General features: G+C 43.9%; 2 protein-coding genes and 1 long non-coding RNA gene across 4 annotated transcripts in view; 1 reads left to right on the forward strand and 2 right to left on the reverse strand.

Moving 5' to 3' along the window:
* Positions 1-3,412: 3,412 nt before the first annotated feature.
* On the reverse strand, positions 3,413-33,310 carry LOC141108193 (mpv17-like protein 2). 2 transcript variants are annotated; one of them, XM_073599548.1, is made up of 6 exons: positions 33,175-33,310; positions 18,387-18,617; positions 16,567-16,728; positions 14,258-14,334; positions 10,676-10,804; positions 3,413-3,903 (listed from the first exon to the last, which is right to left on the reverse strand). In XM_073599548.1, exons 2-6 carry the CDS (start codon positions 18,571-18,573, stop codon positions 3,799-3,801), a joined length of 660 nt encoding a protein of 219 aa, XP_073455649.1. In that variant the 5' UTR covers positions 18,574-18,617; positions 33,175-33,310; the 3' UTR covers positions 3,413-3,798. The 2 variants fall into 2 exon arrangements, with proteins under 2 accessions (XP_073455649.1, XP_073455641.1); XM_073599540.1 differs by having other exon boundaries at positions 10,667-10,804.
* An 11,669-nt stretch (positions 33,311-44,979) lies between these two features.
* Positions 44,980-61,282, forward strand: LOC141108207 (uncharacterized). The gene is made up of 3 exons (XR_012236024.1): positions 44,980-45,384; positions 52,018-52,065; positions 61,238-61,282. It is a non-coding gene; the product is annotated as an uncharacterized lncRNA (long non-coding RNA).
* Positions 49,991-72,089, reverse strand: part of IFI30 (IFI30 lysosomal thiol reductase) — a 31,814-nt gene continuing 9,715 nt past the window's right edge. The window contains exons 2-7 of the mRNA XM_073599562.1: positions 63,946-64,140; positions 61,365-61,439; positions 59,139-59,234; positions 56,152-56,304; positions 53,355-53,423; positions 49,991-50,168 (exon numbers count right to left, since the gene is read on the reverse strand). Coding sequence (XP_073455663.1) covers positions 50,097-50,168; positions 53,355-53,423; positions 56,152-56,304; positions 59,139-59,234; positions 61,365-61,439; positions 63,946-64,140 — 660 coding nt within the window. The 3' untranslated portion in view covers positions 49,991-50,096. The remainder of the gene's footprint in view (positions 50,169-53,354; positions 53,424-56,151; positions 56,305-59,138; positions 59,235-61,364; positions 61,440-63,945; positions 64,141-72,089) is intronic.

The following is a 72,089-nucleotide window of genomic DNA, read 5'->3' on the forward strand; positions in this document are numbered from 1 at the left end:
AAATGACCCATTCCAAGACTGTCTGAGGAAGACTGCAAAGCGCTAGTCACCAAGATTACAATTAAGGAGGTGCAGGAGGCAATTTTCGCCTTTCCTCCCAACAAGACCCCAGGTCCAGACGGTTTTCCAGCCGACTTCTATAAAACACATTGATCAGTTAGCCAAGAGATTCAACTGGTTACTAGAACACTGCATAGAAAATTCATCCCTACCAGACTCCATGTTAGAGGCATATATGATCCTTCTACCAAAAGCAGGGAAGGACCAGACTGAGTGTGCATCATACTGCACCATAGCACTATTAAATGCAGATCTGAAGATCTTAACCAAAATACTGGCAACCAGACTAGCTAAGGTTATCCAAACCATAGTCAACATTGACTAGACAGGGATCATGCCAGGGAAATCGATTGATACAAACCTAAGGAGACTGTTCATCCACCTACAACTTCCACCCATGGAAACGGACACCAGAATTGTAGTGTCAATAGACATTGAAAAAGCCTTTGACTCTGTTGATTGGTTGTTCATGTTTAAAGTATTGGAAGTCATGGGATTTGGGCCGCAATTTAGAAAATGGATCTCTATGTTATATAGGAGCCCCAGAGTAGCTATCAGATTGGGATCTGTGATATCTGATTTCTTTGAGGTGGGCAGGGGCACCAGACAGGGTTGCACATTGTCCCCATTCCTGTTCGCCCTGGTAATGGAGCCCCTGGCCACCGCACTGAGATCCTCTGGGGAAGTACAGGCAATTAAAGTAGGTACAATTCACAAAACATTAGCTTTATATGCAGACGAGACATGCTCCTGTTTCTAAATGACCCAGATGCCTCGTTGAAGGCGGTGCTGAAGATCCTACTTGTAGATAAATTTGCCAAATTCTCCGGGTTGAGAGTGAACTGGAATAAGTCGTCAATTTTACCATTAGACATCAAAGCTAGGGAGAAAGTTGTTCCAGACATGCCATTGCAATGGGTTCCATCCCTCAAATATCTTGGGGTAAAAATTACCGCTAAGGTGCAAGACTACTTTCCTCTAAATTTACTCCCTCTATTGACCCTCCTCAAACAGAAATTACAGGCTTGGAGCAAGTTACCACTCTCCCTAATAGGTAGAATGAGTCTGCTCAAAATGAAGATCCTTCCGGTAATATTATACTTATTATGACTGTGAGGGTGTGTTTATTGGGACTGGTAGAGGTGGTCCCAACGAGGGCACTAAGAACATTACTTACCATTTTATTGTTCTACGGGAAAAAAGCCATACTGCCTAAATGGAAAAATGCAAGTGTTCCTGATATCAATTTTTAGAAGCGGTTGGTAAACTCCATGCTGCCTTACTATAAAACCACGTATAGGGCAAGGGGATGTATGAAAACATTTGACAAAGTGTGGAAAGTTTGGTATGAGTCTGATACTACGGTGGGTTAAATGAAGATCTCCTAGGGGTTCGTCCATCCAGATAAGGTACCAGGAAGTGAGACCTGAGCGTTATATTACAAGAAAACAATACTGTGTTATAAAAATATATAGTGACATGTTGGTTGGAACCTAATACACTGATAAATTACACATTGATGACAGTATAGAATGGAAAATCTGAGTAAACAAAACAGAATTGTAAATAGGCTTAATAACTCACTATGCACTATGAGCTGTGACAAGGGGGGGGGGGGGTTGAAGAAAGGGAGGGGGGAGTTTAATAGTGAGTCAGCGACTATGTTAGTCAGAATAGATGTATTGGGCCCTGCGAGGCCACTGTTTTCTTGGGGGCATGTCACGTTGACATGATCCCAATGTCTGAATATATATGTATATATATTCTCTTAAAAATGTTTAATAAAAAGAATTTAAAAAAAATAAATATACCTGTCGTCCAGACACGTTCCAGGTGTTCTATCCCATATTTTAAACAAAATGTACCTAAAAAAATAACATTTGTGATACTTACCTTTTAATTGACATCCGTGTAAGGTTAAAGAACTTGTCCAGGTGTCGACGAAGGTCTACATACAGTGTCCAAAACTGGCCCTTACTTTCCTGCTCCATCAACAGTGGATGCACCCAATAACAACTTCTCTTACGGGCATGCAGTCTCAGCAGTACAATGGCCATAATCATGAATAAGTCTGCAAGTGCAGACATAGTCTCTACACAGCACTCAAAAGGACAATTCCAAGAGATAAACAGGAAAAGTGACCTGGAAACATCGTCTTGATCAAAATAAAGATTTTGCAATTGAAATAATCAAAAAACAAACCAGGGAAAAAAAAAAAAAAAAAATCCGGAAATGCATCAAAAATGCATTAAAAAGCGCATGCAGAAACGATCTGGAGGACATTTTTGTGGTGTGAACTAGCCCTATAACAGTTCATTTGATTGATTATATAATTTGCAGAATGGTACCAACAATCAGAAAGTCAGTAAACCTTTAAGTAACTTTGCTGCACTATGTAGTGCAGTTTTGCCCATTTTATTTCTATTGCAGTACCGGTGGGGTTTCCAAGCAATTGAGCTGCAAGAATAGTGTGGTAGACCGCTTTACCGTCTGCTATTGTGACCATATGTACATAACAAGGTTTGATATGATTGTACACTTGGCAACTGGCTTTTTCTCTGTACCTTTAACGTGCTCCTGCTTGCAGTATAGACAAATGACGGCAGGCAGGATCCCCTCTCGTTCTGGAAGGACGTCATATGTCGCCCCAGTCTCACAGCGATCTCGGTAACCACCTGCTGTGCAGCAATCTTGGTAACGAGTCAATGATGTGGCTCTTTACCGATGTGATCGTCTGTGTCCAAATCACATGTAAAACACGGAGCTGTCATTTATCGGCTCTCCTCGACTCACATTGACCGAGTGTGAGGTGAGGAGAGCCGATCAGCGGCATCTCCCTACAGGGGAGAATGTACAGATAATCAGGGCACTGATCATCAGTGCCCTGATTATCTGTGCAGCCCCAACAGTGATGCCAGTCAGTGCCCATCAGAAATTCCAGTCAGTGCTGAATTTCAGTGCCGCCTATAACTGCCTATCAGTGCTGCATATTACTGCCAACTCTTCAGAGAATAATTACCAGTTTACAAAATTTTCTGACAGAAAATAAAGACCACATTTTTTCGAAAAAAAATTAAAAACCCAGCGGTGATTAAATGCCACCAAAAGAAATCTCTATTTGTGTGAAAAAAATAACAGTTTAATTTGGGTACAGTGTTGCATGACCACGCAATTGTCATTCAAAGTGTGACAGCACTAAAAGCTGAAAATTGTCCTGGGCAGGAAGGGGGTGAAAGTGCCTGGTATTGAAGTGGTTAAATCACAAATGCTTTAATTACTCTCCAGAGAAATCTCTCTCTTCCCGCATTAATAATCCATCAGGTTCTAGATGAACAAAAATGACAATGATGCGCACAATAAATTATGTTTAATTATATACATAATTTACAAACAAAAATATAAAAATAAGCACCAATTATAAAAAACATAGTTATTTAGTATCCCCATGAATTTTACATATCAGTACACAAGAATACCAGCCTCTTTTGAAAATTCAGAAATATACAGCAAAATAATTGACATCTTAGTGGTTAACAATTGTATTTTAAAGGACACCTTTGAACTTAGATATAAAATACTGTATAAATGGCAAAATGTGTTTGTAGATCAAAATCAGGCTTAGTTTTGCAAGAAAAAAAAAATGAAAGTTGGGTGGTGCTATGGCATCAAAGATAAAATTATATCTATATGTCAGAGGTATGCACAAGGCAGATTTATAGGACAAGTAGTACTTTCCCCCTAGACATTTTTATCTAGAGTTTTTGGCAACGGAGTGGACATCGTAGTGGCAGGCACAGTTTCTTCTGGAATTTGTCTCTTTGGTTCTTCAGCAGGTTCTTCAGGCTGTACATGATAAAAACACAAAAGAAAAATTTACTTCCTAGAATGTTTAATAATTTATAGCTTTAAAATGAAATATATTCGCATTTTAATTTTCTATACAGAGAAATAGCTTGAACAAAATGTTGTAATTATAAAGAAGAAATACATTTTATAATATTCTGTTGGAGAGGTTAAATTCAGTTAGGCCTCAAGACAAGACAGATGAACTAAGCCCGGGTTCACACCTATGCGAATTAGATGCGGCTTACACCGCATCTAATTCGCAGGACATTTTAAAATACATTCATATGAATGTATCTGGTTCACATATGTGCGTTGCATTCGCACTGCGCATTGCACAAAAAACGTGTGCGTTTTTTGGGCATTGCGGTGCGAACTACAAGCCTATTATCTCCTATGGGAACGCATCTGATTCGCAGATGCATTGCGTTCTGAACAAGGATTTTCTCTTTCTCCTCACTACACCTCCCCCTCTCCCCCCCCCCCTCCCTCTCTCCCTCCCCCTCTCCCTGCTCTCTAATCCTCAGCAAAAACGCAATGAATCCGTTGAACAGGAGATTGTTATCTCCCCAGTGAAACCTGAGCTTCAATTCGCACATGTGTGAAACCAGGCTTAAGGTCTTTGTGAAGTCATCTGTTTTCCAAGTTTTCAATGGATTAACTATTTGTAGATTACACAACCCTTGTGTTGAAACAGAGTTGCTTGAATAATAATGTCCCATTTCACAAAACAAAGAAGAGGTTTACCTATATCAGTGGGTAGATAAAAACGACAAACACAGCCATAGAAAAAAGGGTTATACAGACTATTATCACATAAAAACACCCTTGTCCTGCAAATCCTACTGTGTTATATGTTAGGAGCTGTGTAGATAGCTAATCCATCTCTAAATAGACTAGTCTCTCACGTGTAGAAGCTTTTAATAATAAATATTGTGTGTTTCACCACTGTAAAAATGAAAAAAAGTGTCGCACACAAAAAAAACGAATATATAGTGTCACGAGTGGTAGTATATTGCGGGCAGGAGTGCAAAGCAGTGTAAGGTACAATAAACTGCAAAGTGTAAACCTATAAAAGGTGACTAGTAAGGATAAACTTGCAATAAAGCATACAGATATAAAACCCGTGGTGGATCTTATATGAATTACATTGTTATAACAGCTGAAACCAAAAAATACAAAATAAACTGGATTTGAGTCCCAAAAGTGGTAGTAATGAAACGGGATGTAATGAAGAGGCAACTTCTGTATAAGTCAAACAGTCAGATAATTCAGAACACATTTTTCTGTTCTAAGACATGCCTAGTGGTTGAAGGTGATATTACCTGAAACTCACTAAAAAGTCAACTAAAAGGGGTGTTCTGGCCGTTTTTTTTTTTTTTTTTTAAGTCAGCAGCTACAAACACTGTAGCTGCTGACTTTTAATAAGGACACTTACCTGTCCAGCAGGCCCGCGATGTCGGCCCCCTGAGGCCAATCCGTCCATCGGATCAGCTGCCGGCACCGCCATCCTAACTAAGGGAAACAGGCAGTGGAGCCTTGTGGCTTCACTGCCAGTTTCCTACAGCACATGCGCGAGTCGCGCGGTGCTTTGTGAATGACCACGTTGTTTCCTGGGGGACACACATGTCCCAGAAGGCAACGGGGCCGCTCGCCGAAGAGGAGGAAGCGCCGCGGAATAGGAAGAGGAAGATTAGGAAGACTGCCTAGCAACAGGGGTTTCAGGTAAGTTAAATTTTTTTTTTTCAAATTTGTTTTTTTTTTCCTTTTAAGAATATTGATGCACTTTTATTTTAGGGTGGCCCTCCACTTTAAATTTCTTTAACAAATGGAAAAGAAGCCATACCTTTTGGACTGAGCCTATTATCATTTTATGATCTTATTGTCTGAGATGGTATTTAGAGGGAGAAGCAAGGGAGATGCTAGGAAGACACTCAAGAACATTCACAAATACCTGATTACCATCAATCATACACATACACCATTCATCTACTCACGCTTTTACATTCATGAAGATTCCTGAACACCTTATGCTTTGGAATTCGGGGGTCGCAAGAAGTAATTCCTCTTTAAGAGTATCCATCTTGGCAGCCATTCTAAAAACTCTGGTAACCAGCAATTCAGACCAGTAGCCGTTTTGGAACAGGTAATTATGTTGTGTTAATTTTATCTTATATTCATTGGTGTTCTTCTAAATATTGATTTATTAAGCATTATACAATTGATCATTTTTCTCCAGAATCAATAACCGCCTTGTAGATTTTTCTCTAAAGATTTATTTTTCAATATATATTTTTCATTTTGAAGTTTCCATTTTATGACATAACGCCTAATTTTATTTCATGCTGTTAACCACTTACTTACCTGGAGTATAGTAATGGTTGAATTTGTGAAATATAGATGTTCTGTCCAATTGTCATTTTACAAGGTTATTGATTCTACAGGGAAGTTTATCACTGTTATATTACATCAAACAGGTACTACACGCCAATTTAGCAGGTATTTCAATTGATATTCAAGATTTTATGTAACGGATTCTGCATTTTAATTTTATGTAACGTTTGTTTATGTCAACCAATATATATAACTATTTTGTATGATTACATGTCTGGTGAATAAATTTCATATTTTTAGACTGTGGTCATAATATATTGAATCTGTATCTAAAAAATATAATTGTTAAAAATTACTTAATTATAAATACTGCGCAGGAAAACTTTCCTGAATAAGCACAACAAAAACAAGACAATTTTTTGGGTTGAAATCTAGTTTTATATTGCTGCCCATGTTTTTGTTCCTCCTCTTACATCAGTTACTGTTTCAATGACACAAACAGCAATAAAAACCTAATATCCAACTCCTCCCTATTTTATCCAAAAACGTTTTGCATGGACATACACTTAACCACTTGCTGCCCAGGCCAATTCTCACACATACCTTACCAGCAGCAGTCAGTAATAAAGTAGGTGTCGGCAAAAAACACACCCCACCCAGCAGCTAGGCATGCATTGTTGACACATTACACTGCCAAAGCCAGGGGGGGGATGGGGGGGAGTTGGTGTAGTTTGGATAGGTAGGTCTGGCCCTGAGCAGTAGAATGTATGGTCAGTAATAGAAACTGCATTCTACTAATACTGCGATCAAGATGCGGGTGCCACAGCTGGGGGTGGGTGTAGTTTGGATAGGTAGGCCTGGGCCTGAGCAGTAGAGCATATGGTCAGTAAAAGAATTTGAATCCTGCTAATACTGTGATCAAGACACAGGTAGGCCAACAACAGAGGCAGGCAGGACACCAGCAAAAGTTAAATGGCCTGGGTGACAATGTACCGTCCCTAGTTCCATAAAGCCATGGCCAATGTGGCTTAGACAATCTGGCCATGTAATCCTGAATCTGAATTAGAACCTCCTCCAAGTCAAATAATTGATCAAATAGACTTTGCCCAACCTGAACAGCATTTGGCCACACTGGAATTGGCCATGATACCCGAGTTAAAGAACACTTTCTAGGGTGTTTATTTCACACGAAAAAAAAAAAAAAAAAAAAAAAAAAAAAAACACAGCAGATGGTCAAAAGTAGAATTCACTTTTGCTTTTTTGTTGACTCCTACCCAACAATGTTTCATTTCACACAGGACAAGATGAAGAAAAAAAAGGGTTAAATTAATTACAACAGAAATTTGTACATGGGTGCCTGGCATTGGTGTTTATCACAAGTTAACATGAATTACCCTACTGGCTCCATCTGGTATTTCTGAGAGAACCTATGTGCACTTGCAAACATGCCTGCTATAAATGAATGAACTTGCGCTCAAATCCATTCACATCTCATTTGTACTTAAAATATAACTAAAAGGCAAAACTTTTTTTTTTAGTTTTGGACAGAGAGGGATTAGAATGCCTGTCAGTTGTTATTGTTGTCTGTGCCCCCATTAAGGAGTTTCCCCCTCTCTATTTGTCCTGTTTACCATTATAATTGAAAGTAAAGAAAATCCCAAACTTTGGGTTGCCCCTAGAAAAATAATAGGAGGCAAAATCTTCTAGTGAGGAAACTAATTCTGCAGGGATTTTCTCTTCCTTCCTGTTTGACTATGGGGCAGGGAGTGAAGGTAAATCTCCACAACGGGACACAGATGGTGTGTTGCTATGGCCATTTGTATTGTCTTGATAGCCATAATATAGAGTTAGATTTTTAAGAGCATATGTTTGCAGAGAAGCTAGCACAACCCCCCCCCCCCCTCCACACCCTCCGTTGATGTGTAAATAAACCAGTTGGATAGGTTTTTGGAGCTGAGCCAACAGTATGTCCTCTGTAGGATGTGATGTAAGCAGGAGTTAGGGGTTGGAGATTTAGCTTTTGAAAGAAACATGTGCTTGCAAAAGAGATAGTGTTTGGAAGGACAATGGGGAAATACATGGCTACCAGAAGCTGGAGAGTTTGAGAACTTTTGAGTTGGACTGAGCAAGGAACCATGAAGGACATTACATCTTGATCCCTAAGTTGAGTAACTGTTTAGTGTACTTAATGCGTACATATGATACATGTTTATATTTGTAGGCATATTTTTGTAAGCTATGAGTTGTGTTGTATTGTGTATTCTACAGTTGTATGTGCAGTTTTTCCTGTTTAGTAAAGCATTGATACACTACAGAAGTCCAAGCTTCCTTGATTATACCGCAAGAACTTTAATAGATAGACGCAAAGCAAAACATTGGGGGCTTGTGCCAGGATTTGCGCTAAAATCTCAACCGAAGCAGACCCGTTTTCTGTGGTGTGTTTTGTTGCTTGTGCTGGGGGAAAATGCTGCTTACACTGTTTAGAAAGAGTAAGGCTGCAAAGGTTTCTGGTGTCCAGGAGGACTTGAAGGCGTGTACCCTTCCTACCTGGGCCACAAATAGTCAGAAGTCTGTTCTAAAGGAGCTGGCTGGATATGCTTCTCCTTTGAACAGAGCTTGGGTTGGAGTCTCTGATCTTTTCTCAGATTTTAGTCTCAAAAGTTTTGGGTTCAGTAAGGGAGAGACGCGGGCAGTTGCTGTGTTTGGTTTGCACTTCCTGCATGCTCTACATATTGAATCTGAAAAGAGGGAAAATTCAGAATTAGAAAGATTTACTGAAGGAGCAGCTTGCAGTAGCATCCAAGTGTTTGGAAGAAATTGCAAGCAAGGCAAAAGATTTAGAAAGGAGGGTAATCAAAGTTAAACCTGCAGTGGCTTCGAAAGAGTGTTCAAACCCCTGTAGGCTAAGCTGAAGATTTGAATGAGCGGTGTGCAGCCCTCATAAACAAGTCTAATGATACCCTAACAAAGGACAAAGGCCCGAAGCCTGTAAGCAGAAGTAGAACATGTGCCACTGTTACTTCCCATAAGTGGGAAGCTGAGGATTTGATCAGCTCAAATGGCCAAGTTGAGTCAGCTACAAGGTAGACAAGGCCTATGATCTCCAGGAGACACATGTTTCGAAAGGGATTTTTTTCCTCCCATTTACAATACGGGGGGGGGGTTATTTCGCCCTTTCCTGGACAAAAGGCTTTAAAGCAGGGGTCTCAAACCGGTGGCCCTCCAGCTTTTGTGAAACTACATATCCCATCATGCCTCTGCCTGTGGGAGTCATGCTTGTAACGGTCAGCCTTGCAATGCCTCATGGGACTTGTAGTTTCACAACAGCTGGAGGGCCTCCAGTTTGAGACCCGTGCTTTAAAGAGATGTTGAAGTTTTCTATACTATGCTATAAAGTCAAGAGGTGGTATGTTTTGCTATGGCTCTTAATCACTTTAAGAATAATATGGTTAGACTTTTAAGAGCATATGTTTAAAGAGTCTCTTCCCCTCCATTGATATGTAAATAAACCAGTTGGATAGGTTTTGGAGCTGAGACAGGAAGTTGGTATACAGGAAGTTGGTGGGAGGGGCTTGGGGTCTTTTGAAAGAAACATGTGGTCGGACAAGAGATGTGTTTGGAAGGACAAAGAGGAAGACATGGATGCGAGGAGCTCAAGAACTTTGGAGACGTTTTGAGTTGGACTGAGCAAGGAACCACGAAGGACATAACATCTTAAACCCTAAGTTGAGTAACTGTCTAGTTTACTTAATGCGTACATATTGTATATGCTTATATTTGTAGGCATATTTTGTAAGCTATGAATTGTGTTGCATTGTGTATCCTACAGTTGTATGTGGAGCTTTTCTGTTTAGTAAAGCATTGATACACTACAGGAGTCTAAGCTTCCTTGGTTTTATCGCAAGAACTTTGATAGACATAAAGCTAAACAGATGGCTGAAAACATGCGTCAGTGTCCTGAAAGGGGCCGGACGCATGGATGGGAGGGGGCGGCGGCGGCGCATGTGCACCCTTATTGGACGCCCCTGGTTATAACCCTTCTTTACTCTATCCAAAATGAAAAAAATACGTTTTTGCCTACAGTTCTACTTTAATCCTGTTTGTCAAAAGAAAAGCAGCTACACAGAAATTGCAAATGTTGGCAACACATTTTGTTATTTTCTTTTTGCAATTTCTATCTTTCTGAAGCCCAAGGTTCAAATTAAATGATCAAAACTGTGCTTTGGATCAAACAAAACCACTACAGTGCAACTTCAAAGGCATTTTTTTTTTTATGTATTTCTATGCCTAAATCTATTTTTTCTTTGTCACTTGCAACAAGAAAACGACTGAAACAATGGCTGTGGTTGAAAGCTGACAGAAAGCAAATTTAAAACATGAATGGCCAGTATTTGGAACAGAACACTTTATGTAGTTATAGTTAACTTACAAGACTCACCCTGTGTTTAAGGTAAGAAAGGTATGTGTCCCATCCTAGTGTGATCACATTGACATAAATAACACGAAATCTTGGAGGTAGGAAGTAGAAATTGATCATTTGTGCAGCCGGCCACACAGTCCAATCAGCCTATAAGAAAAACAGAAGTGTATAGTTAATATTATATTATACAGGATTTATATAGTGCCAAACAAAATAAAGGCAGACATTACAGTTACATTACAATTTGGTACAAGAGGAATCAATGAATACATTTTTATGTACATGTTAATTAACATTGCGCTTAACAACAACAATGTCAAAGCAAAAATTTAATGAAAACATTTACTAGAAGGAAAACTATATTTGTAGTTTAAAAACCCTTCTCATGCCAGGCCCTGCTCTCCATTTTTCACCTCTGGTGACATATAGCTATCAGAGTTAGTAAAAGACCTCCCAAACCATACATTTTATGAAAGCACGAGACTGGTAGAATGAAAATGGCGCTACAGATTTTGTACAGTGGGTATAGAAAAGAATCACCCCCCCCCCCCCCATTTTTACATAGTCACATTTTGTTGCCTGAAATGAAGACAGATACAGTATGTTTTATCCAGCTGTATTTACTTGCACCTTATAACATTCAAGTGAAAGATTTAACACCTACATGTCAGAGGAAAAAAAATAAAATAAATCAAAAACAGAATCACTGAGTTGGAAAAAGGATTGCCTCCTCCTGAAAAGGACTTGTAAACTCACTAAGGTGTAGCTAATCACCTTCTCAAAGGCATACAAAGCCATCTGACTTTCAAATGTGATCAGCGGTGGTCATTCTGATTAGCTCAGCATGAAAAGAGCTTTCCTGGAGCATTTCAGTCCCTGGTAGTGCAACTGAAGCAAATAAACAATCAACTATGGGTGGCAATGCAATGTCAAAAGATCTCCAGGATACTGTTGAAGACAGGCACAAGTCAGCAGATGGATACAAAATAATTTCAAAGGCTTTATAAATGTCTAGAAGCACAATGAAGTATATTATTAGGAAGTGTAAGGTATTTAGTATAACACAGACCCTCCCTGGATCAAGACGTTGTTCCAAACTGAATGAAAGAGCCAGAAGGAAACTAGTCAGGGAGGCTACCAAGAGGCCTACAGCAACTCTGAAGCAGTTGCAGGAATTTATGACAAAGAGTGGTCGTTGTGTGCATATGACAATATTCACAAATTATTCTCCACAAATGTGGCTTGTATGGGAGGGTTGCAAGGAAAAAGCCACTCCTCAAGAAAGGCCACATGCAGTCACGACTGAGCTTTGCCAAAAACGCACCTTGAAGTCTGGTAGGAATCCAATCCAATGCAGCTCACTAGCCACATAACACCATTCTTACAGTAAAGCATGGAGGTGTTAATATCCTGTTATCGCTGTGTTTCTCTGCGGCAGGGACTGAAGCACTTGTCAGGATGGAAGGAAGAATGGATGGGGCAAAGTACTATCAAATTCTTGAGGAAAATCTGCTGCCCTCTGCTAGAAAGTTGTCAGTGAGAAGGTTTACCTTCCAACATGGAATTGACCCAAAGCACGCAGCAAAAATGACCACATTGTGGTTAAAGGAGAAAAATGTGAATCATCTTGCATTGCCTAGTCAGAGCCCAGACTTAAATCCCATTGAAAATCTGTGGAATGACTTGAAGACTGCAGTCCACAAAAGGTCACCATCAAATTTAACTGAATTTGAGCAGTTCTGCAAAGAAGAGTGGGCAAATATTGTAAAGTCTAGATGTGCAAAGTTAGTAGAGACATATCCCAACAGACTAAATGCTGTAATTAAAGCAAAAGGTGGTTCAACAAAATACTGACACAAGGGGATGATCTTTTCCAACTCAGCGATCCTGTTCTTGAATTTTTTTTAAATACATTCTCTGACATGTGTTCTTTTCTATACCCACCGAAGGTCCTTTGATAGTTGTACAAATACAGTATTTATCAAAACTAGATTTTTGCTAGAAATACTCAAAATTATTATTAGCGCACAAACACAAAATTACAAAATTCCTACGAAATGTAAAGCAAGAAAACGTTAATTAGTTAATAACAAATATTTATACACGTTAAATTAAGCCTTTTTGTACAGTGGTGAAAATCACAAAACATTCTGTGTTTAGGGCCAGTTCACACCATAGAAACGCAGTCCGGATGCGTTCCAGGTGCTTTTCTGCATGCGCGTTTTTGATGCGTTCCAGTGCGTTTTGGCACTGCGTTTTCGGTGCATTTAGGTGCGTTCCAGTGCGGTTTTGATGTGTTTTACAGCGTTCCAGTCCAGTGCAGAAAAAATGCAGCATGTTCTACTTTTTTTTCTGGAACTGAAACGCACTGGAACTGCAAGCACTGGTGTGAACTATGCCATTGAAAACCATATAACCTACTTTCCATGCATTTTTGATGCAGAAAAAAAAAAAAAAAAAAAAAAAAAAAAAACGCACTGGACTGCATGTGGTGTGAACTGGCCCTTAATACGCATTTGGATGGTCCCCCCCCTTGTGATAGAGAAAAAGATCACGGACACCAAAGTCCTCAATCTCCTTGTCCCTTGACACCCAGCGTTAACCAACACTCAAAACGGAAGTGCTCAGTACTGAATGCTTCCTTGTTCATTCACAAATGTAAATTAGTAAACATGCTTTTCATCTTTACCAATCTCCATCAGTGCTCAGTACTGTGCTGAGATGGCAGAGACAGCGGATAGCACACAGAGGGACAGCACACAGTAGTGGTCGAGGGCAGTCTGTGAGGCAGTTGCATTCTTTTAAGAATGGACGCAATTGCTGCGGATCACAACTGTTCATGAAACTGTAGAGTCTGGGGGACCATTCTGCTACAAGTTCATTGTTACTACTGCAACCATTAACATACAACATAGGGGGATTGTAGCAGATGCAAGGGTTTCTGAACCAGCCCACTGCAAGAAGGTTTTGTTCATACATAACATTTAGGCCCCTTTCACACTGGGGCGGTTTGCAGGCGTTATTGCGCTAAAAATACTGCCTGCAAACCGCCCCTAAACAGCCTCCGCTGTTTGTTCAGTGTGAAAGCCCGAGGGCTTTCACGCTGAAGCGGTGCACTGGCAGGACGGTAAAAAAAGTCCTGCGAGACGCATCTTTGGAGCGGTGAAGGAGCGGTGTGTTCACCGCTCCTGCCCATTGAAATCAATGGGACAGCGCGGCTATACCGTGGTAATACCGTGGCTATAGCTGCGCTGTACGAGCGGGTTTAACCCTTTTTCGGCCGCCAGCGGGGGTTAAAACCGCACCGCTAGTGGCCGAATACAGCCGCAAAAACTACGGTAAAACAGCGCTAAAAATAGCGCTGTTTTACCGCCGACGCCCCCACTGCCCCAGTGTGAAAGGGGCCTTACATACGGACACAAGAGTTTTACAAGGGGCTGGCTTAGTGGCCACTTGACTCTGGTCTCATCCCTAGTAAGAGTTTGGTTTTTTTTTTTCTTTTAAAGGAAGAATTAGCCTTAGCTGGGCTTTAGACCTATTGGCTAAATATGATTGCTTTTATTATACCAAGCAGATAACTTAAACTTACTATTTCCTTACCTTATAGAACTCCCAAAATTTGTCTTTGAATTCTATCCAGCTCTCATTCAAGCTTTGCCCTTCCATGGAACCCATACCTGTGTATGAGAATACAGTTATTGCTTTTTATAAAATGGCCACTTAAATAAGACTGCTGTAGCTATGTTGCAACAAACATGAAATCATATACAATCTTATGACAACCCAGTGGGATGTTCATTAATATTTGCCACAAATTACTAGTAAAAACTGTTCCTAAGCTCAATGTGAAAGTTGACCATACATTGTAAAATGTTCTCCCCCACCCAAAAAAAATAAATAAAAAAATGGCAATCAGTTTTTGGTTAACAGCCGATGCCAAAAAGAAGAAAAAGTTTGCTGCTTGCAGCCTTCTGACAGTTTATATATACACTAATCAGCTATTACTTTATGACCACTGACAGGGTAATGTAAGCGAACAATTACCTTGCTACCATGGCATCTGAAAAAGTCAATGGGATATATTAGACAGCAAGTCCGTGAAGTTGATGACTTGAAAGAAGAAAAAAATGGGCATAGCAGTTTGTTTAAGGAGCTGTGTCAGCCCATGTTGACCCACATCTACAGCCAAAAGCACCTACAATGGCCATCAGAACTGGACCATGGAGCGATGGAAGGTGGTGGTCTGAATTAGTTTTTCTTTTACATCTACAAACATGCACTATGGGAAGAAGATAAGCCAGCAGAGGCAGTGTGATGCTGTGGCCAATGTTCTGCTGGGAAACCTTGGGTCCCGTAATTCATGTGGATGTTACTTGACATGTACCCCCTCCCTAAATGTTGCTGCTGACCATGTACGCCCCTTCATGGAAACTGTATTCCCTGATGGCAGTGGCATCTTTCAGAAGGCTAATGGGCCCTGATACATGGCAAAAATGGTTTTAGAAAGACAACAAGTTTGAGGTGTTGACTTGCCCTCCAAATTCTCCAGATCTTAGTTCAATCAAGCAACTATGGGATGTGCTGGAAAAACAAGTCTGATGCACGAAGGCCCCACCTCACAACTTACTAAGACTTAGGAGGATCTGCTATTCGCAGCTTGGTGCCAGATAACATAGCACAGAGGTCTAGTGGTGTCCATGCCTTGATGGGTCAGGGCTGTTTTAGCGACAATGTAAGGTCGGTGGTCATAGCTGAGAAATATTATAAATATATATATATATATATATATATATATATATATATATATATATATATATATATATATATATATATATATATATATATATATATATTTTACACACATACACAATATACAGTATATTATATAACATACACACATATACAATATATACTAAGCATTAAACATGTATTCACAGCTGGAACAATGATACACCTTTATGGCTGTGGTTGTCAGATGTTCCTGATCCCACTGTGGGTAGAGCAGAGAAGATTTTGAAGCCTGCACAGTAAATCCTACCTCCCTAGAGCTGTTAGCTAGCAGGCATCTGCTGCTGTTGTATATCTAAGAAACTTGCATAATTTGGGCTCATGCACATGGGCAGAAAAACAGCTGCTGCTAGGGACCTCTGGCTTTTTTTAATGCAGCGTCATGTTATATAATGCAGCCATGCACAGGCGCTTGCTTATGTGTGAACACACAGCATTCAGGAACATATAAAAAAAAAAAATCCCCAAAGCTGATTTGGAGAAGTGCTTTTGAGCATAATTTACATGCATAAACGCGCATATATATTTATTCTAGTGGCTAGAATAAATTAATATTCCAGCCAATAGAATGATTTTATAGTCATACACTTATAAAAACACACAAATACGTGAGATTAGAGGCAAATTTTGGCAGCATATTTTTGGAGCATACCTCTGTGCATGAGACCTTCGTTTCAAAATAAATCTAAAGCTTGCGTACACAGTGAGCCCCTTTTAACAACACAGCCCTCTAGTCCCTAATGTAGCACATATACACACTACCTTTAGCTAGATGGAAGAAAGAAATATGGTGTGCCTGTAATAATTATTTACACCATTAAAAAAAAAAAAAACCCTCTTATTGAGCAGATGCAAATTGTAATGATAACCTGACCAAGCAGGGTCAGTAATTTCCCCAGGGCGATGGCCAGGAAAATCTTCTTACACGCTCTGCACATGGCAGGTCCTAAAACAGAAAACTAATTTTACAATTTTTTCTCTCATTCCCCCCCAGCCAAAAAGTGTATTCTGTAGTTGTTCTTTAGAGCAAAACTTAAAGACTATGCAACTGGTGAAATGTTTAATAAGGCACTGAGGAGTAGTATTACAGAGTCCTTTAAAAAATAATCCTAAAATCTTACCTAAAAAGTACCACACGCCAAAGAATGGGGAAGCCACTAGCTGGTCAGTAAACACCTTTTTCAACACCACTTTCATCCCCTGGCCAGGAAGGGTCCTATCCAACCATGAGTACCAGAAATGCATAATCGGGCCCATTGAGCAGCCTATGACAAACATGCGGCCTGAAAGGAAAGAGTAGACAACAAATGAACAGTGAAAAACGGACGTCCTGGATTAGAAAGACCAATACTTGTTAACGTTTACCTGTGTTATAACATTACAGCAGGCCTAGATGCTAAATTCAGTCATTTATTCAAATGTTAGAGAGAGTGGGTAGGGGTATAACGCTTTATTCACACTAGTAGCATGTATCTGCCATTTTCAACAACATGTTGAAAGAAGAGTTTGTCATCTTTTTTTATGCATTTTAAGCTTCAGTGTACAAGGTGTGTCTATTAAATAACGAGACAGTGATCCCACCTAATAATCAAAGCAGTCAGAACCGGTTAGAACTGCATGCGTGGTGACCTTGAACATGTTTGAACCTGCATAACAAGCAACACTCTATGGCGTTCAGTTGATTGTGAGTCGCCATTTAGTTTGGTTGTTTTCTGTAGTGTGCCGAAAAAAATTCTAAGTTTAAAAGTTAAACATGTCAAATTGAAATATTTAGTAAAATTGCACAAAACACCAACAAAATGTTTTTAAATGCTTACTACAGCTTATGGGAATGACGGCCTGTCTCGTGTGCATGTGTTTGAGTGACACAAAAGATTCCACGAGGGACGCGAGAATGAATTCCCAAAAGTTAAATCAGTGCTTAACCACGTAAGGACAGAGCTGTGTTTTGAGATTTGGTGTTTTACTAGCAGAAAAACCTGTTTTTAAACCAGTAATTACTTTGAACCTAATAAGTGTGAGAAGTTTATAGCGAGGAGTGAAATCAGAGTAAGCAATTTCAGTACAGGAGAGGTGCCTGTACAACTGTGCAAGACTGAGCTCAGCTTTAACTCCAGTCCTAGAGACTTTCCATCCTTATAGCCCAGTGATGGCGAACCTTGGCACCCCAAATGTTTTGGAGCTCATGCACTCTGCAGTGTAGTTGAGTATCATGGGAAATGTAGTTTCAAAACATCTGGGGTTCCAAGGTTTGCCATCACCGCTATAGCCCCTTGAGTTGCAGAGTGTCCTCCCTCCCATTTTGGAGCCCCTTTAGTTCCACACCTTTTGCATATGTATTCTACCCCAACATTTTACATTGTTTTTACTTTCCTGAGGACAGAAAGGGGTTTAACTTTGTAGCAGATTTGGACACGTAATTTTATTTCCTAGATTTAAAGTGCATTTCCACTTTCGCAGCCAAAATTGGAATAACACCCAAAAACAGATGGATGAGGGTGTTCCTCGTCCATCTAGCGGATCGAATGACAGTCAGGTGTAAATCAACAGGTGGTCCGTTTACATCCAACCGCCCATAGAAAAAAGTGGGACGCGTCTGTGTCCGCTCTGCATAAGCAAAAGCAGACATGGACAAGCCATCCACCTGCTCAGCGGGGGATCAGCGGACAGATCCCCCACTGAGTAGGCGGACTTCTAGCAGAGCCCACCCCACATAGAAGGGGACTTTGAGTACAAAAAAGATGGTAGCCCAAGACTCTGCACCTTCAAAATACAAGCAACTCCCATAAAAATGTAGACTGCTTGGAAGGAAAAAAGGAGAGAATGTAAATTCCAATACAAACCACCATCAGGTGAGATCAAACCATAAAGGTTAGATTACATTTATTTAAAAAAAAGATTCCTGGTTTGTTATTACAGCCTGTAGCAATGACACATTTACCTGTTCGTAGCCAGTCCCGTTTTTTTTCTGGGTTCTTTCGCTGTTCTCTTGTCTGTTGGATCGTATCACCAATACCCAGCAGGACTCCACAGCTAACCGTGTTGGTGACCAACAAAAAACGTCCCGTAAAGAGGGGCTTCCAATAGCCAGACATTCGAGCCAACAATAATCTACCCTGGGGAAGCATCCTGCCCAAATGTCACCAACCACAAGAAACACTGCAGCATCGACCTGCAACATAAAAACGGAAAATAAAGCAAACTTTAAAAACTGATGTTTCCATTTTAAAGGAAACCTCCATACATGCTCCAAGATTAAAGAATAATAAAGTGGTGTTAAAACAAAAAAAACTTCATTTATTGCAGCTAAACAATTCTTAGATGTGATGGCTGCATTAGGTTTCTTTTTTTTTTTAGACTTACTTTCTTTTATTATCCCCTGGTGATCCAGCCAGTAAGTCTATTTTTTTCTAACACAAGAAGCTGTAGTGCAGATGTAGCAGATGTTGAGACAAACCATTTAACACTGACAGGGGTGCTTTTATTTATGTAAACCTTTATTCTAAAAACTGTTTGCTATAACTGCTTAAAAGTTTTAGCTGATGTTTGTCTTTAATTTGTCAGTCAAGTCCATCTAGATCTGCTAGCTAGTCCATCTAACACTACCCTCTCCTCAGACTGACAATGCTACTCTTCGAAGGAGACTCAGTTGCCCCTCCATCCAGAGTGGGGACACCCCAAGACAGGAAGTGTGTTACTGGTCGGATCACCAGGTGAAAATAAAGGGGGAAAACAAAAAGCCTGAAAAAAGAAAAACTGATGTAGCCACCACATGTAAAGGTTGGCAAGCTGCAATAAGTTTCATGTTTGTTTTTGAATTTAATACTGCTTTAACCACTTCAGCCCCAAAAGGATTTGCCCCCTCAAAGACCAGGCCATTTTTTGCGATACGGCACTGCGTCGCTTTAACTGACAAGTGCGCAGGTGTGCGACCGTGTACCCAAACAAAATTTCCCTACAAATAGAGCTTTCTTTTGGTGGTATTTGATCACCTCTGTGGTTTTTATTTTTTGCTCTATAAACAAAAAAAGATCGTCAATTTTGAAAAAACAAAAAAAACAAACATTTTTTACTTTCGGCTATAAAACACAAAAAAAAAAAAAAAAAAAAAAAAAAAAAAATGAAAAAAAACCAAGTTAGACTTACCGGTAACTTGTTTTCCAGAAGTCTTTCAGGACAGCACCTGAGATAGCGACTCCACCCACCGGAACAGGAAACACCTTCTTCCTCCAAACTTTAAAGGGAGGCGCCTCCCCACCATACCTCAGTTGTAGTAGAGAAGACCTCCGGCCCCGGCTGGAACACAAACACATACGTTAGTCACAGCATAGTATATACAATACAATAGGGCGGGATGTTGCTGTCCTGAAAGACTTCTGGAAAACAAGTTACCGGTAAGTCTAACTTGGTTTTTCCCAAGGCGTCTTTCAGGACAGCACCTGAGAGGATAACAGAGACTTACCCCCTTAGGGCGGGACAACAGCTTGCAGGACCTTTCTGCCAAACGCCTGATCATTAGCAGATGTGAGGTCCAGCCTGTAATGTTTCACGAATGTGTGAAAACTCGACCATGTTGCCGCCTTGCAGATTTGTTCAGGGGTGGCACCAGCTCTCTCTGCCCAAGTGGCCGCTAATGCTCTTGTTGAGTGTGCAGAAATTCCTGCTGGAGGAGACACACCTGCATGCAAATAAGCCTCTGAAATGGCTAACTTCAGCCACCTTGCTAAAGAGATTTTAGAAGCCTGGCAACCTTTCCTGTTGCCCGAAAATAGCACAAACAGAGAATCTGAACGTCTAAAGAGCTTTGTCCTTTCCAAGTAACATAACAAAACTCTTCTAACATCCAACATGTGAAAACAAGTCTCCTTCTCCCCTACTGGGTTGGGGCAGAAGGTCGGAAGTACAATGTCCTGAACACGATTTTGTACTGAAGCTACCTTTGGTAAGAATTTCTGATCTGTTCTAAGTATAACCCTATCTGGGAAGATAGATAAATAGGGTTCCTTAACTGATAAAGCATTAAGCTCACTGATCCTGCGTGCAGAGACCATGGCAATCAGAAACACAGACTTAAAAGTGAGATATCTGAGTGGTGCTTCTTCCAAAGGTTCAAAGGGACTCCTTGTTAGAGACTGGAGGACTATCGACAGATCCCATTTGGGAAACAACTTAAGTGGTGTTGGTCTGGATCTCGTAAGGGATCTGAAAAATCTGGTTACCAATGGATCTGAGGCCACCGATCTTTCTAGGAACACTGCTAGCGCAGCCACCTGTACCTTTAAGGTACTAACTGCTAGTCCCTTGTCAGCACCAACCTGTAAAAATTCCAGAATGGTAACAAGACTCCCTGGGTCCTGGTCAGATGAATTACACCATGTGTTGTAAACCTTCCAGACCTTGGAATAGATATTTCTAGTCACCCTTTTCCTACTGGATAATAGCGTTGAGATTAACCGGTTGGAAAAACCTTTGCTCCTTAAGAGCTGCTCTTCAGATACCAGGCTGTGAGCGCCAAAGTGGCTACCTCTGGGTGATTTACTGGCCCCTGAAATAGTAAATCGTGCCTGAGGGGCAGATGCCAACAAGGCCTGACCGCCATTTTCAGAACGGTTGAAAACCAAGCCCTTCTTGGCCAAAAAGGCGTGATTAGGATAACCGGTACCGTTTCCCTTTGAATCTTTCTTAATACTAAGGGAATTAACTGGAATGGGGGGAAAGCATAGCAGAGATGGAATCTCCATGGATACGCCAAGGCATCTGTTCCTAGTGACCTGTCATGATTGCTTAGGGAAAAAAAAATTGCGGAACCAAGGCATTCTCCTTTGAGGCGAACAGGTCCACCTCTGGCAGCCCCCACTTCTCGACAATCATGGCGAAAACCTCTGGGTTCAGCGACCATTCTGCTTCCCGAATGGGGTTTCTGCTCAGGAAATCTGCCACCCCGTTCAGGGATCCCTTTAGATGGACTGCTGATAAAGACAGCAAGTGTCCTTCTGCCCAACGGAGAATGCTCATGGCTAGTACTTGCAGCGATTTGCTCCTTGTACCTCCCTGCCTGTTTATATAAGCCACGGCCGTGGCATTGTCTGTATTTGTATTTGTTTGTATTTGACATGCTGGGCCCGAAGCCCCTGAGCAAATGACTTCAGAGCCAAGTCGATCGCCCTAAGCTCTCTCCAGTTTGAGGACTTGGTCGCCTCTTTCCTGGACCAGTTTCCCTGAGTGAAACCCTTTTCTAGGTGGGCTCCCCAACCCCAGGAACTGGCATCGGTTGTCAGCCTTTTTCCGATTGGAAAGGCCCAGACTAACCCCTCCGATAGGATATCCTGCCTTTTCCACCACCATAGTGACCTCTTCACTTGGGTTGGAACTCTTACTTCTGAGTCTAGGGATTCCAAATTGTGATCCCAAGATCTCAGAAGAAAAGCCTGCAGATGTCTGAAGTGTAGTCTTGCCCACTGAACAGCTGGCATTGACGAAGTCAGAACACCCAGGGCTGACATGACCAATCTTACCATCAGCTGCTGGTTGGTCTGCAAGAAAGACACTGTATCCTGGATTTTTCCTTTCTTCTCTGAAGGAAGAAAAATTTTTTGGCTTGCCGAATTTATTATATACCCTAGAAACCGAATCTCCTGAGATGGTTCCAGGGAAGATTTTTGGAGATTTAGGATCCAACCTAGAGACTCCAGATGGCTGCATGCTCTGCTTAAATTGCTCAATTCCTCTCTTGAGGGGGCGAAAAATAGCAGATCGTCTAAGTAAGGAATTACTGCGATTCCCTGAAGACGCAGCGGAGCTAGGACCTCTGCCATTACTTTGGTGAAAATTCGGGGTGCGGATGATAGCCCGAAGGGTAGGGCTCTGAATTGCAGATGCTGAATTCTGCCTTCCAACCTTACCGCCAACCTGAGAAACCTCTGGGACTGGGATGAGATTGGAATATGCAGGTATGCATCCTTTAGATCCACTGATGCCATGAAACAACCTGGAGTCAGAAGATTTCTGGCGGTGAAAATTGAGTCCATCTTGAACTTTCTGTATTTGATGGCTCTGTTTAGTGGCTTTAAATTGAGAATTAAACGAAATCTTCCTGTTGGTTTTTTTACCAGGAAGACATGTGAATAGAAGCCCTCGTGCCATTCTTCTGGTGGCACTGGGATTACTACACCCTGCTGCATCAGTTCCTCCAGAGAGGATTTCATGGCCAGGGCCCTTATTGGATCTCGAGGAACATTTGTTACCAGAAACCTTCTTGGGGGGCTTCTGGAAAACTCGAGAGTATAACCCTGCGAGAGAGTGGTCAGAATAAACTGATTTGAAGTTATCCCTGACCACTGCGGAAGAAACTCTCGTAATCTTCCGCCGACCCGCAGAGATGAGTCATTGTGAGCTTTCGGCCTGCGAAGGAGGACGGAAGAGAATTCCTCCTTTGCCCTTTGCTTTTTGCGCAGACCAATTTTTCCTCCTGCCCTGAAACTTATTTTCCTGCTGTTGCTGTTGAGTTTTTTGAGGTCGAAAAAGACGTTTTGGGGTCTGCTTTTTCTTTTTGACCGGGAAGGACCTCTTCTTATCGGCAGTTCTGTCTAGAATATTATCTAGATCAGGGCCAAAAAGAAGGTCACCCGAAAAGGGAATACCACAAAGTTTATTCTTTGAAGTTGTATCACCTGGCCAGGTTTTTAGCCATAAAGCTCTTCTCGCAGCATTTGCTAAAGCTGCAGACCTAGCTGACATCTTGATAGCTTCAGCCGAAGCATCTGCAATATAAGCAACCGCAGAAATCAGGGTAGGGAAGGAATCCAAGATCTCCTGCTTGGGGGAATCTGCCACTATATGAGATCTAAGTTGGTTCACCCAGTATTCCAGATTCCTGGCTACACAAGTTGTGGCCATTGCTGGTTTTAAATTGCTCATGATTGATTGCCATGATCTCTTGAGCAAAAGATCCATGCGTTTGTCCATTGGATCTCTTAGAACCCCCATGTCTTCAAAAGACAGGTCTGTGGATCTTGAGACCTGTGAAAAGGCCGCATCCAACCTGGGCACCTTATTCCACACCGCAGAAGGGTCCTCCTCAAAAGGGAAGCGCCTTTTGTGGGCTCTGGAAAAGAAGGGCTTTTTCTCTGGATCTTGCCATTCTTTAGTAATGGCGTCAGAAATGACCGAATGAACCGGAAATGTTCGCCCCTTAGGCTCATTTAAACCTACATACATGCGGTCATGAAGAGATAACTCCTTCCTTTCCTCACCTAAGCCAAGTGTAACATGGATAGCCTTAAGGAGTCCGTCAACCTCCTCTAGGGAAAGCTTAAATTTGGAAGGAGCCACCTCCGCTTCCTCACCCTCCTCCTCCGAATCTTTAATGGAAGGGGCAGGGGACTGCTCTTCCCTCAGAGGGGCCTTCAGGTAAAGCTTCTACCATGGGGATAGAAATAGAACCCTGGGAAGCCTCAGACGTGGATGGCTGACTAGCAGCTGGATTGACTAAGGAGTCACGAAAAGTCTGAATCGTGGCGTATAGTTCCTTCTTTACAGAGGCAACCAGGTCATCACAAACTGAAGCTGATTCCTCCCTAACTAAAGAAGTGATGCATGTACTGCATAAGACTTTTTTCCAATTTTCTCCCATTTTGGCCCTGCAAGAAGGACATCTCTTCTTTGGGTCAGAGCTTTTGGCCTGTGAGAGAAAAAACAAAAAGGGAAAAAAACCAGGGGACCTTTTAGTGAGACCCGGTCTCAGCAACATAAGAATCACCCATAGGTGCACTAAGAAGAAAACCAGTCAGCCTCTAGTGCCCAGACAGGCCCCTTGCCACTAGGGGGTAGAGAAAAAAAGAAAATAGACCAAACCCAGGAAAAGGAAGAAAGGCAGACTTAAGCTGCTGCTCCTACCTGAGCTTTACTGGCGCCTGTGCCTGTCCCCACCGCTGCAGACGCTGAGTCCTCCATCTCTGGTGTGCAGCTCCTCACTTGTGGCTTTATAAGCCGCTTCCGGACTCCCATAGTGCATCTGCACCGGACCGGAAGCGGAAGATAGGCGCCAGTTCCTGTCCTCCCTCCTCCCCCCTTGCATCTACGCCGGAAATGACGCTTCTGCTGACCCAGTGACCTCGCCATGTCACTTCCGCCGCGCCTGCCGGCCAAAAAAACATGGCGGCGGCGCACGCGCACCGCCGCCCTACGACCGCGCGGATCACCGGGTCTACGGCTCTCACCGAGCACCAGGAGGGGAAGAGGAGCCCGTTTGCTATCGCTGCCGAGGCTTGGGTAGGCCGGGAGGACAGCGGGTCCCTGAAGGAGGAAAAAAGGAAGGGGAGCCCCGTCTCCCAGGAGCACCTGAGAGAACCTGACTCCCCCTCAAAAGATGTTCCCTCCAGGCCGGAGGAAACACAAAAACTGAGGTATGGTGGGGAGGCGCCTCCCTTTAAAGTTTGGAGGAAGAAGGTGTTTCCTGTTCCAGTGGGTGGAGTCGCTATCTCAGGTGCTGTCCTGAAAGACGCCTTGGGAAAAATCTAATTTCACTTATCAATTTAGGCCAATATGTATTCTTCTACATATTTTTTGGTAAAAAAAATCCCAATAAACGTATATTGATTGGTTTGCGGAAAAGTTATAGCATCTACAAAATAGCGGATAGATTTAGAGACTTTAAATTTTTTTTTTTTTATTGTTTTTACTGGTAATGGCAGTGATCAGGGATTTTCAGTGGGACTACAAGATTGTGGCGGACAAATCTGACCCCCAAGTGACACTTTTTGGGTACCAGTGACACCAATACAGTGATCAGTGCTAAAAAAAAAAAAAAAAAACACACTGATCCCTGTATAAATGACACTGGCAAAGAAGGGGTTAACACTAGGAGGCGATCAAGGGGTGTTCTAACTGTGTGGGGGATGGGCTCACTGGGACACCACAGAGATCACAGTTTCTGATTACTGGGAACAGCAGATCACCATGTTGTCCCCTGTCAGAATGGGGATCCGCCTTGTTTACATAGGCAGGTCTCCATTCTGTCTCTCTGTACCGCGATCACAGGTGGCCGGCGGACCCGTGCGCGCCCACACCATCTCATGCATGGACCGACGTACAGGTACGTCGGTTTGCACAGCCGAGCCACCCCTGCAGTATGTCTGCAGAAGGCAGTCGGTAAGTGGTTAAAATATCAAATGGGAGTGAAAGTCTGCTTTAAAGTGATTGTAAAGTCTTGCTTTTTTCCCCTATAAAAATAAACATGTTATACTTACCCACTCGCTCTGTTGCAGTGGATTTATACAGAGCAGCCCAGATCCTCCTCTTCTCTGGCCCCTCCCTCCTGTTGAGTGCCCCCACAGCCAGCAGCTTGCTATGGGGGCACTTGAGCCAAGTCACAGCTCCTTATGTCCATTCAGACATGGAGCCAGGGCCCGGCCCAGCCCCCTTTCTATCCTCATTGGCTGACTGATTTGATTGACAGCAGCGGGAGACAATGGCACCTCGCTGCTGTCTCAGCCAATGAGGAGGGGAGTCCCGGCCAGCCGAGTGTCTTGTGCAACATCGCTGGATCTAGAGGGACCTCAGGTAAGTATTAGGGGGACTGCTGCACACAGAAGGCTTTTTATCTTAATGCATAGAAAGCAATCAAGAGGAAGTAAACGCTAATGGATTTTACTTCCTTCCTTTGCCCCTACAAAGTAAAAGCATAGTGTGCTTGCATCCCATGCTAGCACATTATGTGACACTTACCTGCAAACAAAGCCCCCCGCTGCAGGCCGCATCCATGTTTGCCTATCTTCCTTCCGGGGCCGCAGACTTCGGCTTTGTGACTGGCCGAAGCCACGTGATGTGACTCCCGCAAGTCACGGCATTCGCTCATGAAGAAACGGCATGGGGGGTTGTTTATTCAGGAGCATGGGGGGAAAAGACGCTGCGTGGACCGATGTAGCAGCGCTGAGTACAGATTATGTAAATCTATTTTTCTACGCTCCCTAGACCTAAACAAGCAGTTAACCCCTGCAATGCAGGGGCAGTCCAACCATGAGGGAGAAATGTCCAGTTTCCTGGAGTTCGACTTTCGCTTATGGAGAATGTGTTCACAGCTGCTCACCATATACACATTACAATCTGTCTGTTCTACGCTCCCTAGACCTAAACAAGCAGTTAACCCCTGCAATGTAGGGGCAGTCCAACCATGAGGGAGAAATGTCCAGTTTCCTGGAGTTCGACTTTCACTTATGGAGAATGTGTTCACAGCTGCTCACCATATACACATTACAATCTGTCTGTACAATCAACTTTAGACATACCAAAGACCTATCCTAAACTATCCAATCAATCTCTATGCAATCATACTCGTTGGCATATTGAATGGTGGCCACACACACCCCAAATTTTTATCCAACTGATGAGCTATTCGATTAAAATGATCCAAGCCACAAATAAACTCTTCTGAACAATTTAGACAGAACTAATTTCAACTGTGTCGGTCGGCCAGGACAGTTAAATTAAACCGATTGTTTTGCATCGATCGGCAGCACCCAGATACTTTGTTCATAAATGCAAATGCAATTTAATTGACCGGATTATGAGATCACCTGGAAGAAACAGAGATGCAATTGGTCATATATTATCAGTCAAAGGCCACTTTCCTGTGTGTGCCATTTTCTTTATTAAAAAACTGTTATAACTAACAGTAAGCCCTGGTTCACACTGAATGCGGGTTTGAAATTGTGCAAGTTCAGCTGAACTCGCACGATTTCAAACCAGCATTTCAGTGCGACTTCGGGGGCGATTTGAAAGACATCTGTGCGGGTTCATGCACAGATGTCTATTGAAATCGCCCCTGAAGTTGTCAAAAGTAGTGCAGGAACTGCTTTTGGGAATCGGTGCAGAGCCACAAAGTTAGTGTAGCACTAATTCAGACAGTGCCGTTTCCAGCAATAGGCTCCGATTTGGCATGCAATTTGACATGTCAAATTGGCCCAGTGTGAACGAGGGCTAAAGTATATATCTGCTCAAATCCGAACTCTGCATAGTGTACCGGTCCTGCCGATCATAGAAAACCATGGCTGCTGGAAATCCTCACAGGGCTGAAGGAAATGTATAGGCAGTCCACCCCCAAGCTGACATCACTTCCACCTTATACCCACAGGGCGTCCCAGAACTCCCTACATCTCATCCAGCAGCCATGGTTTTCTATCATCGGCAGGACGGGGACCCTATGAAGAGTTGGATTTGACCAGATATGTACTTCATCCCCCGTTCATACCGATGCAATATGTCGCACTCTATTGTCGGCAAAGGAACTGTTCAAATCACTGCGACGCCAGCTTTGCGGTGCCACACTGATTTGAAAAAGTAGATCCTGCGCTACTTTTGGTGATTTCGGGGGCGATATCAATAGAAATCTGTGCGTGAACCCGCACAGATGTCTCTCAAATTGCCCCCACAAGTTGCACCTAAAGTCGCACTGACATGCAGTTTTGAAATCGTGCAATTTCAAAGTCGCATTTAGCGTGAACCTAGACTTAAAGGGGGGTGTAAAGGTTCAGGGTTTTTAAAAAAATTAGAGTTACTTACTGGTAACGTCTTTTCCGGGAGTCTTTCAGGACAGCAACCTATGAGAGACCTCGGCTCCTCCCTTCTTGGGAAACACCACCCAGCCTAGATTTAAAAAGGCATGCTTTCCCGCTGGCTCCTCAGTTCTTCAAGAGCAACCCCGGCCAGCTGGGGAGACACAAGAACACATCAGACACCTTAAATTGCTTTTTTGATGGTTCCTGAGTCAGGAACCCAAAAGGAAAAAACAACAAGGGTGGGTACACGGGGCTGTCCTGAAAGACTCCCGGAAAAGACGTTACCAGTAAGGAACTCTAATTTTCCCATATCGTCTTTCAGGATAGCAACCTATGAGAGGATAAGCGAGCACTTACCCTTATGTTGGGACTATGGCTTACAGGACTCTGTGTCCAAAGAGCCTGATCCCTTTGCTGACAACAAGATCAGCCTCTAGTGTCAGGTAAAAGGTAGAAGAGCTGAATCATGTTGCCGCTGCACAGATCTGGCGCAGAGTAGCATCAGCTTCTCTGAGATCTCCCTACATATAGGCTTGTCCGGTTGTTAGCTAATGTCATCTTGCCCAGGTACTGCTAGAGATTTTAGCCCTTACTTTTAGGAAGGAAACCCCTTATTGACACAAACCAAAGTTCAAAGGAAGATCCCACGAGGGCCTACAATGAGTAAAGTTTGGTCCTACTTGGTAAACTGCAGACCTAACACTGGTCCAGCTGCAGTAATGCCTCCAAATCTCAGGTAAGTGGAGCATAAAATATAATCTTAAGGGATCTCTCTTAGTAGTCAGACCACCCGGTTCCCAGAGCCTTTCACCTGGGGAAAATGCCAGCTCTGAGCGACGGCATCTACCCAAGAGCGCCAACCCTTTACTGGTTTAGGCCCAAAGAAGAGGTTTTATGGGAGGAAACCAGAGTTCCTGGGGGAAACTAGAGATCCCAGGGTTAACCGCCCTATAGAGGATTCCTATCGAAGTGCCTGCAACTGCAAGAAGAGGACTCCACTGAGTTTAGTCATAACTTCCGTCACAGATGAGTTCGGAAGCATTCAGGGTGCTGTGGCCATAGCCCAGCCTTCCTACCTGGGTCACCCTTTAATTTCACAGGAAGGGCTTTGTTCCTGTCTGTTATGCGATTCAAGAATCGCCTCCGGCTCAGGACAAAGAACATGTCCCCTGTGGGAGGGATATCGCACAGTCTTGGACATGCTGTTCGTCACCCACAACTTGGGGGGCTGCCCGTCCTCTTACTGACCGTGCATTAATGTGTGTCTGCAATTGTGTCAGACAATATTCTGAGATGCGCGACACCCCTTTCAGAAGAGAGTTCATTCTCTTGAGCATGGAATCCCACAATACCCCTCCGTCTCCCAGGACTAGGCCGTTAAGTCTGGATCTGTGGGAGAAAAAAAAAAAAAAAAAACACCCTGCGTCTGGAGGGAGCAGAGGGTACTGAACCAAAGCCTTCCGAGAATCTGGACCCTAGACTTCCCCGGCTTCCATCGGACCTAATGAACAGGAACGCCCTTTTCCACTGCTCTATCCCTGGTCGTGGAGCAGGAGTGTTTTTCTTGTCCTCCTGCAACCACCTCCTCCAGAGAAATTTTGTAATGAGGGGGGTCTACTGGATTCACCATCCAGGCCTTCTCCCACTTCTTAACAAGTGTTCTAGAAACCTGTGCATCTTACTAGGGTCTGGTCACCTGAAGGCTTTTAACCTGTCGTGATGCCATACGGGGGGCCACCCCCTGATATCGGGCCTTGGTCACCAGAGATCCCCTGTTTAGTTTCCTATATCAGGTGCATACAGGTGATGTGGCCATTAGGCACCATCTGGCCGGCAACCCTGTAACATCAAAACACTAGTGAAACATGCAGGGTGCTAGCTTGGTTGTGATTCAAACTCATGACCTCAGTATTTAAAAGGCACAGTTTAGGTGCAACACCTTCAATGCAAGCTCTTTTTCTTCACTGTTTGTGAGTCGACCAGGAGAACCTGAAGACCCCTGCCTGAAAATTTTAGGAGACCTGGTTTGCTGGTCCTACACTGGCAAAGTTTTCACTGCAGTGCCTATAGTGCAGACTCTGTGTGAGCTGACCCTTCTGGTCATGAGTGCATTCTACCCAGCCAATGCGTCAGGCATATCAAATGCCAGCCAGAGTTTGGGGCATGTAAGATACCCCACACAAATACAGGGAGAACCCACAACTTGATGCAAGCACTAGAATGTTGGGGGATCTGAACCAACCACCCTAGTGTTGCCAAGCAGAAGTGTCAGCCACCCAGGCCTTCGCACCTGGCTAGACACGCCCGAGTCACCAGGAGACCGCTCAGGGAACTGACTCTCAGCCCCATCAAATCAGTGACCCAGCGCTGAAATGTTAACAACTGAGCCACTTCATAAAGTGACTTGTCAAAGGTCAGTAGGAGCTGACATGAGGACAAGATCCTATGTCTCCAGGCAGACTCCCATGGCTGCACTGATTGTGAGCCACAACTTGGCTTTCAGCAGCCAGCCTCGTGTGTTCCCACAGTGCGATTTCAGCCATACCCACTACATACACCTCGTGTAGGAGGGAGGAAAAAAAAAAAAAAAGGAAGAAGATTCCCCTTCACCCAGTCCCTACTGGTTACAAGGGGGAAAAACACTCAAAGGATGTGCATGGAAAGTACAAACACTTCAGGCTTACCTGTGAGGTGCTGGGGTCTCCTTCCGCTGCCTGTGCAGGTGTCGCAGAAGAGTCCATCCCACCTCTTTGATGGTCCACAGCCACTGCTGGGTCTTCCCCTTTTGAAAACCAGACCAGCAGGAATGCCAAGCCGAAGTTGTCACCTCTAGGCCACAGAGCTGCCACATGTCCAGCAGAAGGTGCAGGGGCTGTGCAGTACCTAGGATACGAACGGCTTTCCCTCATTGGGATTTGAACTCAGGTCCCAGCAGACCAATCGGAGCCCTTAGCCTCTGAGCTACCATCCATGCTCCCTGTTTGCGCCGTATGGAGACTGTAACCAGCATCTCCGGCGCCCGCTGATAACGTCATATGCCCCGGAAGTGACCCCGCTGGATGCTTCCTGTGGGCAAGCTTGGAGTGCAATAGCTCCGCCCCCTCGCACACTGGATGGCCCCTGCCTCTGACATGCTCCCGCCGTGAAAAGGATGGTCTTGCCTCTGGGTCCTCCAACCGCCTGTGCGACCTTTCTGGGTCCCCATCAGCCAAAGCCCAGCCCGCCTTCAGCATCCGCGGCTGGAACCGGAAGCCACGAATCAAGGAGAGGTGCACACCCCCTCCTGAAATTGACGTCACCCGCCACCTGGCCCCACTGTGAGCTCCATCGCGGCTCACACCAGAGTGCAGGGGTGGGGGGGAAGCAGCACCTCCTCCTAAGTCTCCACTGAGAACCTGAAGGCGGGCCCCGAAGCATCCCATGACACAACTTTCAGAGAGCTGGGGTGGCAACAGAAACAACAGTGTGGCTGCCAAGTAACCCCTCTGCGAAGCATAGCACCACTAGTCCCCAGAGACCTCTGTCTCCTTCCTGGGCATACAGGCTTCAGCCTCCCTGGCTGTCTTTAGCCACAGCTCCTGGCAGTGTCTCCTTGTCGGAGGAAACACCGAAACTGAGGAGGCGGCGGGGAAGCATACCTTTTAAATCTAGGCTGGGCGGTGTTTCCTAGAAAGGGAGGAGCCGAGGTCTCTCATAGGTTGCTGTCCTGAAAGACGATATGGGAAAACAAACATGTCATACTTACCACCGCTGTGCAGTTGGTTTTGCACAGAGTGGCCCCGATCCTCCTTTTCTGGGGTCCCTCAGCGACGCTCTTGGCTCCTCCTCTTCTCAAGTGCCCCGTCAGAGAAGCACGCTCCCATGTCCTGCTTCTATTCACACAGAAAGCAGGACTTGGCCCTGGCGCCCGTGTCATTGGATTTGATTGACAGCAGTGGAAGCCAAGGGTTGCGCTGCAATCAATCCATCCAATCAGGACCCGAGACACTGGCTTTTGCTGGTGTGCGCATCCCAGGCTTGAGATTGAGGGAGTACAGGTAAGTAAGCCAGGGGCTCAGGGGGGCTGCAGCATTACAGGTTTTTCACCTCAATGCATTGAGGGTTTACAACCCCTTTAATGTGAGTTATAAAACATTTTTAAACTGCCCACAAGATGGCACTTCCCTTTCTATACTGGGTAAGGATGAGCTCAGGTGTGTTCGCAGAGCCCGCCACGAAGTCAGCACTGCACAGCGCTAATCACTGCCTGTGATCAGTGCAATGCCGACTTCCTGGGGGGCTCTGCACACGGGCTGTGTGAACACGCCGGAGCTCATCCCTAATACTGGGTTCACGCACACACAGAAGCGGTGGGGGGAAAATCGCATGCAACTCGGACAAGAATCACACCGCATTCCTGTTCAAATCGCATGCGATTCTTTGAAATGCGATTTGCACCCATTTTGTAATGGCACAAATCGCATCGCAAAGTATTATTTGGTATTGGTGAGTACTTGATCGAAAGTATTGGTACTCGTCGATAAAAAAAAAAAAAACAAAACACAACAGTATGGGTTAAACCCCAACTATAGATTGATTATTCCTATCACAAGAGATCAACTGTACAATCAGATTGTAACGTGTGTGGTGAGCTTTACTCAATGCAATCATTTGCTGCTGACTCCTTCTGAGCTTTCCCACCAGGAAGCTGTCAAAGCCAAACATCAATCATAGGTGGGGAATGCCAGCGTCACCTGTGATTGGCTTCCTGATAGGATGGCTCAGGTGGGTGCAGACTCATGTGTGACCTAATCACTATTATAAAAATGATTAAACCAAGTTTCTAGACACACAGCATTGCCAAGAACATGATACTTTATTATATCAATAATCACCAAGAATACACACAGCTAAAGATACATTGGACTGGGATTGATAAAGGTTCTTTCCTTTGATGTGACCTTGGGATAGAAGGACACCAGAGTGCAGTTTATATAGAAATAATAAAGCTCAATTCCCCTTTACCATCCACCAACACACCCCCAGTATACAGAGATTACTTGCTGATGCAATTGGTAGGCAATCAGCTGAAAATCTCATACAATGACAATGGTAAAACGTCAATTAATATTAAAATACACACTAGAAATCCACATACACAGTGCAGAACGCCTTCACCAATGAGCACCAACTTACCCTCTATCAGTAGTACCTTCCGCTATAGCGACATTGCAGTACACAGCATTGCTCCTCGGTGTGCCAGGGACACATACAGTCACGTGGGCGATCCTCTTCCTGGTATCCGCTAGGGGCGAGTACACTCGCGCCACTGAGCATGCGCACCTCTGCTGCGCACGCTCACATCGCTACCTTCGTTTTCATTCATGCAACCCAGTTTACAGTGAAGTACCGCCTCGTTCTGTCAACCTCTTATAGACAATCATTCCATTAACCCCCCCCCCCAACCACTACTATAACAGCTTTTCATTCCATTAACCCCTTATCAGGACTGGTGCTAGACTATTTTGCGCCCTAGGCAAGACCAGCTACTTGCAACCCCCCTCCTCAAAAGAAAAACTGTATACATTGCCCCCCTTCCTGCACATAATGCCCCCCTACCCTTAAACCTACACACTCCTTCCTGCACACACTGCCCCCTTTAACCCTACACCCCTTTCCTGCACACACTGCCCCCCTTTAACCCTACACCCCTTTCCTGCACACACTGCCCCCCTTTAACCCTACACCCCTTTCCCCCACACACTGCCCCCCTTTAACCCTACACCCCTTTCCTGCACACACTGCCCCCTTTAACCCTACACCTTTTCCTGCACACACTGCCCCTCTTTAACCCTACACCCCTTTCCCGCACACACTGCCCCCCTTTAACCCTACACCCCTTTCCCGCACACACTGCCCCCCTTTAACCCTACACCCCTTTCCCGCACACACTGCCCCTCTTTAACCCTACACCCCTTTCCCGCACACACTGCCCCCCTTTAACCCTACACCCCTTTCCCGCACACACTGCCCCCCTTTAACCCTACACCCCTTTCCCGCACACACTGCCCCCCTTTAACCCTACCCCCCTTTCCTGCACACACTGCCCCTCTTTAACCCTACACCCCTTTCCTGCACACACTGCCCCTCTTTAACCCTACACCCCTTTCCTGCACACACTGCCCCTCTTTAACCCTACACCCCTTTCCTGCACACACTGCCCCCTTTAACCCTACACCTTTTCCTGCACACACTGCCCCCTTTAACCCTACACCTTTTCCTGCACACACTGCCCCTCTTTAACCCTACACCCCTTTCCTGCACACACTGCCCCCCTTTAACCCTAACCTCTTTCCTGCACACACTGCCCCCCTTTAACCCTACACCCCTTTCCTGCACACACTGCTCCCTTTAACCCTACACCCTTTCCCGCACACACTGCCCCTCTTTAACCCTACACCCCTTTCCCGCACACACTGCCCCCCTTTAACCCTACACCCTTTCCCGCACACACTGCCCCTCTTTAACCCTACACCCTTTACCTGCACACACTGCCCCCCCTTTAACCCTACACCCCTTTCCCACGCACACTACCCCCCTTTAACCCTACACACCTTTCCTGCACACACTGCCCCCCTTTAACCCTACACCCCTTTCCTGCACACACTGCCCCCTTTAACCCTACACCCTTTCCCGCACACACTGCCCCTCTTTAACCCTACACCCTTTACCTGCACACACTGCCCCCCTTTAACCCTACACCCCTTTCCCACGCACACTACCCCCCTTTAACCCTACACCCCTTTCCCACACACACTACCCCCCTTTAACCCCACACCCCTTTCCTACACACACTGCCCCCTTTAACCCTACACCCCTTTCCTGCACACACTGCCCCCCATCCTCCTCGTGTGTGTACAGAACATAGAAGGAGGAGGAGGGGAGGAGCTTTAATACACTGACGCTCTGCTGAGCCAAGCTGCTGTCAGGGAGAGGGGAGACATGTCACTCTCGGTGCAGTCCATGTGAATGATGTGTCCGGGTCTGGAGCAGAAGTAAACTCGAACACATCATTCAAAAACCGGACTGTCCAGGAGCAAACCGTACAGGTGGCAACCCTTATTTCAGGCCGTGTGAGTAAAAAGCAGTGCCCCCTTTTAGGTCTATGGCTTGAATTATTGCTCTCACTCTAACATTTGCAGCGATACCTCATGTGTGGTGCGGATACCATTTACATATGCGTGCATTACTTGCGTATGCGTTCGCTTCTGTGCACAAGCACGGAGGGATAGGGGTGCTTTAGAAAAAAAAATCTTATTTTTTTTACTTTTTATTTTAATGTAAAGATCCCTTGTAATAAAAAAAAAGGATGACAGGTCCTCTTTATGGAGAGATCTGGGGCCAAAAAGACACCAAATCACTTCTTTACCTTTAAAAGCAAAAGATGAAAAAAAATTAAAAATCTGGAGAAAATTGATCTTTTGCTTTAAAAAAAAATGATTTACTTCCAGCCTGGACCAGTCATGAGGACCGCAGGTTGATCTAACCTTGGGATAGAAGACATCAGAGTGCAGCTTATATAGAAATAATAAAGCTCAATTCCCCTTTACCATCCACCAACACACCCCCAGTATACAAAGATTGCCTACCAATTGCATCAGCAAGTAACCATACAATCAGCTGAAAATCTCATACAATGGTAAAAAGCTCCCCAGTGATTGTTATTACTTTACATTATTTACAGATTTCAGGCATCCCCTGCAACAAAAATGTCATTTTGGTGAGACACTCCTAATAAGAAATCACATCTAAGTCCTCATGCACACGGACGTTTTTACAGCCGCTTTTTTGAGCTTTTTTTGCAGCTTAAAAAGGCCTGTCTATGTTAGTCTATGGCTTCATGCCCACCTAGGCGTTTTTGAGCTGCAAGTGGCATAGGCGTTTTTAAGCTGTAAAAAAAACCCAGGACAAGTGGGTTCTGAAAGACGTTTTTCAGCTGTAAAAACGCTCTAACGCTGAAAAACGCTGAAAAACGCTCAAAAACGTAATTTACCAATGTTTTTTAGCGTTTTTGATCCATTGAAAAAAAAAAAAAAATTTGAAAAAAAAACCGCTCAAAAACGCTAACGCGGAAAAACTCTCAAAAACGCTAAAAAAACGCTATTGCAAAAACGCTGAAAAAAGCTGAAAAAAGTTTAAAAAAATCACTGCAAAGATACTGGCGTTTTCATAACGTTTTTTTAACAGCCTGTGTGCATGAGGGTTGCTTACCCTGCAATTTTCCCTCATTAGTGCCCTACAGGTGCGTCAACTGGTTGATAATTAAGAAACCACTCCCATTAGATTCACTTAGCACAGATGCACAAACACACAGTGATTTCTTCAGAATAACATTAAAGTTTGTTAAAATCCTTGCAATGTACATAGATTGCCCAGAGGGGAATGTTTTTTTCCTCAACAAAAGTGGAGTTACGCTTTAAAGAGGAAGTAAACCCCAATGGGTTTTACTTCCTCTTCTGCTCCCCGGAAGGCCTGCAAATGAAAAGCATAATGGGCTAGTATGCATCGCATACTAGCCCATTATATGATACTTACCTGCAAACCAAGCCCGCGGTGTCCCCTGAACAGGCCACATCCATCTTCTCCCCTCTTCCTTCCAGGGCCACGGACTCCGGCTCTGTGACTGTCCAGAGTCGCATGATGACATCAGCACACTACAAGTGGAATATCTCCTAAACGGCGCACGTAAGAAACAGTGTAAGTATGACAGTAGGTACCGCTACCAGTGGCGGCTGGAGCTCGAAATTTTTTTTTTGGGGGGGGTGCAAACATCAATTGCAGCCTCACTGTGCCCATCAAATGCAGCCACTTGTGCCCATCATATACAGCCACTTGTGCCCATCAAACGCAGCCACTTGTGCCCATCATATGCAGACACTTGTGCCCATCAAATGCAGCCACTTGTGCCCATCAAACGCAGCCACTTGTGCCCATCAAACGCAGCCACTTGTGCCCATCAAACGCAGCCACTTGTGCCCATCATTTGCAGCCACCTGTGCCCATCAAATGCGGCCACTTGCCCATAAAATGCAGCCACTTGTGCCATCAAACACAGCCACTGTGCCCATCATATGCAGCCACTTGCCCATCAAATGCAGCCACTTGTGCCCATCAAACACAGCCACTGTGCCCATCAAACGCAGTCATTGTGCCCATTAAATTCAACCACTTGTGCCCATCAAATGCAGCCACCTGTGCCCATCAAATGCAGCCACCTGTGCCCATCAAATGCAGCCACTTGTGCCCATCAAATGCAGCCACTTGTGCCCACTGCCCATCAAATGCCACCTTTTGTGACCATCAAATGCAGCCACTTGTGCCCATAGAAATGCAGCCACCTGTGCCCATCAAATGCAGCCACTTGTGCCCATCAAATGCAGCCACTTGTGCCCATCAAATGCAGCCACCTGTGCCCATCAAATGTCGCCACCTGTGCCCATCAAATTCAGCCACTGTGCCCACCAACCCCCCCACTCGAGGGGTTTGCGGCTCTGGCTGCATGCCCCCCGCGTGCGCGCGGATCGCGGCTCTGGCACCCGAGGGGGGTGGGGGGGATGCAGCCGAGGGGACTTACCTCTCAGAGCGTGGCGGCGACCTCTGCTCCATTGCGAGTCTCCTCACTCCTCTTCCTAAGCACCAGGCATCCAATAGGGTGGCCTGGCGCTTTGGCCAATCAGGAAGCAGGACATCCTGCCTCCTGATTGGTGAGAAGGTTAGTGTGAAAATAGCGAAAATTAATTCCCTATCGTCACGCAATTGGGTGGGATCAGGGCGCACTCTCTGCGCCCTGAGCCCACCCTATCTTGAAGCCTTTTAGAGCCTCAGGCTCTAATCAGATGCTTCAAAATGTACCACCCCCGCCATAGGAATCCATGCGCTCGGCGTCCTGAAAGGGGCCGGGCGCATGGATGGGGGGGCGGCACCCATGCATCCACAGCGCACGGCCTCTACTGACCGCTAATACTGTGATCTCCACTTGTTTCTGGGTCCTGTGCCAAGTAACTTCCCTGCTGCATTGTGAACACAGATGGTCACTCAATCGGCGTGGGCACCATTCAGAGAACACTTTTCATTTTCTCAGTGAATGCAAAGAATTCTCTGACTGGAGAAAAAAAAAAGGGTTTACTACTACTTCAATTTTTTTTGATGGCAGCAACTTTATATTTTGCTTTTCTGGATTACCACTGGAGGGTGCAGTGTATACTTAATACACTATATTGCCAAAAGTATTGAGACATCTGCCTTTACATGCAAATGAACTTTAATGGCATCCCAATCTTAAGGCCGGTACACATAATTGTCGGATGTGAACTCAACATCCGATTTTCCTTTTATTAGTATGGTTTTCGCAAGAAGAAAATCGTAAGAGCAAGACTACGCATGCTCAAAAACGAAAGAATACATACAGAACTATTCAACACATTACGTCACTTCTGACATTGTATTCTGTCATACGATAATTTTCGTATTGTGATTAAACTCTTCACTTTCGACATGAGACTAGCAGGCAACAAAAAATGGACGTTCGGTCGTCCGAAAATCTAAGCTTGTGTACGAGGCTTTAGTCAATATTGAGTTGGCCCACCCTTTGCAGCTATAACAGATTCAACTCTTCTGGGAAGGCTGTCCACAAGGTTTGGTAGTGTGTCTATGGGAATGTTTAACCATTTTTGCAGAAGCATATTTGTGAAGTCAGGCACTGATGTTGGATGAGAAGGCCTGGCTTGCAGTCTCCACTCTAATTCATCGCAAAGGTGTTCTATAGGGTTAAGGTCAGGACTCTGTGCAGGCCAGTCAAGTTCCTCCACCTCATACTCACTCATCCATGTCTTTATGGACCTTGCTTTGTGCCCTGGTGCGCAGTCATGTTGAAACAGGAAGGAGCCATCCCCAAACTGTTCCCACAAAGTTGGGAGTATGAAATTATCTAAAATGTCTTGGTGTGCTGACGCCTTAAGAATTCCCTTCACTGGAACTAAGGGGCCAAGCCCAACCACTAAAAAACAATCCCACACCATAATCCCCCCTCCACTAAATGATTTGGACCAGTGCACAAAGCAAGGTCCATAAAGACATGAATGAGCGAGCTTGGGGTGGATAAACTTGACTGGCCTGCACAGAGTCCTGACCTCAACCCAATAGAACACCTTTGGGATGAATTAGAGCGGAGACTGCAAGCCAGGCCTTCTTGTGCACATCAGTGCCTGACCTCACAAATGCACTTCTGGAAGAATGGTCAAACATTCCCATAGACACTCTTAAACCTTGTGGACAACCTTCCCAGAAGAGTTGAAGCTGTTATAGCTGCAAAGGGTGGGCCAACTCAATATGGAACCCTACAGACTAAGAATGGGTCCCAGTACTTTTTGTAATATAGTGTAAATATTAGGGGTGTTGAAAATGATCGGTGCATCGATGCATCACGATCCAGACTTTAACGATTCTGCATCGATGCAGAATCCAGCTTAATCGCGATTGCACATAACGTCATCCCAGCTCATCCACCTCCCCCCACAGAAGTGTCATAGCTGAAATGACATGTGACAGTTGGTTGGCTGCACCCGTTGCCGCTCCATCCTCATTTAGGGTGAGAGACCAGCCTGTCATCCTTAATGTATGTGAGGGGTGAGTGTATAGAAGTGGCACATCCCCCACTTCTGCTGCACCTATCCAGTCTGTGTGTACTGTGTGCCTATCACATTGGGGACTGCACTCTTTTTTTCTATCTAGTTTCTTCCTGAGCTTTCCCTATAATCTTTCCCTTCTGGAAACATTCACTTATCTGCAAGCAGTATACTTCTTGCTGATTAGAATGTCTTCCTTTTTTTCCTTTTTTTTTTTTTTTTTTTTGCAGTGATGTTGACCTGTTTTCTATCCAAGTTGCTGCCAAAAGACTCATACCAGTTCCAACATTGTTGATTGTACATTCATACAAGTGAAAGCTCAAATAGCACTGCAGTGCTGTGAGATCCATATTCCAGGTAGGGTTGCCACCTTTTCTTCAGGCCAAACCCGAACACTTTAGTGGCAGCATTTTTTTTTTTGGGGGGGGGGGGGTATACACTATAAGATTGTAAAAGACCTGGGTGTCAGTACTAGGATCCCTTTAGGACCCAGCACAACTCACCTGACACAGCCTTTACCTGGGAAACAACAATGATTGGCCAGCTCACCTTTAAATAACTTGCATCAGCATTCAATCATTGCTCGTGTTAGAGTTTACCTTGTATTTGATCCAGTTGATATCTGCTCTGTGTATTTCGTGTATGACCCGGCTCGTTTGACCCTGTTTGCTTGCTTCTGATTCGGTACCGTTTGGACTCTGATCTTCCTGTGTATGACCCAGCTTGCCTAGACTACGTTTTTGCCTGATACCACTAGTACCTTCATCTGCAGCGGTGAACTACAAGCACCAGACATCTATCCTCCACCTGCAGCGGTGAACTACAAACACCAGACACCATCAATCCTCATCTGCAGTGGTGAACTACAAGGTCCAGCAAACATCTACCTACATCTACAGCGGTGAACTACAAGTCCCAGCTGACCTGCTCTGCTCAGACCTGCTCATAGTATGTGCTCTTGTTCTTTGAACTCTTTGCATAATCAGAACACCTGAACTGTTACCTGTTATATGCTCTAGCCTGACATTAACACGAGCCATACATAATAAAGGAAACCTATCATGGATCCTGAGCAGGCTCAGTTGTTTGCACAGGAACTTTGCCGCTTATCCCATCAAGTTCAGGAAATGGCCACAGAGCTCACCAAGGTGCAATCTCCTTCTATTACCACTGCTACAAAAACTCCATCTGAACCAAAAATTCCTTTGCCTGACCGGTTTTCTGGTGACCGTAAAGGGTTTTGCAACTTTAAAAACAGCTGCAAATTATATTTCAAGTTAAGGCCATCCTCGTCTGGCCCTGAAACTCAGAGGGTTCAAATCATTATCTCTCTACTACAGGGTGACCCCCAGGCTTGGGCCTTTAACCTGGAACCAAACCATCCAGCCTTGCTAACAGTAGATGCCTTCTTTGAAGCCCTAGGTTTGCTTTATGATGATCCAGATCGTGCTGCTACTGCAGAATCAACCCTGCGTAACTTAGAGCAAGGAGCTACCACAGCTGAAATGTATTGCTCAGAGTTTCGCAGGTGGGCCCCGGAATCTGGCTGGAATGATGCAGCACTCCGCAGCCAGTTTAGAATGGGCCTTTCAGATGCAATTAAGGATGCTCTGGTCAACTTCTCCTACCCAGTCTCACTGGAGGAGGCTATGAGTCTAGCCATTAGAATTGACCGCCGCCAGCGAGAGAGGAGACGAGAACAAACTACAGCTGTGGCAAACTATATACCTCCCTTGCCGCCTGACTATTCCACCTCCAGTGCCAAATCTGAGGAAGAACCCATGCAGTTAGGCTCCACCCGGTTATCTGCCCAGGAACACACGCGCCGGCGTAACATGGGACTCTGCTTGTATTGTGGCCTCAAGGGTCATATGCTCTGTTCGTGCCCTACACGTCCGGGAAACTCCAGGACCTAGGTAATTGCGGGGAGGTTACCTTAGGTCTGCTCTCATCTCCCCAAGGGGACAATCGTATTCTTTTACCCGCTGTCATTCACTTTGGGACAGGGGCTCATGAACTGCTGGCCTTGGTAGATTCTGGAGCCACTGAGAATTTTATTGATAAGACTCTGATTACCTCTTTGTCCTTGGAAACTCATGCTCTAGATTGCCCAGTCCACCTGATTTCTGTGGATAATCGTCCTCTCTCACAAGATCTAGTGCTCCAAGCCACCAAGCCTTTCCAGTTACAATTGGGGGCTTTGCATTGGGAGAAGACTTCATGTCTTGTCATTGACTCTCCATCCACTCCTTTGATCCTAGGCCTTCCTTGGCTTCAGAAGCACAATCCTGTAATTGACTGGCGAACAGGAAATATTCTGGCTTGGTCCAATCAGTGTAAAAAGAACTGCATCCAGCACCCTGTTCGACTGGCTACCTGTCAAGTGGGAATGGAACAGATTCCACTTTGTTATAAGGACTTTTGGGATGTGTTTTCTAAAGGGATTGCTGACACTTTACCACCTCATCGCAGTTATGATTGTCCCATTGACCTCTTGCCTGACACTACACCTCCTCGAGGGAGAGTCTTTCCACTGTCTGAGCCAGAGAATCTTGCCTTGCAAGAATACATCCAGGAAAACCTAGCTAAGGGTTTCATCCGTCCCTCCACTTCTCCCGCAGGAGCAGGATGCTTCTTTGTCCCAAAGAAGGATGGGGGACTGAGACTTTGTGTTGATTACAGAGGTCTAAATAAAATAACTGTTCCCAATCGGTATCCTCTTCCTCTCATCACAGAATTGTTCTCTCAAATCCAGGGAGCCAAAATCTTCTCCAAACTGGACTTAAGCGGAGCCTATAATCTGGTGCGCATACGTGCAGGCGACGAGTGGAAGACAGCCTTTAACACCAAGGATGGTCATTATGAATGTCTTGTCATGCCTTTCGGTCTCAGAAATGCACCAGCTGTCTTTCAGAACTTTATGAATGACATTTTCCGTGACATGTTGGGTCGCTTCATGCTTGTATATTTAGACGACATTTTGATATATTCTCCCAATCTTGAAACACATCAGAAACATGTCTGCTCAGTATTGGCCCGATTAAAGACTCGCTCCCTTTTTGTAAAGCCTGAGAAATGTTCATTCCATGTTAAACAAGTACCTTTCCTAGGCTACCTAATTTCTGACACAGGCCTCACCATGGATCCAGCCAAGATTCAAGCCATTTTAGACTGGGCACCACCTTCAGACCTGAAGGCAGTTCAGCGCTTCCTGGGCTTTGCAAATTTCTATCGAAAATTCATTAAGAACTTTGCCACCATTGCACATCCCATCACCTCTCTCACCAGGAAGACTCCAACTACCTTTTAAATGGACTACTGAAGCCCAGGCAGCCTTCACTCAGTTAAAGAAAGCCTTTACCTCTGCACCAATCCTACGCCATCCTGTTCCTGAGCTACCTTTTATTGTGGAGGTAGATGCATCTGAAGTAGGGGTGGGGGCGCTTTTGTCACAAAAGGATCCTGTAAATGCCGCCATCCACCCCTGTGCCTTCTTGTCTCGGAAATATTCCCCAGCAGAGCGCAATTATGATATAGGCAACCGAGAACTTCTAGCCATAAAGCTCGCTTTGGAGGAATGGAGACATTGGCTGGAGGGAGCTCGCTATCCATTCATAGTTCTGACTGACCACAAAAACCTTGAATACATCCATTCTGCTAAAAGACTGAACTCACGTCAAGCCAGGTGGTCATTGTTCTTCTCCAGATTTGACTTCACAATTTCATATTTACCAGGACCGAGAAACATTAAGGCTGACGCCTTGTCTCGCAGCTTTCTTTCAGAGTCTCCTCCTCCGCTTCCTCCACAACCCATTATCTCTGAGGATAGGATTTTGGCTTTCACCCAGACTGACATCTCTGAGGCCTTGTTACCTGCACAGGCTGAAGCCCCTCCCTCCACTCCCTCCGGTATGCTTTTTGTGCCCCTGGCTCTTCGTTTGCAGGTATTGCAGCAGGTACATGCATCAAAATCTGCAGTACATCCGGGGTTTAGACAAACTTTTGAGATTATCTCTCGCAACCTCTGGCGGCCATCGATTAGGCAGGATGTGTTAGCCTTCGTCCAGGCCTGTGAAGTTTGTGCCAGAAGCAAGAGCAGTACCTCTAAGCCGCCTGGTCTCCTACGTCCTCTACCAATACCTACCTGTCCCTGGACCCATTTATCTATGGACTTTATCACTGACTTGCCTCCGCCCCAGGGATGTTCCACGATCTGGGTGGTGGTAGACAGGTTCAGTAAAATAGCCCACTTTGTTCCGCTTCCGAAACTTCCATCTGCTAAAGAACTGGCATCTTTATTCATTAAACATGTTTTCAGGCTCCATGGGGCACCAATCAACATTGTCTCAGACCGTGGCTCTCAGTTTATAGCCCAGTTTTGGAAGGCCCTTTGCTCTCAGCTGGGGATTAAGTTATCATATTCTTCAGCATATCATCCTGAGACAAACGGCCAAACAGAAAGGACTAATCAGACTCTAGAGAAGATGGTACGTTGTCTGATGGCCAATGATGAGGTGGAGTGGGTCAACGTCCTGCCATGGGCAGAGTTTGCCTTTAATAACTGTGCCAGCACATCTACAGGGACCTCTCCTTTCTTCTGTGTTTACGGGTTGCATCCTCGTGTGTGCTCCTTTGATCTTCCACCCTCTGATGTGCCAGATGCCAACACCACAATAGAAAATTTCTCCAAAATCTGGTCCGATGTTAATCATGCTATTTCTCGCTCTGTGCTGGCTTTTAAGAAAATGGCGGACAAGAGGCGCTCAAAGGCACCAGGATATAAAGTTGGTGACAAAGTGTGGCTATCATCCAGGAATCTGTCCCTGCATGTTCCATCTAAAAAACTTGGCCCAAAATTCATCGGGCCCTATGAAATTTCGGAGATTGTTAATCCTGTATCCTATAGATTAAAACTCCCCCCATCCATGCGCATGCCAAATGTCTTTCATGTTTCATTGTTGAAACCTGTTCATTCCAGCCTCCAAGTAAATGAACCAGAACCTGTGGATGTGTTGGACAGTCAGGAATATGAAGTGGCATTTATTCTTGATTCCAGACGAGTGCGCAATTCCTTACAATATCTCGTTCATTGGAAAGGTTTCGGCCCAGAGGATCGATCTTGGGTCCCAGCTCGTGATCTTCATGCTGTCCGACTTAAGAAGAAGTTTCATCTTCGTTATCCAAGTAAGCCTGGGGGTGCAGGAGCAACCCCTCGAGAAAGGGGGGGTACTGTCAGTACTAGGATCCCTTTAGGACCCAGCACAACTCACCTGACACAGCCTTTACCTGGGAAACAACAATGATTGGCCAGCTCACCTTTAAATAACTTGCATCAGCATTCAATCAGTGCTCGTGTTAGAGTTTACCTTGTGTTTGATCCAGTTGATAGCTGCTCTGTGTATTTCGTGTATGACCCGGCTCGTTTGACCCTGTTTGCTTGCTTCTGATTCGGTACCGTTTGGACTCTGATCTTCCTGTGTATGACCCAGCTTGCCTAGACTACGTTTGCCTGATACCACTAGTACCTTCATCTGCAGCGGTGAACTACAAGCACCAGACATCCCAGACATCTATCCTCCACCTGCAGCGGTGAACTACAAACACCAGACACCATCAATCCTCATCTGCAGCGGTGAACTACAAGGTCCAGCAAACATCTACCTACATCTACAGCGGTGAACTACAAGTCCCAGCTGACCTGCTCTGCTCAGACCTGCTCATAGTATGTGCTCTTGTTCTTTGAACTCTTTGCATAATCAGAACACCTGAACTGTTACCTGTTATATGCTCTAGCCTGACACTGGGACACTTTTGGTGGCCTGAAAGAGAGTAGTAATGTGGCGCATAGCTCACTGCAGCAAACGTGGCTGAATTGTGAGTGTTCTGCATGGAATGCAGGGGTCAGATATGTCCTGAGGATAGGGCTAGTGCTAGCAGGGGGATGGGGAGAGTTAGATATGTGCTGGGGGGCAGTGGCAGCTGGTGCTCAACATTTTGGGGGGGGGGGGGGGGGCGCAAACAAACTGAAACTTTCTGAAAAAAAAAACATCAATTGCAGCCTCACTGTGCCCCATAAAAAGCAGCCATTGGGCTCCAATAAATGCAGCCACTGTACCCCATAAAATGCAGCCTCTGTGCCCATCATATGCAGCCACTGTGCCCAGCATATGCAGCCTCTGTACCAATCATACAGCCTCTGTGCCCATCATATGCAGCCTGTGCCCATATGTGCTGGGGGCGCTTGGGGGGGTGTCAGATATGTGCTGGGAGGGCGCTTTGTGAGAGAAGAGGGCCAGTGCAAGGGGAGGGGTAGGGGGGTAGGATATGTGCTGGAGGGGTCCTTTGGGAAGGAAGAGAGAGAGTGCAAGGAGGGGTTGCCAGATTTCAAATCCAATCCACACTTTTAGCATCGTCTTCCCCCTGCCAAAGCCCCCCCCCAGCACATATCCTCCTAATCCCTCTATCACTCCACATATTTTCTACCTTGTCTATCTTTCCAGCCGCTTTATCCCCCTTCCTCCTTCATCTACAGAGCATAATAAAAACTTTCTACAACCTGATATTAGCATGTCCCTGCTCCCCCCTCCTCCTCTGTGTGTACAGAACGGAGGAGGAGGAGGAGGGGAGGAGATTTGATACATTGACACTCTGCTCTGCTGAACCAAGCTGCTGTCAGGGAGAGGGGAGACATGTCACTCCCGGTGCAGTCCGTGTGAATGATGTGTCTGGGTCTGGGGCAGAAGTAAACACAAACACATCATTCAAAAACCCCCTGTCCGGGAGAAAACCATATAGGTGGCAACCCTAATTCCAGACCGTGTGAGTAAAAAGCAGCGGCTGATAAACACACAGAGAGCCAGACAGTGATCTGTCACTATTATGAATGAGCAATCAACATTCAGCTGAGGCTCTGTGTAATGTATCTGTTGCTGTTTATATTTTTTACAGGACATCGGCAGATACATATATACTGCAGCAGGGCGGCTCTATTGCACGAAACTACGTACCTGTAGGTCGTTTCATGCAATAGATAGTGTGGGCGCACTCATGCCGCCTGCTGCACAGATTCAGTGATTAGGAACAGGGATCTCGGTGTTGTCCCAGTGAGTCCATCCCCCACACCGTAAGAAAACACACTAAGGTAACATATTTAAGCCTTTGATCGTGCCTGATGTTAACCCCTTCCCTGACAGTGTCATTTATACAGGGATCAGTGCATTTTTTTTAGCACTGTTCACTGTATTGGTGTCACTGGTCCCCAAAAAGTGTCACTCAAGGTCATATTGGCAATGTCGCAGTCCCACTAAAAAAAAATTAAAAAAATAAAAAAAATCGCAGATCGCCGCCATTACTAGGAAAAAATTAAAAGTCCATAAATCTGTCCCGTAGTTTGTAGACGCTATAACTTTTGCGCAAACCAGTCAATATACACTGATTGGGAATTTTTTACCAAAAATATGTAGAAGAATACATATTGGCCTAAATTGATGAAGAAATTTGTTTTTTCCATTTTTTTTTTTTTGGATATGTATTCTAGCAGAAAGTAAAAAATACAGGTTTTTTTTTTTTTTCAAAATTGTCAGTATTTTTTGTTTTTATCTCAAAAAATAAAAACCACAGAGGTGTTTAAATACCACCGAAAGAAAGCTCTATTTGTGGGAAAAAAAGGACATCAATTTTATTTGGATACAGCATCGCACAACTGCGCAATTGTCAGTTAAAGTAACGCAGTGCTGTATCACAAAAAATGGCCTGGTCAGGAAGGGGGTAAATCCTTCCGGGTCTGAAGTGGTTAAAAAGAGCCTCAGCTCTGAGTGATATTTTGCTATTAAAAATGAACAATCAGCACTGATTGTTCATATTAGTGACACATCACTCAGCTTAGAGAAGGGACAGTCTGAGATGGCTGTACCTTTCTATAATTTGCACTTCAAAAGGGGGCGGAGCTTCAGTCATCATTTAGAGGTGCGTTTTGGGCATGATGGGCCACTGATCAGAATAGTCCTTTTTGTTAAATATGCTTATTTAAATTGTCCACTGTTATGACACTGCCATTTTGATACACCCAACTGGATTGCTATCACTTGTGCTGATGTTACTGGCTTCATATATTGGGCTACTCCTTTCCTCTCCAATCCAGCTAGTGGCAAGGTCACCTCCTGAATGTGTAGAAAATGCTGCTTAACCACCCTCCACTGTGGATTGCTTTTCAGAGCTGGCCACAGTGTAAACTTAGCCTAAGTGTTTGTGAGTCATGATGATGCTACAATCAAAGTGACTAAATGACAAAATGTCTCAAGTAAACTATGGGGGCTGCAATTACTAGACCTATTTTGAAAATACTAGTTTCTTTGCTGGCTGAATGCATATAAGTTGGGCAAGGTGAATTTAGGGCTTACAACCTGGGGTCAAGCACACAGCTAAGTTCAAACCTTCCTGAGGAGGTCCCTGATGGAACACCTGTTGTCCCTTAGACTCTCTGTTCTGGGGGAATCCATACCACCTGCTTAAAAAGAGGTTAAAGCGCTCTTTTGGCTGATTCGACATACATTCCCATAGACACGATCCAAAATCTTGTGGAAAGCCTTCACGGAAGAGAAGATTGTTATAGCCAAAAAGGCTGAGGGTGGGGGAGGGGGTAAACTCCCACATGGTCATGGTTTTAGAATGGGATGTCCAACAAGCTCATCTAGGTGTGATGGTCAGGTGTCCACAAACCTTTGACCATAAAGTGTAGGTATAGTAGGCAGATATCTTCTTGCATTATTCTTAAGAAAACAATCTGTGTGTAACTGGCATTAGAAAATGTCAAAGTTGAAAAATGAAAAGTTAGCTGTGAGCTCCTCCTGTGTGTGTGCACATCTTTATGCACATGTGAGCTAAGCGTAGCATTCATAAAGGCCCCAATAAATGTACATTTAAAAGGATAAGTTTACCTTTCGGGAACATATTACATGTTCTGCCCATTTTTAGGGTGAAGCATGTAACATGTTCCCACTGCTGCAGAGTCTCCCTGATTTTCCGCATGTAGTGACAGCAAGCCAGGGATCATCTCCCCAATCTTGCTGTCACAATTAACTGATTGACCAAGCAGTGTAATTCATTTACAGAGTTCCATGAATGGGAGTATCAACAGCCTTTGCGGCCATCAGCTTGTAGTTATCAGTGAACTACCAGGGTGCTGTTGAGCTCTCTAAGTAGTTCATTGATGCTCCCTGACAGTGTGTAACTACCAGCCCATATGAGGTATGAGCAGACAGCTTATGCAGTCTGCAAGAGTCCCGCATTGCACCCACAATTTGCTGATCATGGGTGAAAAAACATTATTGATGCACATTTTTTTACCTGCAAAAAGATGTGCATTTATTATTTTTCTTTAAAAAGGTGAACTTACCTTTTATGTAAGTAAAACAAAAGAAATGTGTATAGCTGTCCTAATCAGGTGCTCCTTCATTTCCCAATCAGGAGGCTAAGGTGGATGCTTTTGACTAAGATCTGTTGATGCTGCAGTGGAAGGCGAGAATCTGGATGTACTGCTACGCAGGGTGATCTTGTAACTAGATCACAATCCTCGCTGCACACAATCCTTTGGCAGATATGAACTTCCATAAAAAGTATTTAAAATATGAATGTAACTGTTTTCCTGGAGAAACATCAAGGAGGTTGTTGCTGACCTCCCCTGCTGAAAATGCTAGCTGTCGGGTTGTCATGCTAACCCTTTAATATTCTGAATCTAAACGTGTGTGCCGATAAGGCAGTGGTTCTCAACTCCGGTCCTCAGGGCCCACTAACAGGCCAGGTTTTATGTATTACCTTGGGGAGATGCAGACTAGAATACTGCAATCACTGAGCAGCAAACGATATCACCTGTGATGTATTTCAGTTATCGTGCAAACCTGGCCTGTTAGTGGGTCCTGAGGACAGGGTTGATGACCACTGCAATAAGGACGAATGGCTTTTTTTTTTTTAAAGCATTAAGCCAGTGGCTCAACAGCAAAGGATTTTGCATAAATCACACTGATTTGCGGCTTTGAAATCGCTCTGAAGTAGTGCAATTTCAAACCCACACTGGTATGCACCAGGGCTCAGAGGTGAACAATGGCAAATCCTATATTTCTCGTATGACGGACCGAAACAATCAGCAACACCTCTATAATATATTGTTACTTTGCATTTTTGGCGTGCTATAACTTTCTTGGTTTAGGTCTCCGGATCACCCCTTTACCAATGTCCAATCATAGTCTTGTTTCAGACTACCTTCATTCTCAAAGATTTTTCCATGTGTAAAATAGTTGATCCTCATACATTTTACTGAATCAAGTCATTAGTTTTATTTAAAATTTTAACTTTATTAGAAAAAATCATGTTAACAAAGAATTATTATCTTTAATTCATTTATCATCTTGAAAGTTTTTCTTCACAATAGTTGCTGATTTAGTTTAAACACACAGATTCCCTTTTCAAAGGTGTCAAATCTTTTCCTGTACAAGCATCCGGTTTCGATCCCTGTATTGAAAAAATATTCACAATGAGTTTCTTTCGAACACGGTGCTTTTAGAACAGTTTGTGTTTGAGCACACGACTGTTGAGTGCTCTCTAATGTACAAAGGCCATGTAACATCATATGCTTTATTATTAGGGGGTAACTGGGTGTCATTCCGAAAAATAAGTACTAGGTCAGTGAGCACCGATTCTACAGTGCTCATTTTCGTTTTACTGATGGCAACACGGCATATGTATACTTTGCTGGATTCCTGCATGTGTTGAATTACAAGGATCAATGCATTTTTGTACACTACTCTTTAGGGAATGCCTTAGTGCTTATGTGTTTGAGTCTGTAAGATAAAACAAATAGAATATTCCCATCTCACATGTTCCTAGAGATGGCTCAAAGCGAGTGGGTGCTTTAGCAACCATCAGTTCGAAACCAGTACCAACACAAGTCAATGCATATATCACCAGGGATCTTCAAAATAATGTCCAAATATTTATTTTAGCGATCACATCACAGCAGTAAATTGCAACATTTTTAGGGCCATGCAGGACCCCTTCATCAGACATGCCACGCCTGATGAAGGGGTCTTGCATAGCCCTAAACATTGCAATATACTGCTGTGATGTGATTTCTCTAATACATTTTTGGACACTATATTTAAGATCCATGGAGTGCTGGCGATATATTCAGTACTTCAACTTGAGTCTGTAAGATGACAGAAAGCAAAAACCAAGTAGTAACCTCTCCCAAAGCTACACATTGCAGAAAACAGAAAATGTTATATGCAATCACGTAAAATAATAATGCTTTTACCTCTGCTAAAGTGCATTAAAAATATTAAAGAAGATGTACGGGTTTTCAAAAATACAAACATACATACTCACCTCCATGCTACTGCATCAGTCCGATGCTGCATCTGTTCGCCGCTGGAGAATTGCGCGATCACATGACCACCGATTGCTCAGTTCTCAGTCTTCCCGGAGCAGAGAGCAGTGACTGTTAGACCCTTTTTCACACTGAAGCATTTTTCAGGCATTTTAGCGCTAAAAATAGTGCCTGTAAAGCGACTGAAAAACACCTCTCAAGCTTTCACTGGGGCAGTGCGCTTGCAGGACCGAAAAAAAAAGTTCTGCAAGCAGCGTTTTTGGGGCGGTGAAGGAGCAGTGTATACACTGCTCCTTCAATGCCCCTGCCATTGAAATCAATGGGCAGCGCCGATGCTTTGCAGGTGCTTTTAACGCTTTCCGCTAGCGGACGAAAAGCGCCGCTAAAACGGCGATAATGTGTCACTAAAACTAGCGGCGCTTTACCACTAACGTGGCCGTGCTACAAGTGTGAAAGGGGCATTAGTCTCACTAAAGTGTCGGGCTGCAGCTGGCTGAGCCTGTCAGCGGCACACTAAGAAGCTGAGCCAGCTGCCAATCCAGGCATTTGAGTGGTTCCTGACAATATGGTAATATTGCACTCTTGTACAAACAGAAAGGTGCAGTGCTCTGAACAAGGAAATACCAACAGGAAGGGCGGAGTTGAAAGATGGGTTCTCAGGTTGCGATGTCCTCCAGACAACACCCAAATAGGTAGACAAAATAGAAAAATAGCCGGCAACTCCAATCCATAAGAAAAATGTATTGGCACATGTAGGAAAACAAAAAAAGATGTGTTTCGACCGAAATGTGTCTGCTTTTTTGTTTTCCTACATGTGCCAATACATTTTTCTTATGGATTGGAGTTGCCGGCTATTTCTCTAATTGCAAAAAATCTTTGGCCATACTTCTCTTTTAAAACTCAAATATTTGAGAATAACATATAACTGTCCTTTTAATTCCAGACATCTTTCCTATGTTTTTATGTTGTTTTTAGGAATGTTTAGCTGCAGCAATGCAATCTTCTGAAAATGTGGAGAATGAGGTAAGTTGGAGGGTCATCTGACTAATGAATTTGCACATCTGAACATATGAGGTATATCGCTACATTAAAAAAAAGATCAAAAACTGTTAATTTTAATCTTCTCTCAGTCTGTCCTACTGAACTCATAAAACATAAGTGCAGCCCTAAAATGACATAAAATAAAAAATACATGAGGTGTAAATTAAACAAAAGTGCACAAATCAGTGTGCATGACCATAAAATCAAATCAAAGTTCAAATTAAGTAGATAAAATTAGATAGTCCAAAATTGAAGAAAAGCAACTTAGGGATAGCAATCTTCCAATCGTGGGAAAAGAAGCGATAGATGTAGAATCCCAGACACCACCAAATTTCTCTGGTTGTAAAACCACATATCACCTTGGTGCACAATGGCCTTCTTTTTCTCTGAACCAAATGTCAAACGATGATGTTATAATGTTGTCAAAGGTTTCTAAGCACACATGCTCAGTGTGGAAATAGTATTATGAAAAAAAGGAGACAATCTCCGTAGCATGACCAAGTTAAAGGACAGCAGTTTTATATGGTGAATCCACTTACATTAAAATAGTTGTAAACAGGCACTTCGTATTACAAAACAGCTCTTATTCCACAAAGTAAGATGGCTGCAGCAAAATTGTGCATGCGCAGTGGAGTGTATTCCAGCTCCTTCCGATGCTTTTCGTCAGAAGTGACGTCATTAGGTGCCCCTGATGGGCCCTGAGGTGTTGTGTGGTTTTATAACACAAGATATTTTGTGCTTGGGAATCTACATCTATCCCCCCAATTGGAAGACTGCTATCCCTAAGTTGGTTTTCTTTAATTTTGGACTCTCATTTTTTCTTCTTGATTTGGTGTTTGATTTGATTTGATTTTATGGTGATGCACACCGATTTGTGCACTTTTGCTTAACTTACACCGCATGTATTTATTTCATGTAATTTTAGCGCTGCGCTTATGGTTTATGATATTTTTGTTATACAATGTATTATGGTATTGTGCTATCTGCTATTTGCTTCACCACTTGTAAGAGCCCTACCACAGTTTTCTTAGTGTTTACATTGTCCTATTGAACTGACTGAATATACTTGGTGGGGTCAAAGCGTTTCTTTAAAATAATTATATATTATAATAATAAACAACAGTCCCTTCACCAGTCCTTAAAAATACTGTGACAAATTCTATGTAAATTATAAAGTGGCATTACTAACACATTGGGAACCTATCCCCACTATGTCAAATGAATCAGGCCTAATGTATAAGTAAAGTGACTTTGGTACATACGGTACTTACTTTGTAAAGTTCACAGACCAGATTAAATAATGCCTTTTGAGCTCGAGACTGCAGATCATCATCATGTTTCTAAAAAAAAAAAAAAAAAAAAAGTTAATATTAGGGTTGACATGATAATGCACCCTTTAGAATGACTTTGACAGAATATAAATTCTCATACTTTTCAGCTGTACATGCTGTATTTCTGCATTGTGCTCTGTGCTTTCACCTCTGACTTGGCGATGAGCCATTAAAAAAAAAATACATGGTTTTACCATCCTCCCAAATGCTAGTGTGAATGAGGCTTAAAGGCAGGGGTGTTTTATGCAAGCATTGGGCCTGCATGCAGGATCATAAGTCGTGCCCTCCTTAAGAAAAAAAGTGATCAAAAAATGGGTGCATTTTTTTTTTTTGCGCTGCATATTGGCTATGGGTAAAAGGGAAGCAAAGATCAGTAGTAAGTGACTCAGAGATCAGTAGTAACACAAAGTTCACAGGTGAGTGGTAAGTGACGCAGAGTTCAGAGATCAGTAGTAAATGACGCAGAGTTCAGATATCTGTAGGAAGGGACACCAAGGTCTAGTGGCAGCTGGTGCACCACCCGGGGGGCAGCAAACAAGCCAAATGAACCCCCCCATGGGTCGGGCTCCGGTCTTCGCCCTCTAATGAGGAAGGCCTCTTCCGGATCTCCACATACATCCTCCCCTAGTACCAGCCACTTCTCCTCTCAGCCAATTGGGGTCTCAGGACCTGCTTCCTGATTGGCTGGGAGGGTAAGCAGGAAGACAGTAGCGAATATCAATTCGCTATTGTCACACAACTGGGTGGGCTCAGGGCGCAGTGTTCTGCGCCCCCAGTCCACCCTGTTTTGAAGCCAATTAAGAGCCTCAGGCTCTAATCATGTGCTTCCAAAAAAAAAAAAACCCCATAGAAATGAATGCGTCCGATGCCTTACTTGTAGATTAGGGGCCGGATGCCCCTAATGGAGCGGCCGCCACTGCCAAGGTCAGAGATCAGTAGGAAGTGATGCCAAGGTCAGAGATCAGTAGGAAGTGATGCAGAGTTCAGAGATCAGTAGGAAGTGATGCCAAGGTCAGAGATCAGTAGGAAGTGAGGCAGAGGTCAGGGATCAGTAGTAAGTGAAGCAAAGTTCCCAGGTCAAGAGTAATTGATGCAGAGTTCAGAGACAATTAGCATGTGACACAGAGGTCAGGGATCAGTAGGAAGTGATGAATAGTTCAGAGATCAGCAGTAAGTGACACCGTGAACTCTGCGTCACTTACTACTGATCCCTGATCAGCAGTAAGTGACACCGTGGTCAGGGATCAGCAGTAAGTGACACCGTGGTCAGGGATCAGCAGTAAGTGACACCGTGGTCAGGGATCAGCAGTAAGTGACACCGTGGTCAGGGATCAGCAGTAAGTGACACCGTGGTCAGGGATCAGCAGTAAGTGACACCGTGGTCAGGGATCAGCAGTAAGTGACACAGTGGTCAGGGGTCACCAGTAAGTGACGCAGTGGTCAGGGAGAAACAGTAAGTGAGGCAGAGGTCAGCAAACAGTAGGAAGTGAGGCAGAGGTCAGAGATCAGTAGGAAAAGACACAGAAGTCAGAGATCAGTAGGAAAAGACACAGAAGTCAGAGATCAGTAGGAAATGATGCAGAGCTCGGAGCTCAGTAGGAAGTGAGACAGAGTTCAGAGATTAGTAGGAAGTGATTCCTAGGTCGGGGATTAGTAGGAAAGGATGCAGAGTTCAGATATTAGTAGGACGTGAGGCAGAGTTCAGAGATCCGTAGTAAGTGACGCAGAGGTCAGGGATCAGTAGTAAGTGACGCAGAGTTCCCGGCTCAAGAGTAAGTGATGCAGAGTTCAGAGATCAGCAGTAAGTGACGCAGAGGTCAGGGATCAGTAAAAAGGGAGGCAGAAATCAGGGATCAGAAGGAAGGGAGGCAGAGGTCAGAGATTAGTAGGACGTTACGCAGAGCTCAGAGATCAGTAGAAAGTGATGCAGAGTTCAGAGATCAGTAGGAAGTGATGCAGAGTTCAGAGATCAGTAGGAAGTGACATAGAAAGTTCCCAGGTCAAGAGTAAGTGATGCAGAGTTCAGACATCAGCAGTAAGTGATGCAGAGGTCAGGGATCATTAGGAAGTGATGCAGCGTTCAGAGATCAGAAGGAAGTGTTGCCAAGGTCAGACATCAGTAGGAAGTGTTGCAGAGCTCAGAAAGAAGTGACATAGAGCTTGAAGTAGGAACTACTTACCTGTTCCTACTTCATAACTTTTTTTGTTTATTAGCTCTTAAAGCTGAACTCCAAGCACAAACACTTTCATTTAAACATATTCTTCCATTGCCACAAAGGATACACTTTGTGAGCACCAGATGTCCTTGGAAACCCATTTACTACCTTGTTAAAGTAGTAGTGATAATATCATTGTGGTGTACATAGCCTGTGCAGAGAACAGAGCTAGGGGATGGGGCCCAGCGGGCCCACCCACTACAGGTTCTCTGCATAAAACCACAAGAGGGGCGGAGACAAGACCAGTCACCCTGCACAAGAAGAAAGAGCAGCAGTGACTGGTCTTTATTACAGGAAGCTTCTTGTTTCACATTTGATTACTGCACAGATCTGGAAGAAATACACAAAGCACACCAAGATTCAAGTAAGAATACAACAAGCATTAGGTAGCTGATTCCTCTGTTTCTGTTTAAGCCCAAAAACAGTGTGCACCATGAATCTATCTTGCTTTCTATCCTGCAAACAATACTCAATACAAACAAGATGGCAACATAGTTTTTTTTGTTATAGCATGTACTCACTCCATTGATGACTATCCATGGCACATATTGGTGTGGAGGGACAAGTGCTTGGGTTCGCTGGGCATTAGCGTGCACAAGTTTGTTACCCAGATCCCCATTCACACAGTCCAGTACTGTTTTGACTGGGAGTTCTGGCTCATGAGCTTGGAGGCACTGCAGAAGAATGAACAAAAAAAATTAAAATGATTTGAACATAGACCATATTCACATAACTAACCTTAGCCACTTCAGCTCTTGTACTTTTATGCCTCTTAAAGCGGAGCTCCACCCAAAAGGGGAAGCTCCACTTGTTCGCAACCTTCCCCCCTCCACTGCCACATTTGGCACTTTTTGTGTGTGTGTGTGTGTGTGTGTGTGTGTGTGTGTGTGGGGGGGGGGGAGCGGGTATCTGGTTTTGACAGGTACCCACTCCCACTTCCAGGCAAGACATTTCCAGCCCCTCCTTCTTTCCCCCTGCTGCCTTCTGTGACACACACAGGTGCCAGTAGACGGCAGGACCATTCAGAAAGCGCAAATCGACTTGCGCATGTGCAGTAGGAAACTGACTGTGAAGCCTGAAGGCTTCACTGCCGGTTTCCCTTACTTACAATGCCGGCGCCTGCACCCAAAGCCAATTGACGAATCAGCTCGGGGTGCCAACATCCCAGGATCCCCGGACAGGTAAGTGTCCTTATACTTGTATTAAAAGTCAGCAGCAACAGTATTTGTATTTTTTTTTTTTTACAGACTGGAGCTCATCTTTTAAGCAATTTTTACATTTTGTTATGGGCCTGTTTATTCAGCAATGTTTTGTCACTGGTTAAGATAATAAAGTACTATACAATATTTTTTGGGGGACAAACTAGGCTTTCATTTGGTAAATATTTTAGTAAAATAACAGATTTTTTTTTCTTGTACATAATCTATAGACAAAAAGATATAAAAAAAATGTAAAACAGTATAATTTTCTATATTGACCAGTGTTCGTTTTAAAATAGGTATACTGTACATTAAAGCATAAACCCAAGCTGGGCTAAATGAACAATTTCCTTTATTAAGTGATGTGGCTGCTGTGAGCACTGTATCATACTGTATGTAGAATCAGCTACATATAGTATGCAGTGCTGTGTTCCAGCAGCAGTACAGGGGCTTCCCGTCTGCTGACGATAGAGGAAGCCTTGTATATTTATACAAGTCTTCCTGTGATTACATCAGCCAATCAGAGGAAACCTTGTATTCCTTAATAATGTTTTTTGCAAATGAAAAAGTTTCATATTTTTTAATGCAACACTGAAAAAACTTAACGAAACAGACGAAAACCAAACAAAAAGTGTAAAGGCAGATTCACACTACTGAAAAATGCAGTTCTCCGCAAGGGCACACAGAAAACAATGGTTTTCTGTGTGCCCCATTCACATTTCCACACTGTGGGGCATAGCAGTGCAGAAAATTACAACCTGTCTGCATTTTGCCACACCGCTCTGCAGCCATCTGTATGCTCTGAGCTGCTTTGCATAGAAATGAATAGCCAAACCAAAAATACAAAACAAAGTCAGCGCTATACACCCACGCAAAAAGCTGCTAGCGGTAAACGCAAGATACTGAATCCTTCAACAGGCGCTGTAGATTTATATGTTTATAGGAATGAATAGGATGTCACTTTAAGATATTAAAGTTTGGGGGAAAAAAAGGGGGAAACAGTGCCTTGCATCTTAAACACGCAAGGCACCATCTCCAAAGTGTGATCACTGTCCCCCACTTGCGTAGTATGAACCTATCCAAAATGATAATGGTATGTGCAAGTTTCTATACAAAGGAGTGGCTGCATTTTGACAGCTACGCATCTTTCTGTGATACATAGCAATTCCCAGAAGTCATTCTGAGAGCCGAGAAATTTTGAATACATGTGTGTCAAGAGAGTGTCAGCAACAGGTAGGAGAAGGGTGTGAGATATGCCCTAGAAATTTTTTCTCAGCAAGAGTCCAGGTTTGGTTATTGGGGTGGTGATGCTACAGGGGGCATGCTACTGCAGGGTGCTTCACATGATAATTCATAATGTTTGGAGAGAAGAAAAGCTTGGCTTCAGCTTAAAGCTACAGTATGTTAGCCTTCTTGATGGGATTAATAAATAACGAGTAACAGAATGCCTGAAATACTATACATACATTTACTGGAGCAAATGACATTCACATCATCAAAAGCTTAGTCAAGTGATCATATGTACTTTTGGCAGAATTAGACAATCTGAACCTTGGTATGCCTCGTCAGCAGCGTTCTGTTTGACGTGAAAAAAGTATTCATAACCCTTGAAATTTTCCACATTTTGTCATGTTATAACCAAAAATGTAAATGTATTTTATTGGGATTTTATGTGATAGATTTTATTATCTATCTACTGTATGTATGCACGTATACATGTGCTTACATGCATATGTGCACATAAAATGCATGTTTTCAGGTGCAGAGTTTTTGATTTTTTTTGTTAGGGATGTGCATTCTGATCTGTAAACAAAAATTGCCATATGAATATACACTGAAAAATACTGTATAATAAATATACTGTATAGTTATATAAATGTATATATATTTTATGTGTGGGCGTGCATATAAAAATTCCAGGTTTTTGAGGTGTAAAAAAGTCAGACTAAGAAAAGTCACTTCCGAATTTTTCTAACTGATGTGATTTATAATCTGTGCAATTCAATTAAAAACAACCTGAAATCTTTAAAGGGGAAAAAAAATAAAAATAAACAACTTACAATAACGTGGTTGCATAGATATGCACACCCTTAAACGAATACTTTGTTAAAGCACCTTGTGATTTTATGAAAGCACTCAGCTTTTTGGGGCAAGCGTAAATCAGCATGGCACATCTTGTCTTGGGAATCTTTGCCCACTCTTCCTTACAAGTGCACTTCAAATCAAATTGGATTCAGGTCCATCCCAAAACTTTGATCTGTATGTATTTATCTGAATATGTTACATCACCTTACACCTCACTGACTTACTGGCTCTAGAGCTCCGGTGACATTGGGGGACATTTCCATACAGTCAATGACGGGAAAGTAGCTACGGATGTCCTGCAGGAGGTGAACAAGACATGCCTAGAAATATAAAAGAAAATTTCACTACAAAACATATGCATCTGTGGCAATACTCCAGCAGGTAAAAAAAAGTTTTTTTTTATTATAATATTATATTTGATTTTAAATTATCTCTCCAGAGAATGTAATTGCATGCAGGAAATGCCAAAAGAATTCTTCTTGGTGTTGCCAAGTTCTGCTGAACAACAATGTATTCATTACTTCGTAACTAATCATGTTTATATATGTTTATTAAACATGGTTAGTTTGTCACACATTCGGTTTTTGGGAATGGTTATTTCAATTAAAGTGTATCTCTAGGCAAACCTTTCATTTTAGTTTCAGATAGAGTAGAAAAGACAGTTTTTATTGAAGTGCCCCCATTGGGGACATTACCCCTCTGTTTGTACTGGTAGCCATTTTTTACTGAGAAAGACAGTGAGGGGAAATCCAATTAGAGTTGTCCCCAGAACAAGAGATAAGGGCAAGTCTTTCACTGGGGACACCTGTTCCAGGGACAACTGTCTAAAGCAGCCTATAGGTCAGTGTTTCTCAACCATCTAGTGCCGTCACCCCTTGATAAAATTTCCCAAGTTGTGGGGACCCCTAACAGTAAAATTATTTTCATAGCGTGGGTTGTCAGCACCCAAGGCAAGACAAGAAATTTGCACCCCTAACCCACAGACATTTAGCGCTCCCTGAGTCCCTTCCACTTGTACAGTATTAAAACCCCTTATGGTACATTTTAGGATGTACTGCTCTTTCTCTTTGTTCTCCTTTCTTTCCCTTTTACCTTGCTCTCTGCTAATTTCTTGTTTTTTTTTTTTTTCCCCATCCCTCTAGCCATCTTTCTTGTTCTTTTTCTTATTCTTTCTCTCCATATTTCTTTGTTCCTCCTCCTACTTTTCTTCTCCCTTCCATGTATTGTCTGTTTTTATTCCTTCTCTTACTCCTTGGTGGGGGGAATGGGATGAGTGGCAGTTCTGGGGGGAATTCTGATCAACCAACTTAGGTGCTCTTGATCAAGGTCATCTTCTGATTTGAGAACTGTAGTGGGGAATTTTAATGGCAACTGTAATCACAGGTAGTGTTACTCACTGTGTCTCCAGCTTCACTATGTCTCCGACTTTGTGGTGTCTTGTAGCAGTGATACCTATGCCGAAATCAGGAGATGGGGTCTCCTCCAGCCCCTCCCACTTCACATTCCTCACCAGTCAGCTGACCTCTAGTCTCTGCCCCCCAGCCATGCCGTGAACTAAATGGACGGCTGCAAAGAGGCTGAGTGGACGGCCGCAGGCTCCAGGAACAGCCCAGCCGGGCGCCTGCGAAAAGGCTGGGAGTGCAGCGCGGGCTTTGGGAACAGCCCAGGATTCGGTGACCCCTGGCAAATTGTCATTCGACCCCCAAAGGGGTCCTGACCCCCAGGTTGAGAACCACTGCTATAGGTGAGTCATTTGTTTTCATTCAACCAGAGGGTTAAACTGAAAAAATAAACACTTGATTCCCCAATACACACATTCAAGGTGGATGGGGGAATCCTCCACGCTGAGTCATCATATCCTGACAGTGGGGAGGCTTCCCCGTCGCCAGAATAAATGAGCGATATAGATAATGATCAGTGCTGCAGGTTATAGCTGGCAGTGCTGATTGAACGACAAGAATCCAACAGGGTGGCTGTTCGAAGAAGATCAGTAGATCGACTTCTGTACAACCACCCTGCTCATACATGTATTGAAATACTGCAGCTCCCAAATTTCGATCCATGTATGACCAGCTCAAGGGCAGAATTTCACTAAATTTGGGAGATTTCCTCTGGCTTACTGTTACATCTCTGGTACAGGAAGTGAAATTTCCCCAATGGTATTCAGACAAGTATGGCTATACATATACTTTAAGTTCATAGGTAGCATGCTTATCTTATATAAGATGTAACGGGAAAACTGTATGACAAAATGCCGGCATATAGAGTATATACTACAGCAATATCCTTTTTCACATATTTATCAAAAATTCTCTTTTCCTAGGTTTTTAAACCTTTCAAGAAAAAAGAGAGACAAAAAGAAAAAAGGTACAGCAATTGATATAATTGCATCAGATACTTTCAGAGTCTTAAATAAAGTTTCTACATTTCAAATAGTAATTTCAACAAACCTCTATGGTATTTCCATAACATTCCTCAGGTCCATGCTGGCATACATATTCCCACTTTCCTGAAACATTTTTTTCCTGACAAAAAAAAAAAGGTAAAAACATAACTCTAAAAATATGTTCCATATATTGTTAGGCAATGGAAATAATCATAACTGGCAAACCCATAAGCTTTAAATTTTTTTTAGTTTCCCTGCTTTTACACAGGCAGATTTGTCCAAAGAAATATGAAATGTGATTTTTGGGATTGCTAAATTACTTGATTCTCTACAGATTCCAGTGAGGTATTATTAGTGCAATCTCAAGGCTCATGGGACCCACTGTACTCACTGTATACATTGGGAATTTGATTTGGGAAGCACTCTTCTGCTGTATGGCTGGTAGTTCAGCTGCTTAGCCTGGGTATAGTAGTGGATGCCACTCTGGGTCCCCCTCCTCCTCACCACTTGATTGGACAGCCTGGCTTGAGTGAAGAGAAAGGGAAAGAAGCTACAGTGTAATTGGGCTTATTGGCAGCCTCTCTCCTTGGACTTATAAAAACCAGGGAAGAGGAGAGAGAGAAGTCTACCTCAGAGCCTGAGAATGGACTACCAATTCAATACCAACTCCTGGGGTTCCCCCCAAGCTCAAATACAGGATCAGTGCGGGGGCAATTATGGTGGGGGGGCAAGGCTGTTGGAAACTGCTCTTGACCTCTGTACTGCCTGTTCTCCACTATTAACTTCCCACTTTGTACTGTATGTAACCTCTATCAACTGCCCCCTCTGTATTGCCTTTCCTCACCATGAACTGCCCTTTCTGCACTGCATATCCCTACTATCAGTTTTCCCCTATGTAAAGCCGGTCCCCACCACCAACTGCCTCTTCTGCACTGCATGTTCCCACCATCACTCCCCCCTCTGTACTGCCTGCCCCCACTACCAACTGCCTCTTCTGCACTGCATGTCCCCACCATCACTTTCCTCTCTGTACTGCCAGTCCCTACCATCAACTGACAATTATGCAATGCATGTCCCCACCAATCACTTCCCCCTTTGTGCTGCCTGTCCCCACATCAACTGCCTCTTCTGCACTGCATGTCTCCACCATTACTTCCCCCTCTGTACTGCCTGTCCCCACCATCAACTGACACTTATGCACTGCATGTCCCCACCATTCACTTCCCTCTCTGTGCTGTCTGTCCCCAGCATCAACTGACTCGTCTGCACTGCATGTCCTCACCATCAGCTTCCCCCTCAGTACTGCCTGTCCCAGTCATCAACTGCCACCCTATGTACAGCCTGTCCTCACCATCAATTTTCCTCTCTATACTGCCTGTCCCCAACATCAACTGCCCCTTTGTACTCCCTGTCCCTACAATCAAATGTCCCACTGTCTGCCCCCACCATCAAATGCCCCCCTCTGTGTTGCCTGTCCCAACCATCAACTGCCCTCTGTCTGCCTGCCTCCACCATCAACTGCTCTTTCTGTACTGCCTTTCCCCACTATCAGCTGCCTCATCCTCCTTTGTGCCGCTTATGTTGTCCCCATTTTCTTCTGGTGACACCATCTACACAGGGACATTTCCTTCTTTTGCCATTGTTAGCAATTTTTTGTGGACACGAGGACTGCTGCATATGTGTACAGACACCATTTGCCACAGCATGCATAAAACATATTTCTCTCTTCTATAACAGGACACCATGGGTCTTTAATTATCTTAGTAGTACATTTTGTCACACTTTTTTGATTTTTTAACTGTAAAGCCAGGAAGATCACCCTTATGGGTATTGTTAGGGTTTACATATTGTTTATACTGTTATTAATTAAAATGAGTCTTAGTGCAGGAAGAAGAACTCAACTTTACACATTGACCTAAATAAGCCATCACTATAGATAATTTATATATGTAACTCCTCATTACTACAAAATGATGCTGATACAATGTTTTAAAGACTTATCATCAGACCAAGTGTTGGGATGTTTTGCAAGATACACAACGCAATAGTGACATTTCAGTCTTCTTGAGTGACCATGGTTGAGTAAAGTCCTTGCTCAATTTTTGTATCTTGTGGTGAGTTTAGGGAAGAGATATCCTTATCTTTATATACCTTTCAAGATGGTAAAATAGATACGTTCTTTTAAGTTCTTTTAATGCTTGGAGTACACCTTAAGGGCTCTGGTGCATGCTGTGGCCACAGCAATTTTAAATCCAACTGCAAAATTTGACAAGTGAAACTGCCTGTCAAACTTGCCCATTGGGATCAATCTAGTCACACTGCAATTGCAAGCAAGGTAAAATTGTCATTCGGCAATAAAAAAAAAAAAAAAAAAAAAAAAGAAGTACAAAAAAAGAGAAAGAAAAAAAAAAAAACAGGTGTCAGCAAGCGCAAGTCCCTACTATACTGCCCTTTGAAAAGCGTTCCAACGCAGATCACTTCTCAGAAGGCGTTAAGCATTACCACCTGTCTGAAAGAGCCCTTAAGAAACAACTAGTCATAAAAATATTAAGATTTGGTCAACAGGAGACCGTGGCACACAATCTGACTTGTTCTTTTTCACATTTAAATTAGCCAGTCTGTGAAATGTAAATGTAGGCTCATACCTCTGCATTCCCATAAGGCACCAGTGTAATATTCATAATGTCATGTAACATTAGAAATGTGGGGTACAGCTGAAGAACAAGGAATTCCCGGCATCCCCCACAAAGACACTCGTAATAAAGTTCCACGTTCACATTTTGTTCATTGTTCTTTTTGATGTCTTTACGGTTATTGTAATCCAGACACTGCTCCTCCACCTGAATATAAAACACATTCATTTCACTCAATTACCTTAAATAGTGAAATTTCTATATTCATATGATCCAAGTGTTGATATTGGCTATTCAAAATTGCACATGGTTATATATGCTCATAGCTTGCCAACAAAGTGTAACAATAAACCTTTTTAATCTTTCCACAATATTCATTGTAGCTGATCTCACAAAACCTAGCTGGACACAAAGTGAACAGAACATAACTATGAATTGTGACAATGATAACTATTAAAATAAAAATAGTAATAAAAATATATATAATACTATGTATACTGTGTTTACTGTGTTTACCATGCTTCAGTTTGGCCGCTCAGCACAGAGCACTTACCATTCATTCACTGTCGACTGCAGCTGAGGCTGCAGAAAAGGTATGTGTGTTTGAGCTATGGGGTGCACACTAATCGTAGCATCGATGCATCGCGATTCAGCTGTCTGCGATTCTGCATTGATGCAGGGACTGGCTTAATCACGATTGGCGGATGACGTTATCCCGACTTGCCCTGCTTATCCTGGGAGAGCGCTCGAAAACGTACTCTACTTACAGGTGTTAAAATAACTGTGTTATTGAATCCTGTCTTACAGTACATTAAGTACCCGATTGTACATGTTTTTTTTTAAATATGTAGCTACATTTAAAAGCGCCCCTTGGCGCTCATGTGACTGCTCGCTGCTCTCTTCTCTCCCGCTGGCTGATGTCAGCGAGAGAGGAGCGGCGGGCAATCACGTGAGCGCTGAGGGGCACTCTGAAATGCTGTATATAGCTACATATTTTTTAAAAAGCATGTACGGTGGGGCACTTAATGTGCTGTAAGACGGGATTCAATAAGACAGTTATTTTATTACCTGTAAGAGCATATATGAGTTTGTACTCTACAACTCATACTGGCACTGTGCTGGGAGTTCCGCTTGGCTTCCCCGTTTATACCTTCCACTGTGTTAACTCCTAGGGTGCTGGAATGTGCAAACAGAGAAGATGAGCGGAACTCCCAGCACGGAGCCAGTACACTGAACTTCACAAGGCTGTTTGTCAGCTACGGATTCCATCACCCCTGTCCTCCCGGCAATAGCGTGTTTTCTCCTATGTGAATGTTTGTAGTGCACTGGATTAGTGCATTTTTTAAGTGAGTGAAATTATTTTTTATGTAATAAAATATGTTTATACAAAAGCACTATGGTTCCTATCATTGTATTTTAAATGCATATGGCGGCATTACATCCACTAGAGGAGGATATTTCTTTGGACATCACCTAAAGATATGATCACTTATAGGAGGGGGAAATGCTTTTTTGACCGAAATAGTAGGTCAACACCTCAAGGTAACAGGCTAATGGTGGTGGTTAACACAAGTGGTGCTGCTCTATACTGAATGCATTTTTTCACCTATGAGAAAATTTGGTGTAAGAAGACTGCACTCACCTGGGGGAGGAAGGCTGAAACCTAGGACTGCATAAATTTCTCCTAATGAACTGCATTCCTTATCATTAGGATAGGACGATAACTGTTTATTTTCTACTTTCTCATTTTTAAGGTGGATCCCTCTATATACATTTTATATACTTCCCATAACTGTATAACAAGTGTAGCATGGTGCATTATATTAACATGTAAGTAGAGTACGCTGGGAGCGCTCTCCCAGGAGAAAAGTGATGTGTACACTTGAGCTACTTCCAAGCTCGTTCCCTGGTGTGCTTTTACAGCCATGGCGATAGGTTATTCTATCTGGACTGTCCAGTTATTTTTCAGGAAAAAAAAATGCTAAATAATAACTGGAGGTCAGTGGAGTGTCAGGAGGGACAGAGCTGGGCATTGTGGGGAGAAGATCTAGCTGCTGTGTTTTCAAAGATGGCCCACTATCCTGTTTGGGCAGAATGACATTTTGCCTGTTGAAACAATCCTTTTCTGTTATCCTGGTATCCTCTCATGTCTGGATAAGCCTGCAGACACACAGAGGAGGAAGCTGCCCATGCATCTGCCTTGTGCTTTGTGTTCTGAATAGAATGTGGAATTAAAAAATAATGATGAAATGGAACACTTAACACATCTTTAGTTCTTTTTTATATCCTTGTGTTTGAACAAGCACATGGTAAAATGTAGGGATGTGCGGTGAGGTCAGTGGCTGGTGAGGCACTGGCTAGTATCAGAGCCAGATACACACAGGTTACATACCCCCAATCGTTAGAGCGAGAGCAATACTTCTAGCACTAGACCTCCTCTGTAACTCTAAACATGTAACCTGTAAAAAAAATTTTTAAGTGTCTCCTATGGAGATTTATAAGTACTGAAGTTTGGCACCATTCCACAAGTGTGCGCAATTTTAAAGTGTGACATGTTAGATATCTATTTACTCGGTGTTACATCATCTTTCATATTATACAAAAGGAATCAGGCTATCGTTAGTGTTGTATTTTTTTATTCATGAAACAGTCTTTTTTCCAAAAAAAAAATTCATGTTTAAAAAAATTGCTGCGCAAATACCGTGTGACATAAAAAGTTGCAACGACCACCATTTTATTCCCTAGGGTGTCTGCTAAAACAATATATATATATATATATATATATATATATATATATATATCTCATGTTTGTGGCTTCTGAGTAATTTTCTAGAAAAAAAATAAAATCTTGATTTTTACATGTAGGAGAGAAGTGTCAGAATTGGCCTGGGTGGCAAGGGGTTAATTGCCATAGGTAAGTAATATACTAATAATTATTATATATTGTTTACAAGGTAATTTACTATATTTTCAAGATCTGTACCCAGGCAGATGGCTTATTGGACAAATTACTGAAGTTTGAAAGTATAACTTCAAACCAGTAATTTCACAGTAAATAGATAAATAATAAATTATCTTATAACATATAGCATAATAATATATGATTTAGCTTGTACCTTTTCAGAAGGCAGCAGATTCTCATTCTCCCTCTTAACTGTGTGACAAAAACATGGGATTATGGGTAAATCTTATACTCATTAACCCATTTTTTTTTCTTGTAGTTAAGAGGGCTGGGCTGGAAAGGAGCATTCATCTTTTAGACACATGACCCTTCTATGACACTGCAGTGAGGCGTGCCTCCACTGCAGCATTTTTATTGGACAGCTGGGACTTTACAATTGGTCCAAGACTCCAAGCTGTTTATTGAGCTCAGTGCCTCTGACAAAAAGTAAGGAGAGGCACTGTGAGCTCAGCCTCTCAGCCTGCTGCAGAGTGTGTCAGCCAGTGGGGGAACTTTCAGGGTCGCAGCAGTCGCACTTGCGACTGGGCCCTGCCGTTCTGCCACTGTGGAGGGGCCCCAAGACCCAGCATCTCCCCCTGCACCTCTGGCTTTCAGTTTGGGATGCAGTGGGGGGGAGTAGGAGGCGGCGATCGGCAGCTCTATGGTGCCCGCGGGGCTAGCAGTTCTCCTCCCGAGTGTATACAGTGGAGAGGGGAGAGGCATCTGACCCGGGCAGCTATCAGTTTCACTCTTCAGTGTACAAGTGAGTTGCTCTGCTTGTACACTCTTGCTGATAGCTGCCCAGGTCAGAGGCCCCTCCCTCTCCACTGTATACACTCGGGAGGAGAACTACAAGCCCCAGGGAGATCGCGTGGTCCACAGGCACCATAGAGCTGCTGATAGCCCCCTCCCACCACCCCCTGTACTGGGGCTTGGAGGTGCACAGATAGTGGAGACCAGCCAGGTACACGGGGAACCTCTGGAAGGGGGGGCAGCTGTCTGGGGACCCTAATGTAAGGGGGGGGCAGCTGTCTGGGGACCCTAATGTAAGGGGGGGCTCTCTGGGGACCCTGATGTAAGGGGGGCTCTCTGGGGACCCAAATCTAAGGGGGGGGCTCTCTGGGGGCCCTAATGTAAGGGGGGCTCTCTGGGGACCCTAATGTAAGGGGGGCTCTCTGGGGACCCTGATGCTGAGACAGCCACTCCCCGCCCCTCCACAGCTCAGCGCTCTAATGAGCATGGAGGAGCAGAGCAGGATAGATGCTGAATAACAGTCAGCAGCTCTCTGCTCGGGGAGGTGAGAGAACCGAGCCATCGGTGGCTCGGTTCTCAGTGCAGAGACACCGGGGGCAGCTGCAGCGTTCTGATGCTGCATCCACCTAGGGGCTTCCAGTGATGACTTCCTATTGGACACTTCTCCTCAAAGTTTTTGGTTAAAACCATGGGCAGTAATCGTGATGCATCGCGGAATCAAACCGAATCAAATCATTGACCAGATAATCATCGAATCGAATCGTGAGACCAGTGAAGATGCGCACCTCTAGTGCACACCCTAATGCAATAGGCTGCGCAGACCTATGGGAAGAACCTATTGCTAGCTAGCATCAGAATGGTGTTTGTTAGAGGGGACACACCTTCCTTAAAGAACCTACACGGTACTAAAGAGTAAAACAACATTTTAAAATAGTATCAGACAATGGGTATAATAACAGTTTAAAATAGTATCAGACAACTTGTGATATCAAACGTGGTTGTAAGGCATATAACAGTGCAGTAAATATCAAATAATACCATATCAAGGTTATGCAGATATTTTCCTAAACCTGTACTTCAATTGATCTGCAAATGCTAAACAACCTATGGTAATAATGAAGGATCCTGCAGTTCATATCTTATTGTATTAATTCATGTGCTGTGACCTGATGCCGCACAACATGGTGGTTAACATTCTTGTGAAACCTAAAAGAGCTGAATCATGAAACACATGATAGGGGATTTCCAGCCCAATATATCTGGGATAAGGAAAAAGCTTGTCTGAGATATTACACTATCTTTGTTTAAACATACCTAATCCGCTATTTTACTTTGGCGGAGTGCCAGTCTTTAATAAAAGGTTATACGTTCAGTTTCACTACTGTTTTACAAAGTGTTCTTTTTTACAAAAAAAAAAGATTATATAAACTGATAATTGTATATAAAAAGATAATCATATATCAGGGTTTCCCAACTTGGGTTTTGCCACTGTCCACCACTGGAGTGGATTCAAACGTGCTGCGATGGTTCCGTTACTGTTCGTGCATCTGGCGCTGACCTTCATAGTAGCGCTGCAGCAGAGTAAATCTCAGCCCACCCTTATAAGCCTCATACACACGATGAGAATATTGGAAAAATTACCACCTCCTTTTTTTTTCATGCTAGTCTCACATCGAAAACCAATAGATTACTAAAGTTACAAAAATTCTCATACAACAGAATACAACTTCAGAAGTGATGTAATGTGTTGTATTGTATTGTATTGTATTCTTTCGTTTCCGAGGATGTGTGGTCTTGGTCATACAATTATTTCCGTACAACTGCTATACTAATTACACGAAAAATCATTTCATGAAAAATGTCATGCTTGTCCCTTTGGATATTTGCACATGAACTATCGTGATCGGCCCTCGAAAGCTGTGTACTAACAATCAGATTATCGGACGATCGCTCTGAAATCGTCATTTTCCATCCGATTTTTTCATCGTGTGTACTAGGCATTAGGGTTCTGGCACCAATGTCACTAGTGAGAGACAGCAGTGTTGGGTGAGTAGAGCTGCTCTGGCCTCTCAGGTAAGCAAAAATCCCATGAACACCAATACAAATATTGTATTGAATTACATTTTCTACTGAACACATGCAACCATGTGCAAATATGCTATGAAATATCATGTTATGGGAGGCACAGTGGTGTAGTGGGTAGCACTCTCGCCTAACAGTAAAAGGGTTGCTGGTTTGAATCCCCTGGAGTTTGCATGTTCTCCCTGTGCCTGCGTGGGTTTCCTCCGGGTACTCTGGTTTCCTCCCACACTCCAAAGACATGCTGGTAGGTTATTTGGATCCTGTCTAAATTGTCCCTAGTATGTATGAATGTGTGTTAGGGACCTTAGATTGTAAGCTCCTTGAGGGTAGGGACTGATGTGAATGTACAATGTATATGTAAAGCGCTGCGTAAATTGATGGTGTTATATAAGTACCTTAAATAATAATAATAATAATGTTATGAGCAACATATTTCTTACTGAACATCAGTGCAAGTATGTGAAATAATAATCAATACGTTTATGAATAACATTTCCTGGTAAACACCAGAACACATACAGCATGTTAGCAGTGCAAATACTTTACTCCTACACTGAACACAAGTGTAAATATATCGTTTACACTGAACGCCAATGGAGTATGTTTTTTCAATCAATGTGAATGATGTTATTCTTTTAACTAAACACCAGTGTAAGGGCTTCTGATTGCAGAGAAGGGGTACTTTCCAGTTAATATTAAATTATATCTAAACCCAAGACCCACAGGTATTGATTTACTAAAACTGGAGAGTGCAAAATGTGGTGCAGTTGTGCACGGTAGCCAATCAGCTTCCCATTTCAGCTTGATCAATTAAGCTTTGACAAAAAAAAACAACAGGAAGCTGATTGGTTTCTATGCAGAGCTGCACCAGATTTTGAACTCGCCAGTTTTAGTAAATCAACCCCAAAATGTCTAGTGCACCAGCTAGGTCTAGGGCACTGGAAAAAGCACTTTTACTTACCTGATCCCTCAAACTCTCCTCCACTCCCCTATGCTCCAGCAGCAGACTATCTCTTGGCATTCTCATGTCCAAGGCAGGGCTATGGGCCCTGCATTGTTCTTGATGAAGTCAGAAGACCTAGCGGCTTCAGGCCCTGGGCTAGCAGTGCAGAGGAAGCCTGTGGGACCTAAACAAGCATTTAACCCTTGCAGTGTGAGGGCAGCTCCATTGCAAAGATGGATTTTTACTTTCCCCTGAGACTGGCTTTAAGAGTGCAGTCATTTGTTGACTCCACCAGCAGAAAAAAAGTACAATCTCCTGTTTAACCACTTGCCGACCGCCTAACGACGATATACGTCGGCAAAATGGCATGGACAGGCAAAATCACGTACCTGGTACGTGATTGCCTTCCCGCGGGCGGGGGGTCCGATCGTACCCCCCCCCCCCGTGCCCGAGGCGGTCGGCTTTGGTCTGGCAGCGATCAGAGATGAGGGGGAGGCCATCCATTCGTGGCCCCCCCCTCGCGATCGCTCCCAGCCAATCAGAATCTTCCCCTGCCTCTGTTTAGTACACAAAGGGAGAGGAAATGATATCATCTCTCCTTGGCATTTTCCGTTCCGGCGCCGAGGAGAGAAGACTGCAATGTGAGTGCACAACACACACACATCACAGTAGAACATGCCAGGCACACATTACACCCCCCTTTACCCCCCCTGCATGGTGTCAGTTTGTGACAGTTAGTGTGGTAGGGCAGTTAGTGGTAGCCCCCTTTAGGTCTAGGGTACCCCCCTAACCCCCCTAATAAAGTTTTAACCCCTTGATCACCCCCCGTCGCCAGTGTCGCTAAGCGATCATTTTTCTGATTGCTGTATTAGTGTCACTGGTTACGCTAGTTAGGGAGGTAAATATTTAGGTTCGCCGTCAGCATTTTATAGCGACAGGGACCCCCATATACTACCTAATAAATGTTTTAACCCCTCGATTGCCCCCTAGTTAACCCTTTCACCACTGATCACCATATAACCGCTATGGGTGACGCTGGTTAGTTAGTTTATTTTTTATAGTGTAAGGGCACCCGCCGTTTATTACCTAATAAAGGTTTAGCCCCCTGATCGCCTGGCGGTGATATGCGTCGCCCCAGGCAGCGTCAGATTAGCGCCAGTACCGCTAACACCCACGCACGCAGCATACACCTCCCTTAGTGGTATAGTATCTGAACGGATCAATATCTGATCCGATCAGATCTATACTAGCGTCCCCAGCAGTTTAGGGTTCCCAAAAATGCAATGTTAGCGGGATCAGCCCAGATACCTGCTAGCACCTGCGTTTTGCCCCTCCGCCCGGCCCAGCCCACCCAAGTGCAGTATCGATCGATCACTGTCACTTACAAAACACTAAACGCATAACTGCAGTGTTCGCAGAGTCAGGCCTGATCCCTGC

This window comes from Aquarana catesbeiana, linkage group LG01, assembly GCF_042186555.1.
Source record: "Aquarana catesbeiana isolate 2022-GZ linkage group LG01, ASM4218655v1, whole genome shotgun sequence".
In the NCBI taxonomy this organism is placed as follows: domain Eukaryota; kingdom Metazoa; phylum Chordata; class Amphibia; order Anura; family Ranidae; genus Aquarana; species Aquarana catesbeiana.

Bases quoted from the DNA above. Each gene is read 5' to 3' on its own strand.
- LOC141108193 (XM_073599540.1), bottom strand. From the start codon at position 18,573: ATGCTTCCCCAGGGTAGATTATTGTTGGCTCGAATGTCTGGCTATTGG. The intron at 14,335-16,566 runs GTAAGATTTTAG...TCTCATACACAG, and splicing joins TGGCGTGTGGTACTTTTTAG to GTATGGGTTCCATGGAAGGG. The intron at 10,805-14,257 runs GTAAGGAAATAG...TTTTTCTTATAG, and splicing joins AATTTTGGGAGTTCTATAAG to GCTGATTGGACTGTGTGGCC.